Source organism: Dermacentor silvarum, chromosome 7 (assembly GCF_013339745.2).
Source record: "Dermacentor silvarum isolate Dsil-2018 chromosome 7, BIME_Dsil_1.4, whole genome shotgun sequence".
Classification (NCBI taxonomy): Eukaryota; Metazoa; Arthropoda; class Arachnida; order Ixodida; family Ixodidae; genus Dermacentor; species Dermacentor silvarum.
In genome coordinates, this window is record NC_051160.1 from 177,011,975 (window position 1) to 177,084,063 (window position 72,089).

At 48.4% G+C, this 72,089-nt stretch overlaps 1 protein-coding gene across 1 annotated transcript; it reads right to left on the reverse strand.

Annotated features, from left to right (window-relative positions):
* Positions 1 to 23,003: 23,003 nt before the first annotated feature.
* LOC119458718 (uncharacterized) lies at positions 23,004 to 60,126 on the reverse strand. Its single transcript, XM_037720574.2, has 3 exons — positions 59,903 to 60,126; positions 32,657 to 32,767; positions 23,004 to 25,238 (listed from the first exon to the last, which is right to left on the reverse strand). The coding sequence occupies exons 1-3, from the start codon at positions 60,107 to 60,109 to the stop codon at positions 25,131 to 25,133; spliced, it is 426 nt and encodes a 141-aa protein (XP_037576502.1). The 5' UTR covers positions 60,110 to 60,126; the 3' UTR covers positions 23,004 to 25,130.
* Positions 60,127 to 72,089: the final 11,963 nt, after the last annotated feature.

A 72,089-nucleotide genomic window follows, 5' to 3' on the forward strand; every position in this document is an offset into this window, starting at 1 on the left:
GATAATTTTACTTCATTGAAACGAGGTTATAAAAACATGGATATCTTCGGGGAATTCAACGGCAATGTCATTTTGTTGTATACAATAATTTTTATATCCCGTTTTGTTATAACGAAGCTTCACTGTAACATATTAGTTAATCTTTTGGCGGCTTACCTTCTAATTGCAGGTGCCAGATCTGAGGTCAAGCATCATTGGAACACGCAGAATTTTCTGCGGGTGCATCAGCCTGTGGAACTGCCTAAGCCAGCCCCCTGAAGTGACCAATTTGTGATAACAGACAGCCACAGTGCAAAACTCTAAGAGGTGCATTAGAAACATTTTACTTATGTAGTGGCGTGTTTCTAATTTATTAAAAATTCTTTGAAGACTTTGGCCACTTTAGCGCTTCATTTGTGTGAATAATCATGCTTTATGTTAAGCGTAGGTGGCTTTGACACCTTTTTATCGCTTTTATGGGTTTGCCAATATTTCAGTGATGCTATGGTAGGTTGTAAGAAATGGGCCATAGAGATAGCCGGGCTGCAATCCACGATCCGCCAAATGGGCGTACCTGCTTGCTTCGCTGCAAATGACGTCGAAAGTCGTCATTTATGCCGCCCCTGATACGTAACACTCTCTCTTCTCCTCCCTCCCAACCCTCACGCTCTTCCCCTCCCCTCTCACTCCTCCCATGATGGATGTTTTGGAGGTTTTGCTGAATTCAATTCAAATTTTCTGCGTTCGCCCTGCTCTCGCGCCATCTGTTGGGACCTTTTATTACTGTTTGGTTAAATCCGGCTACACATGCGGCTTCAGTCGGCTTGTTTTTAACGCGTAGCATCTCTTCGACACCATTTCTAACGTAATGATTTTTCATTTACTAACGTAAAGACCAGTCCCATGTGTATTATTAATTAAATGAACGCTGTGGATCACGGTTATGTACATATATTTTGCCTCAAATAGGCCTGAGGTTTCCTTTGCACTGTATAATGTTGACATGTGTGACCCCGTGCCACCAGTGATAGTAGCTTGGCTGGTTTTCGCCCGGCGGTTAAATCGAGTGACAAAGTTTTGCGCGTTTAGGTAGCCCAAGAAAGACTAGCGTCTTTAAAATAACTGCAACAAGACACACAGGCATGACGGAGGGGAACCTATGTCAGCTGATTCAGGCCTTTCTGATCAGTCGCATTTCTGATCAGTCCCTTACTCAATCCGTCTAGCATACAAAAGAGCGTTGGGGCTACCCAAATATTCCAATTCGGACAAACTGTTGAGCTTAGGAATACAGAACACTATAGAAGAAGTAATCGAGGCACACAAAGTGGCACAGATTTTCCGCCTGTCCGGCACACGGGCCGGCAGGTTCATTCTAGATCAGCTGGGCGATCCCACAATCGCCTGTGTGGGACGAACACCTTGCCGCAAATCAGGACACTCATCATTAAACCTAGTCCTAAAAGCATGCTCCCAGGAAGGCACGTCGTATGGCCAGGGCAAAGCAGTTGTGGGATAAGGACAACCACTCAGTTGCCTATGTGGATGCGGCGGCGCAGGGCAAGCGAAAATACGTTGTGAGCGTAGTGACCGAGAGCGGCCACATTTTAAACACGGCCACGGTCGAGGCCCTTGAGGCGGAGGAGACCGCGATCGCTCTAGACATCACGAATGACCTCGTTCATACAATTGTGAATGATCCAAGAAGCGCGATCTTAAATTACAGTAAAGGCACTGTTAACAAAACTATATGCGGCAAATCTTAAACAATTATTACTTCCTATCAAACGGATAGACTTATTAATCTAATATGGGTCCCCAACCACTCTGGATATCATGGGAACGAGGAGGCGCACCGCATCGCCCGAGAGTTATCGTGCCGGCAGGCGCGCCGCTCTGACTCGGATTCTCCAGGTGTGGTGGGGACCACATACAATGAAATCACAAACTTGTATAAAGAAATGAGGAGCACTTACCCGGCGTCTCATCGGAACCTTATCAGAGCGCAGGCCACCGTCCTTCATTAGCTTCAGAGAGACTCTTTTCTCAGTCCACACAGAGTGGCAATTATCACCTCTGGAGAATTTAACCCAAATGGTTTCCAGCAGAACGAATGGACACGGACAGAAAGGGACGACGACACACGCTGGACTAGCAACTGAATGTTTATTCTTGGTTTCCCACACCTTTTATAGCACACGACAGCCAATGCTTTTTCCTTTTGTCGTGCCGGTTATCCGCCCTTCAGGGAGAAGTGTCGTCTTTGCGCAAGTAGTTTTTTTTCTTTTTGTGTTAGTAGTATCGACGGTGTACTGATGCATGATTGCCCGCTTCTGTCAATGGCCATGGCTTCTAAAATTTCGCGCGTCAGCTTGTCTTTACTTTTTTCTAAAACCTATATGTCGTAAAGTTGTACGGTGCAATGATGCTGGCGATGATGAAAAGCGAGATGCCCAGCGGAGATTCCTTCTAAAGATGCTGCATGCTCTCTTGTCCTGTCATTGACACACCTGCCTGTTTGTCCTATATATCTTTGGCCACATGATAAAGGTATATCATATATCACCCCTGTTTTGCAGGTAGTGTACTTCTTCTGGTGGTTGATTGTGCGCTGCTTATTTTTCTGGCCATTGTCAACAAGATCTATCCGGAGATATCTACTAATACAACATGCGATAAATGTAACGACACCATTGATCTAAGTCATATGCTCTGGCGTTGCTCCGCGTTACGCAGCGACAAGGACAACACTGAAGAGCGGTGGGACGCAGCTCTACGCAGTCTCACATTAGATGAACAGCTATGGGCAGTCCAACGGGCCCGCGAAGCGGCCGATAGGCTAGGCCTTTCGGTCCCAACGTGGGAGCGGCCCGCTTCGGGCTAGGAATCTAGCGCGACCCAATGGACCAAAATAAAGTTTTTCCGTCCATCCATCCATCCATTGTTGACTCGCGCACACATTGAATATGCCTTGTTTGGTGGTGAACATACAACCGTGACGCCTTCCTTTCCGGCTATCTTCTTTAGCTTATGGGTTAAGCCATGTATATAAGGCACAACTGCGACCTTCTTCCTTTTCTGTTGGCTCTTTTCTTTTTCTTGAGGCTTGCTGTTCGGGAGTTTTGTCTTCTTTGGCAACCCTTCGGCGACAGCTGTAAGCAGGCCTTTCGGATAGCCAGCGTTGTTGAGCCTGGTTACCTGGTGCATGAAGCTTTCTTCCATGAGGTGATGACACGATTTCTTTACGGTGGCTTGTAGCACTGTGGTCACGATGGCTCGTTTTACATTCTTAGAATGGTCGGAATCGTATGGCAGGAACCCGTTGCAAGAGCGGGTCTCGTACTTCCAGCATGTGTACCGCCTTTCGAAGATGATGGCCAAATCAAGAAACCTAATTCTTTTTCTTTCTGGCATTTCAAAGGTGAAGTTTAAATCCGGACATGCTTCATGGAAAGTATTCAGGACACCTTCCCTGCACTTGGTTAACTGTGTTTCATCTGCTGTTTTGCATAACACGAGAAAATCATCCACATAGCGAAATATTGTTAGAACGTGGTTGTCTTTTAAAGCATCCTCAATTCTTCTACCAACTGCTGCGAGGAACAGGTCACACAAGTACGGTGCGACTCGTGAGCCGATGCATACTCCACTTTTTAATGTAGTGCTGTTCTCCAACACAAATGACAGTGGGATTAAGATAGGAGGACAAAAGCTCGAGGAAGGTGTCCAAGGAAACGCCAGCATCATTGCACCGTACGACATACAGGTTTCAGAAAAAAGTAAAGACAAGCTGACGCGCGAAATTTTAGAAGCCATGGCCATTGACAGAAGCGGGCAATTATGCATCAGTACACCGTCGATACTACTAACACAAAAAGAAAAAAACTACTTGCGCAAAGACGACACTTCGCCCTGAAGGGCGGATAACCGGCATGACGAAAGGAAAAAGCATTGGCTGTCGTGTGCTATAAAAGGTGTGGGAAACCAAGAATAAACATTCAGTTGCTAGTTCAGCGTGTGTCGTCGTCCCTTTCTGTCCGTGTCCATTCGTTCTGCTGGAAACCATTTGTGCTATGTGCAACCAACGAGCTCAGGCCAACACTATTCTGAAGTTCCTTTCTAGTTCTCTGAGCCCTTCTTCTGTGTTCCTACAAGCATTTGACGCCAACGCTTTAAGCCTCACCATTGCCACTGCTCACTGTAGAGCGAGAATGTTGTCTCAGAGCATCAAGAAAAACATCATCCCCGATGAGGTCATGAAGTTATTCGGAGTAATACCCCCTTCGGAAGGACATGCCAAGCGAATAGCGAAGATTCTGAAGTCGGAATTATGGAGACAAATTCGTCTACTTAAGGACTATCTGCGCGTGAGATGCCCCGTTGCTGATGTGTTCCTTCAACAAATGCGGTTCGCAAGTTACGCGACGGAACTACTATGGACTACCACATTTCTTCCTGCCCTGAAGCTGCACCTTTCCAGGCGTGAAAATACTTCTTCCATAAGGACACCGCTTCAAACGCTCGGAAACGTCAACGTACCGTCCCCTACGAAGCAGATATTGGAACTTGGTTCGAAGTATGCAAGTCAACCAAGACTGAGCAACGCAGACAAGGTAGCACTTGTTCGAAAGATCGCGAGCAAAGCCAGCGAAGAAAGCGCTCCGAGGATTATCGCGGAAGGTGTTGACTGCCTTCAAAAGTTGAGGAACCCTGGACGACAGGGAATCAACTTCACATCTACCGTGCGCGAACTTAAAGACAAAGGCCTAAAACTGTGCCTCGCTGACAAAGAGGGAGGGTTCGTCGTAGTTGAAGGTGGCATCTACAGCAGGAAAGCCAGCCAGGCCTTAGAAAAAAACTTTGTCCCAGTGGAAGAACGACGGCTAACTAAGGCAAGAAAGAATGTACTGCATTCTCTAAGCCATGCGAACCTGGACCACCTATGCACGCAAGTCAGGAACTCGAAAGGTACTGCTCTTTCTGCTTTTTTTACCGCGAAGACCCATAAAGAAAACATTACCTTCAGGGTCATCGTGTCGGAAAGGAACACGTGGCAAGCACAAGTTTCCACGTATTTGGCAATGCAGTTGTCGCGGCTCGACGTCCAGGATCCATACAGGATCGAAAACTCGGAGGCCGTTATAAACTACCTTCATACTCATGATTCGGTGGTCTCGGCAGCTTTTTCTGTAGACATACAAGATATGTACTACTCCATTCCCCATTCAGGCATGTTGGCAGTGCTACGAGCAACAATCGAGGAGAAAGGCATTGTATCATTCCAGAATAGTGCTGGCGTTTCCTTGGACACCGTCCTCGAGCTTTTGTCCTCCTATCTTTATGCCACTGTCATTTGTGTTGGAGAACAGCGCTACATTCAAAGAAGTGGAGTGTGCATCGGCTCACGAGTCGCACCGTACTTGTGTGACCTGTTCCCCGCAGCAGTTGGTAGAAGAATTGAGGAAGCTTTAAAAGACAACCACGTTCTAACAATATTTCGCTATGCGGATGATTTCCTCGTGTTATGCAAAACAGCAGATGAAACACAGTTAACCAAATGCAGGGAAGGTGTCCTGAATACTTTCCATGAAGCATGTCCGGATTTAAACTTCACCTTTGAAATGCCAGAAAGAAAAAGAATTAGGTTTCTTGATTTGGCCATCACCATCGAAACGCAGCACACATGCTGGAAGTGTGAGACCCGCTCTTGCAACGGGTTCCTGCCATACGATTCCGACCATTCTAAGAATGTAAAACGAGCCATCGTGACCACAGTGCTACAAGCCGCCCTAAAGAAATCGTGTCATCACCTCATGGAAGAAAGCTTCATGCACCAGGTAACCAGGCTCAACAACGCTGGCTATCCGAAAGGCCTGCTTACAGCTGTCGCCGAAGGGTTGCCAAAGAAGACAAAACTCCCAAACAGCAAGCCTCAAGAAAAACACCGCATATCCACGGGGTGAATGATGATGAGTGGGCGAAGCTCCGGAGGGAATCATCGGTAAACCGTGAATCTTCCGTGTAATTCGCCCAGTCTCGCCGCACTAAATCAAACGATTGATTTCCACCAATGATACGCGCCATATGTGACGTCATTCCATTTTTAAAACAGCGCCCTTCATTATAATTGCACCATCTCCCGCTTAAGGGGACGCTAGCACAAACGCGTTAGAAACGTGCAGTACTCTCTAGTAAGGGGGAGAGGCCACAGCGTCTTACGCAGCCGTTTACACATGCCGGAACGTGCACCGCGTTTGCCGACGCCATCACATGACTGCTGAGAGAGTATAACTCCCGTATTCATAAACGCTCCTCGACTTGAACTTGACTTGCCACCGCCTTCAACGCCTTTCGAACGCGCTGCCCAAGGCGGTGGCAATTCAAGTTCAAGTCGAGGAGCGTTTATGAATACGGGGGTAAGGCGGAGAGGCCACAGCGTCTTACACCAGCTTCTTACACGGGCCGTAACGCGCTAGCACGTACGCGTTAGAAACGCGCAGTCTTTCGTTAATGTTGGGTATTTATTGTCATCGTGGTGCGTGTGTCCATGTGCGCTTCGTGGCGTAGACGTTGATGCTCGCCCTGCAATAGAGTACTTTCGCGAGTCTCTCATTTCATTCCTCGAAATGGAAAAAATCACAGCATATCCACGGGGTGAATGATGATGAGTGGGCGAAGCTCCGGAGGGAATCATCGGATCTCCCGCTTAAGGGGACGCTAGCACAAACGCGTTAGAGACGTGCAGTACTCTCTAGTAAGGGGGAGCGGCCACAGCGTCTTACGCAGCCATTTACACATGCCGGAACGTGCACCGCGTTTGCCGACGCCATCACATGACTGCTGAGAGAGTATACCCCCCGTATTCATAAACGCTCCTCGACTTGAACTTGACTTGCCACCGCCTTGGGCAGCGCGTTCGAAACGCGTTGAAGGTAAGGCGGAGAGGCCATAGCGTCTTACACCAGCTTCTTACACGGGCCGTAACGCGCTAGCACAAACGCGTTAGAAACGCGCTAGAAACGCGGCCTTTCGTTAATGTTGGGTATTTATTGCCATCGTGGTGCTTGTGTCTATGTGTGCTTCGTGGCGTAGTGCAGTTGCTTTCTTGCGTCCGTGGTGAACGGTCGTGCGTAGCATGAGCTCCGAAGGAGCGGCTTCAGGTCAACTGAAAAACCAGGCCAGGACTACCAAGTGATTTTGCCATCATTGCCAACAGGTGCGTCCGTTTTGCACACAGTTTTTTTGCACGGGGATGTCAAGGCAAGGCCTTACAAGGTGGAACATTTTCGCGACGCTCTTATACGACTGTCGCTCATGCCGGAAGTGATTGCCCTGGGTGCATATCAGATGAACCATCTGTGGGAGGTGACTTTCAAGGACGAAGAAGGGAAAAAGAAGATTCTTGCTGCAGACGCGTTTGATGTCAAGGACCACCGTTGTGTGGTCGTCGACCCGTGCGACCGTGGCGTCCGACTCAAGCTCTACTGGCTTCTTCACGGAGTACCCGACGAAGACGTTCGTACTGATTTGTCACCTTTTGGAAAAGTGACTGAAATCACCAGGGACAAGTGGCGGGTTCAAGGATGCGTTGACAAAGGGTCAACCACCCGTTCCGTGATACTGAAGCTGAAGGCTGGCGTCACCACTGAAGACTTGCCCCACCAGCTGCGAGTAGCGGAAGATGTCGCGCTCGTGCACGTCCCAGGCAGAGCTCCTCTCTGCCTCCGATGCCGGGGCATCGGGCACATACGACGCGAGTGCCGCGTACCACGCTGCGGGCTTTGTCGTCGTTACGGCCACGACGAGACTCAGTGCGTGCGAACCTACGCAACAGTGACAGGCCCGGCATTGAAAGAGGACGCGACTGATCACCTGATGGACGTGGTAGACGCAGTGGAAGCCGCTGGTGAAGGGAGTGATGTCCAGCCCTCAGTGTTGACGCCTCTGAAGAAGGCAACACCTGCTGACGAGGCCAAGCCATCGGACGGCGGGAAGACCCATGGGATGACACGGCAGAGCCAAATTCCTCGGTTGAGATCGAGGATAAAGACGCCAAGGAAACTTGCACCTTAGCAGAGGCGACGACCGGGGAAACGCAGGACACTTACGACACCGTGATGCCTGCGCCTTGCAGTGCGCCTGCTAAGAGGCTTCATGAGGAGACGGATGAGCAGGAAGAAAAGGATCAAGAGAAAGGGTGTAGTGACGAGCCTCCTCCGAAGGCTCCACCCGGACGCCGACCGGCGTTCAAGCCCAAGCCCGGCGTTCAAGCCAAACGCCGTACTACAACCCCGACGCCTCCGCGTTAGCGGAGGCGTTTCTAGGGGAGCAAGAGTGTTGTGGTCTGGGGACTAGGGTTTGTGGGTGGGATGTGCTTTGGCCGTCGTCATTGCTGTTTAAAGCCCCGAAAACCATGGTCCGCCTGGCTAGACCACCGTGTCAACGAAACAGGAGATGTGAGACGGACGATGTGTGGTAACTGCATGGTGTAGATTATTTTTTTTTAATTCGAAAGCTTGCCCTTAGGCATAATACAAAGCATATCAAAAATACACGAACAGACTTGATTCATGTAAAAAATCCAGAAGTGAACGATGATACGGTCCATGAATCCAACGTTCAAGGTCGGGTGGGCGGCCAGGCCGAAGGCCTGTTGCCCGTAGGTGGCGGAGACGGCTTAGGTGAAGTCCTGAGCACGTCCATAATAGGTGTGTCACTGTCACATTTTGAATCGTAGTGTCACAAAATGGGCACGATGTACCATAGGAACCGTGGTACTGTTGTGCCCAGAGAGCGGTCACAGACGGGGTGAGTGCGACCCCGACACGCAGCCTCCGTAACGTAACCTCCTCTCGGCGGGTTAACCCACCAGGGAGGTCTGACCCACACGGAGGTATAAGAGCTCGTGTGGTACGTCGGAGGTTTTCTTTTTCCCGGAGCAGTTGTCCGCAAGCGTCTTCAGGAAAATGCGGAAGGGGGTACGTTATGTTCTCAGGGTGGGTTGCCAAATCTGCTTCAAGTAGACCCGGCAGGGCTGCTCGAGGCACCCACTGAACGCGTATCACTAAATTCGTAGTGGCAGCAATACGGTGAATGCTATCCGAGAGAAGAGAGGACCGAGATACCCTACGTATGTCGTGGATGGCTTGAGTCGAGTCCGTGCGAATGATGAGCTGAGAGTATCGAGCAGCTTGAACAAAGGGGAGCAACGCGGCCAAGGCATCCCGTATGGCGGCAAGCTCGGCAAGATAAGCCGGCGGTGCAGGATCGGCAACATACGAGCACGTCTGGCCTGCCTCTGGTATCAATGGGCACACGAGAGCTGTGTGAATCGTGGTACCATTAACACTGGCGTCAGTGTATGCTACGAGAGCCGGATCGCCTTGATTATCATCGGTGCGACGAAGTCGGGAAACTTGAGCGTTCGCCTGGCGAGGAACCGGGCTATGCAGACGACCAAGAGGCTTATTGTCACTTAATTGTACCCTGTTCCAAGGAGCTACATCGGGTGTCGTAGAAGCTGGGTTGTCTATTTCATGTCCCATGTACCGGGCAAGTGCAGCAGCCGAGCATAGCTTCGATGGCTTAAGGGCACGCGCACATCGACGCTGGTGCACCAGTTCGTCAAGAGTGTTGAGTTGGGACTCGGCCTGTAAGGTTGGCAGCGGAGTTAGACGTGGCAGTCCCGTTATGGCACGCATTGCTTCATGATTAACGGCCTCAAGGCGAGCCCATTCTGTTTTCGTGAAGTGTTGAAACTGGGCTCCGTAGACGAGTCGTGGTTGCAGTACGGAACGGACAAGAAGGCGGGCCATGTCAGTGCGCGCTCCGCCAGATTTCTTCGCAATCCGACGTATCAACTGTATCGTTTCTGCGGTTTGTTGCTTTGCCTTCTTGACCCATGGTCCCGCAGATCCGGAGGCATCCATTTCAAGGCCGAGTACACGGAGAGTTGAAGCCTCGTGTAGCGGCTGCTGATCCAGATTTAACAGAAGAGGCCGGAGTGCCAGTAGACGGCGCCCATCTTCTCTTTAAAATGGCAGCTAGCATTTCAAATGGTCTTTGTGTCGCGACGTTGAACGTGCGTGGACTAGGCGCGCGTAGAAGGCAATGTCAAGTTAATCGTATCCTTGTTGAAAATAATATTGTTACGCGTGAGGAAAACGAGGACCGGTGAACGTGCTTGCGGTCCCGGGTTGAAAAAGAGAAAGAGGACGACGCTGAGTGCATCAACCAGCCAGCCGCTCTTGCGCTCACCTTCGCGACCTAAAATAAACGGTCCCCTTCATCTGTAAGGTTTACAAACGGTCTCCTTTGCGCGTAACAAAGTGGTGGAGGTGCTGGGTAAGCGCTCACAACAACGGAACCGTCACTGCTGCAGCTTCGTCGAAGCCGTCGACTTGCCGGCCTCCCGCCATCTTCCGTGACCATCTTCGCCATGCCAAAGAGGGAGCCGCTCCGAGGGCAGCGCCGAGCAGTCCGGTGCCGTACTACCGAGTTCCACCCACCTTCGGAGGAAAAGCGGGAGAAGATGCCGACGAGTGGCTCGTCCACTATAAACGAGTGAGCAAGTCCAACGGGTGGGATTCAACCGCTCAGCTCACCAATGTGGTGTTCTCCCTGACCGACACCGCACTCGTGTGGTACGAGAATCACGAGGAGGCGCTTACGACGTGGGAACGTTTTGTTGAAGAGCTCAAGGCCTGTTTTGGGGACTCAGTCGCCAAAAAGAAGCGTGCTGAGCAGACATTGTCGCAACGGGCGCAGCTACCAGGTGAGACATGCACCACCTATATAGAAGAAGTTTTAAAGCTGTGCAAGGTGGTCAGTGCTCGCATGTCAGAAGAAGATAAAGTCGGACATTTGCTGAAAGGAGTGGCTGAGGACGTATACAATTTTCTAATCGGTAAAGAAAGCCTAGGTTCTGTGTCCGACGTCATTCGGCATTGCAGAACTTTTGAAACGCTCAAGATGCGTCGGATTACGCCAAAGTTTGGTCGGTTGGCAAACGTTACGACGGTTGCCAGTGTGGATACGAGCCCTTGCCTCGACCTTCCTTCGACCATCCGACAGATTGTCCGCGAGGAGCTTTCCCGCCGCGATGAGATGTCGCGTTCAACAGCTGACCACCATGTCATGTACACGTCGCGTGAGGGTATGACTGCACCACGTTCGGCCCCTTGGCAACCGATGGTTAGCACAGCGGCCGTAGAGTACAGCGCAGCCCCACAGTCTCGGATGACAACACGCTCTCCGACTCCACGCTATGACCGACGCGCACAGCGCACGCCTTCTCGACCCCCGATGTATCGTCATGACAGCCGCCATGAACCAACTGAATACACAAGAGAAAATGACAGTATTCGCTTCATCGACCAACAATCAAGGTTTCGACCTCCCCCGGTGTGTTACTCTTGCGGTGTCCCGGGACATATATCGCGGTTTTGTAACCAGCGTATGAACACGTGGTATGGTCAGCCTTCAGAGTTTTCACGGCCCTCCGAACGGCCCCATGGTGTCCCGTGGCCAGCCCACGCATCGTCTGGCTACGAGTATTGGCCACGCAGCTCCCGAAATCGCTCCCCAGCGTCTGACAGGAGTTTGACGCCCCCACCGCGTCCTCGTGCTTCCCGTTCTCCCTCACCGCTACGTCGCAACGCATCTCCTTCGTCACCGGAAAACTAGCTAGCGCGGCCGATGGAGGTGAGGTCGCTGGAGATGTGCTACTGACAGAAATACCTCCTGTGTTGATGCTTAAAAACAAAGTGCGCGTTTTTGTAGATAATGTGCCTGTGATGGCTCTGGTGGACACAGGCGCAACAATTTCGGTCATGAGTGTCGCTTTTAAAGACGTGTTAGGGCGAAAGGTGTTGTTTAAATGGGACGAATATTTAAAGTTCTGTGGAGTGAGTGGCGAGCCTTTGCGACCTATTGGTGTGTGTAGTGCTGACGTGTCTTTGGGAGGCCATGTTATTCTCACAGAGTTTGTAATTATTCCTCGGTCGACTCATGATGTGATCCTCGGCATGGATTTCTTGCGGGAGTGTGGTGCCACTGTCGACTGCCGCACAGGGAAGGTATTCGTAAGTGGTCAGATTCCGTCAGGACTCCTTGAGAACCCTGTAGATCGCGAAACTACATTGTGTGTTTGTGGTGATACGGTCGTACCTGCATCTACTACCGTTTGTGTTCCCGTTGCCTGTTGCGGCGCCAATTCCGACAGCTTCGATGCTACCGTAGAACCGCTGCACATTAACTGTGTGAAGAAGAATGTGTTGGTGCCACATTGTGTAGTGTCGATAAAAGGCGGACGCGCTGGCTTATGGACCGTAAACTATTCTCAGGAGCCCGTTATACTACCAAACGGCTTGAAATTAGCCTTCGTCAGGGAACACGCGTCCTTATCAGTGGCTGAACTTACAGAAGTGCCGGAAGAACCTGATGGCCACAGTTCGGAAACTGCCCTTTTGGCGATGGTAAATAAATCGCTCAGCACAAGTGAACGCCGAACGTTAGTGGGTGTGCTTTCGAAGTACGTTTCGGTATTCGACTTTGCGCAGAAGGACAAAATGCCTGCAATTCCCGCGTCTCGAGCACGCCATACTATCAACACAGGTTCGGCAAATCCGATTAGACAAAAGCCATATCGCGTTTCACCATCAGAGCGTCAGATTATCAACGAACAAGTGCAGGAAATGATGAAAAAGGGAGTCATACAAGAGTCAGCGAGTCCGTGGGCAGCTCCAGTGATTCTTGTTAAAAAGAAAGATGGATCTTGGAGATTTTGCGTCGACTATCGCCGGCTGAATGCTGTAACAAAAAAGGACGTGTACCCACTCCCACGTATTGATGACGCAATAGACTGCCTTCATTCCGCCTCTTACTTTTCCTCAGTAGACTTACGATCCGGCTACTGGCAAATTCCGATGCATCCTGAGGACAAGGAAAAGACTGCTTTCGTAACCTCTGACGGGCTCTTCGAATTTAATGTGATGCCATTCGGACTGTGCAACGCTCCGGCAACATTCGAGAGATTTATGGACAATATTCTGCGAGGCTTAAAGTGGAACATCTGCATGTGTTACCTCGACGACGTCGTCATCTTTGGCCGCACCTTCAACGAACACAACTCGCGTCTGAATATTGTCCTGAACTGCATCAGGAACGCTGGCCTAGTTTTAAACTCCAAGAAATGCCACTTCGGAGACCGCCAAACCCTTGTGCTTGGACATCTCGTCGATAAGGATGGCATCCGCCCTGATCCCCAGAAGACAGCAGCCGTTGAAGCGTTCAGTGCACCACGCTCTGTCAAGGAGCTCCGTAATTTTCTGGGGCTTTGTTCCTATTTCCGCCGCTTTATTCCTAAATTCGCCGACGTCGCGTATCCGCTGACATGCCTGCTACGAAAGGATATCCCCTTTGAGTGGACTCCGGAGTGCGACTCTTCTTTTCGTCAGTTGAAGTTTCTGCTGACGTCACGGCCTGTTCTTCAACACTTCAATCCTTCAGCTCCGACGGAGCTCCATACGGATGCCAGTGGCATAGGTATTGGTGCCGTCCTAGTTCAACGCCATGGTGACCGGGAACACGTGATCGCATATGCAAGTCGATCCTTAAGTAGGCCTGAGCAGAATTACACTGTCACGGAGCAAGAATGCCTCGCGGTAATATTTGCGGTTCAGCGGTTTCGCTCTTACCTGTATGGACGCCCCTTCACAGTTGTCACCGACCACCACTCATTGTGTTGGCTTGTAAATCTTCGTGACCCTTGTGGCCGCCTTGCGCGCTGGGCGCTCCGACTGCAAGAATACAGCTTCAGCGTCTCTTATAAGAGTGGTCGACGACACGCTGACGCGGACTGCCTCTCGCGTATGCCACTTAGCACTACGGACTGTGACGCCGACGACTTCGATCACCTTGTGGCTTCTCTGTCACCGCGTTTTCCAGACTTCGACTGTTTCAAAGCCGAGTAGCGAAAGGACGCTAAATTAACACCGCTCTTCACCGCTACGACTACCCCTACTCAAGCACACGATTTCTGCGTGCGTGATGGACTCCTGTACAAGAAGAACTTTTCCGGCACAGGCGCACGTTTTCTTCTAGTGGTGCCGGAGAGCCTTCGCATAGCGATCCTGAGTGCTATGCACGACGACCCTACGTCTGGCCATTTAGGTTCGGCGAGGACGCTCTACCGGATTCAGGAACGATTTTATTGGCCTGGAATGCGACACTCTGTTGAAACGTATGTGGCCAGCTGCATGCAGTGTCAGCGCCACAAACGTCCATCTACAGGTCCAGCCGGTCTCCTGCAGCCGATCCCGCCTCCAAGCACGCCTTTCCAACAAGTGGGCATTGACTTCGTGGGCCCTTTTCCGAAATCAGCCAAAGGAAATCGTTGGATAGTTGTTTGCGTCGACTACCTCACACGCTACTGCGAGACGGCGGCCGTGCCCTCCGCAACTGCCAATGACGTTTCAACATTCCTGCTGAAATATGTCATCCTGCGACATGGTCCGCCTCGCGTGATCATCAGCGACCGTGGACGACAATTCACAGCGGATGTCGTGGAGGAGCTGCTTCGCATGTGTGAATCCCACTTGCGTCACTCGACACCGTACCATCCACAAACGAATGGGCTTACGGAGCGCACCAACCGAACAATTGTAAACATGATATCTATGTATGTTTCATCCGACCAGAAGAACTGGGATGACGTACTGCCTTTTATTACGTACGCGTTCAACACCGCCAAACATGAGACTACCGGGTATAGCCCTTTCTTCCTGCTGTACGCACGGCCACCCCGGTACACAATCGACACTGTTTTCCCTTTCCACAGTCACGAAAATCCCACTATCGCCGAGACTCTCTGCCTTGCCGAAGAAGCTCGTCGTATCGCTCGTTTGCGCACTTTGGCATCGCAGGACAGATCAAAAGCGCGCTACGACATTCGCCACCGTCCGGTAATCTATCGCCCGGGTGATTTAGTCTGGCTGTGGACTCCAGTACGGAAACGCGGGTTATGCCAAAAGCTTTTGGCCACCTACGATGGCCCGTTTGTGATTCTTAACAGACTGACGGAAGTCACCTATAACATAGCTCGCCTCATGGCGAGTGGTAGAAGAGCTGCCAAGACCCAAGTGGTCCATGTGGCCCGCTTGAAACTCTTCACTTCAAGACAAATGGATTGACTCGCCCGCCGGGCTTCGTCTGCGACGGGAGGAATGTTACGCGTGAGGAAAACGAGGACCGGTGAACGTGCTTGCGGTCCCGGGTTGAAAAAGAGAAAGAGGACGACGCTGAGTGCATCAACCAGCCAGCCGCTCTTGCGCTCACCTTCGCGACCTAAAATAAACGGTCCCCTTCATCTGTAAGGTTTACAAACGGTCTCCTTTGCGCGTAACAATATTGATTTATTGGCCGTTCAAAAAACAAAAATTGGGAGTGATGAACAGACGGAGCGAATGGTTAACATTTTCCGCCCCAGATATAGCGTATGCGTGTGTCATGCGGTGGGTAGGTCTGGGGGCTGTCTTATTTTCTTGCGTACCAGCATTGCCGTGGTAGAAGCGGTCACGTCATCCGAGGATGGTAGATTGGTTCTCTGTGATTTTACTTTTTCAGAGATGCCGTGGAGGGCCATATGCGTGTACGCTCCTAACGTAGCACGGGAGCGTGAAGTCTTTTTTGGCCAAGTTCAGCAGCACATAAATTGTGAAAGGCATGTCATTTTACTGGGTGATTTTAACTGTGTTTGCTTTCCAGAAGATACATCTAAGTTGCCCAGCGTTCGCGATAAAAGTGCCTTACTTTTTTAAGTTCGATTGTCAGGGAGCAAGACCTTGAAGATATTGGTTATGTGTTGTCAAGTGAAAATCATGCCCTGTATACGCACTACCAAGGTGAATGTCATAGCAGGTTAGACAGAATTTATGCTCCATTAACCTTTGTACCTTTATTCTCAAATTATCAAGTGATACAAGTTAGCTTTAGCGATCATTGCATGGTTATGTCAGTGATAGGAAAGAAACAAAGGGCATCAAAATTCAACTGGGATTTATGGAAGCTAAATGATAAGCTTTTGCAAGATGAAGTTTTTAGAAAAACAGTTCAAGATAAGCTCGAAAATTTGCTCAGCACCACTACGTCAGCGTGTTTCACTGCAGAATGGGAACTCTTTAAGACAGGAGTTAAATTTACCGCAATTGAGAGAGCATGTGTAGTCCAGCATAAAGAAAAAGAACGTGAAAAGGAATTGCACCTCAGTTTAAAATACATGCTCTGCGCAGAAAGCTCTTCGCCTGGATTATTTACGAAAGAAATCAAACAAGTTAAATCTGAGCTTGAATTTATGGATGAAGAGAAGTACAAGGGAGCGGTATTAAGGGCACGGGCAGAGCATTTATGAATGGGAGAGACGCCAACCAAGCAAGCAATGTGCGATGAGAAAAAACACGCGGCTTCCAAAGAAATAAGGGAAATAAGATATCAAGGGGAAGTCACTAATGATGTTGGAATGATAGAGCACGCATTTCATTCTTATTATGAAAGTCTGTTGGGAAAAAGACCTGTGATATCGAACGTTTTAAGACTCAATTCTTGTCCTTAATTCCAACAGTATCAGATGAAGTCTGTGAAGTGCTCGAGAGACCAATAGGCCTTTCGGAAGTTGAAGATGCGATTGACGATCTCCGACCCGGCAAGTCGCCAGGGCCTGATGGTCTCGGAGGGGCTTTCTATAAGAGCTTTAAAAGGGAAATAGCTGTAGCATTACACCGTGTGATAAGTGAGATGTACGAGAGGAAGGAAGCGCCTCCTTCTTTTCGGACATCACACGTTATTTTAATTCCTAAAGCGAAAGACCCAGCGAAGCTTTTGGCGGTTGAATCCTATAGACCAATAAGCTTGACAAATACGGACTACAAAGTTTACACTAAAGTACTAGTGAGACGATTGCAAACTGTGATAAAAGAACTTGTGGGCCCCCATCAAACCTGCGGTATCAAAGGGAGATCAATATTTTCGAATATACATACAGCAAGGGCCATACTGGAATGTTGTGACGAAAAGGTGGGCCGAGTGGCCATGATACAAATTGATCTTGAAAAGGCTTTTGATAGAGTCGTCCATCATATCATTTTCTTGCTTTTAGAACATGTTAAAGCCGGTTCAGTGATAACAGATGGAGTGAAAATGGTGTACAAAGATTGCACTGCAAAATTAATAATTAATAGAAAATTAAGCGCCAGTATAAAAGTGCAGTCTTCAGTAAAACAGGGATGCTGCTTGTCGCCTCTTCTGTTTGCCTTGTATTTAGAGCCGCTTTGTTTGAAAATAATTAGAAGCCAATCTATTCGTGGATTTATCTATTCAGGAATTGAGACTAGAGTTCTGGCTTATGCGGATGATGTGGCAATTTTTTGCAGAGATACTGAGAGGGTGGAGAAAACTATGAAAGAGGTTGTTTCTTTTTGTGCCGCAACTGGAAGTGCTGTCAGCTGGACTAAGTGCCTAGGCTTATGGCACGGCAGCTGGCCACAGACACCCGGCTATTTTTGCAACATAAATTGGAGCGTTATCCCTGCAAAATACCTTGGGGTGCCATTGCAACATTATCGTGACAGTGCAGAGTATTGGTGCGAAGAAATAAAAAGAGTTAGAGACCAGACAGAAAAATGGGGTGGGCATAATTTCTCGATGTTTTCAAGAGCTAGTGTGTGCAATTTGTTTTTAGTTACAAAAGTGTATTATGTACTACAAGTTTTATGCATGGCAAGAGTTTCGGTGCAGAAATTTCATAGAGTGTTTGCAGTATTTATATGGGGATCTACTTTGGAAAGAACTAGCCGATGTAACTTGTTTCATTCGTTGAAGAATGGGGGACTCGGGCTAACACATTTGTTTTTGAAACAGATCGTAAGTAGGTTCTTTTTCTTACGGGATCAAAGTGATATATTTCTGCGTACTGTTATTCAAGTGAGATTAAGTTCTTCCTTGCCTGAGTGGGTTGTTTCATCAAGAAATGAACGAACACCAACGCCAATCGGATTTCTGAAGGAAGTTGTTATGTCATTTTCATTCCTGAAAGCTCATTTTTCGAATGAATTTTTGTCTTCTGTGACGCGAAAGAAACTCTATCGGGATCTTGTAGATGTTTTCTTACCGCTTCCTGTATATCGCACGATATACAACTTAGGACCTGAACGGAATGTTTTGAAACGTGTGAAAAATATGCCTGTTAGACCTTCAGCTAAAACATTCTTTTTTCAATTGCATTCTGGCACTCTCCCTGTGAAGCCATGGCTACAAAGTAAAGGCATATTTGTTCCGTGGTCTGTTAACTGCATCATATGTAACAAATCGGAAACTATCGAGCACATCTTCCTGGATTGCCATGACTCCGTTTTCTTGTGGGACGTTCTCAAACGAACTCTGAAAAAAGAACTGCCGATAAGCCCTTTCGGTGTTCGTTTCTTGCCATGCGCAGACGCAGAGGGAGTGCCGGCTGACATGATAATGCTTTTGTGTATGAACAGTGTGTGGAAAACGCGCATGGATGTCAGGAATGCCCGCGTAGATGCAAGGTCGGCAAGGCAACACCTAGTTGAAAGTCTTACGTACACCTGGGATGCCCTAAGGCACATGATTGAACCACCAGAGTGGATTCAGGAGCTTGACGTTTTGGTGTCTGTGGTGGCCTCTTTGAAGGCCTTTCAAAGTAGCACAGTCTAGCCAAATTATGCGTTAATATTGTGTAGCGCCAGGTGACCTGCTTTGTTTTTGTACGGGTGTATGTATTATTGCAAAGAAGGGAATAAAGAAAAAAAAAAAGCTTCGTGGCGTAGTGGGCTAACGCCGCGCGCTCGGAAGCGAGGGGTCCCTGGTTCGATTCCGCGCTACGGACACAACTTCGGAATTTTTTTTTCTCATTTTTCTCAGAATGGTTACACACTACTACTACGACGAGGGACGAACGGGTGCCGCTTTAAGGAGCTTCGCCCCTAAAAGAAAAGAGCCAACAGAAAAAGAAGAAGGTCGCAGTTGTGCCTTATATACATGGCTTAACCCATAACCTAAACAAGATAGCCGGAAAGGAAGGCGTCACGGTTGTATGTTCAGCACCAAACAAGGCATATTTAATGTGTGCGCGAGTCAACAATGGCCAGAAAAATAAGCAGTGCACAATCAACCACCAGAAGAAGTACACTACCTGCAAAACAGGGGTGATATATGATATACCTTTATCATGTGGCCAAAGATATATAGGACAAACAGGCAGGTGTGTCAATGACAGGACAAGAGAGCATGCAGCATCTTTAGAAGGAATCTCCGCTGGGCATCTCGCTTTTCATCATCGCCAGCATCATTGCACCGTACAACTTTACGACATACAGGTTTTAGAAAAAAGTAAAGACAAGCTGACGCGCGAAATTTTAGAAGCCATGGCCATTGACAGAAGCGGGCAATCATGCATCAGTACACCGTCGATACTACTAACACAAAAAGAAAAAAACTACTTGCGCAAAGACGACACTTCGCCCTGAAGGGCGGATAACCGGCATGACAAAAGGAAAAAGCATTGGCTGTCGTGTGCTATAAAAGGTGTGGGAAACCAAGAATAAACATTCAGTTGCTAGTCCAGCGCGTGTCGTCGTCCCTTTCTGTCCGTGTCCATTCGTTCTGCGGGAAACCATTTGTGCTATGTGCAACCAACGAGCTCAGGCCAACACTATTCTGAATTTAACCCCACATGTAAAATTCTAACATGAACGAATTGGCAACACGAGACCACATCCTCTGTGGATGTAGGGGTTTTCCTCCCCCCAAAACGCTCTTGCCAGCCCCCTCCAAACTTACCTGGGAGGCCTTACTTAGGACTGCCGCCAGCTCGGGGAACAACTGAAAATCGTCACTTGGGCCGAGGGAGTCACCCCCAACAGCCTGAGAACCCGCCATGATTTTCAATAAATATGTAACCACCACCACCCATCCATCAAGGACAGATGTGCACACGTTCGTCACGCGCCCACGCACGTGTGCGGAAGTGCAGCATACACCCTCATTCTTGAAGGTCCTCCAATGGCGCAAGTGCGTTATCGAACTAACTGAATTTCTCCAAGTAAACTTTGTCACAAAATTTGTAAAGTACGACTTACACGCAACTTACAAACATGGCAGCATCGAATATACGAGAAAACATAATTCTGTTACGCAGAAATTCCAACACAAACCCATTTCTGGGTAAAAACCGAGAAAATACCTGGTTCTGTAAATCTGGCCTTCAAACGCAGCCAAGGCCAAACGCTCACGCATCAAGTGGAATGGTGTGCCGGTCACCGTCGTCATAGTCTTCTGTCAGTATAAGCAAGCAATGCTCAACCCAACAATTCTGATGGTGCGCGGGTAACCGTCGTCATCGTGTTAATTAGGATAGAGCAATTTCAGGCACTGAACCCATGACCTTCCGTGGGATTCGAACCCTCGAGCTTACGTGGGAGTCAAACCGGCAGCTGCTGCGAACGCCGTGTGGTCGCCCATATCTTGAAAGTGCGCGGTCGCGCGGGCCTCATCTTCAAAGCGATCTGCGATGTGCGATGTGTTTTCGACGCTTAGTTCGCGTTGAAGCGAGACATAGCATGAAGGTCAATTCATGAAGCGTCTGTGTGTTCATGCAGCGTCCGAGCAGTGTCTGCGTGTTGTCTTGTGGTGCGGTAGATGCGGTAGTTGATGACGGCGCCGAGCAGCGTCTGTGTATACTTTCCCAAAGCAAGCAAAACCGTGTTATCGCTCGACAAACTTTGTTTAACCGCGTTCAACCACGGCAAACGTTCTCAGCTGCCGGATTTCGTGTGATCACGCCATGAGAAATTCCGACCAACTAGAGCACTGTAAAAAGCAATACAAAAGTGCTGCCGTTTTCTCCCATGCGCCGCCCGTGTGTCAGTCACCCACTCAGAAAATACTGCGGGAGGTGATTTTATTACCAGTAGTGATTTGTACAGGGCAATTCTAACTCGCCAATGTTTTTATTAAGGCGAAAACCTCAGGCGTCTATGTTGGCAGTGACCTTGTCGGTCACCTTGGCGAAACTGCGCCGTGACGAAAAAGGGCCGTTGCCGCAAAAATGTCGCAGTTTCACCCGAAACGCGAAGCACCAATTGCGATAGCAAATTAGTAGAGAACTATACGAAGAAAGGATATTAGTTTTATCAGCTGTATAAACTTGGACATGCAGCAGCACCAGCAACGCACTGAACTGTTGCCGACGCCGTCAGCGTTTTGCCCGCGTTCGCACCGAACGCGCGCGGCGTTGGTGCCTGTTGCCGGTGCCTCTGGGGGCGGCTCGGCGGTTTTCGACGAGATCAGAACGGGACACTCTTCGAGCAGCGTCCGAAGTCCTTACCACCTTCTCGCCTCACAACGTTTTTATATAAATACGCATTTGGTGCCGCAGCTAAACGTCGCCGCCCCTCCCTCCTTCCCGTCCCCCACGGCCTTTCGCGCGACGGAAGATGTCGCGTTTTCTCTCTCTCTCTCTCTCTCTCTCTCTATATATATATATATATATATATATATATATATATAGTGATTGTAAAGGAGACGCTTAATTCTGCAGCGCTTCAGGGAGCACGGCGCAGAACGCGCGTTTGCTCTCCGCCGTGCGTTCGCTCCCCATGAAAGCGCGCGTCCCTCGCGCGCTTTCACTCGCACATACAGCATACGGCGCGCGGCGACGATTTCATCGCCGTTTGACGTAATACGGAACCTCACGGCAACGACAACGGTAGAAATCCGCTTGGAGTGTCCATACAATAGTTATCGCAAGAAAATTCTCGGATTGACGTCACATTTCTCCGAGAGGTTCCTGTGAGCAAATCAAATTAGTGTCTTTGAAAATAAAATGTGGTACACTTCGGTCTGGGTGGTCATCGAACCCGACCTCCAGGCTGCGGACGAGCACGCTTCTCTGAAGCCACAGCTGCTCCATACTTCTAGCTTACTAAAGGTGTGCCTAGTGCGTGCGTGATTACACATGTCACGCGGCAGTCAATGGTAGAGCACTGCACGGACTCGGGCTTACCCGAAAGCCCGAGCCCGGCCCGGCCCGTGGGCCGGGCCGGGCCGGGTAGCAGAGTTTTTTCACGGGCTCGGGCCGGGCTCGGGCACGGCGTGTGCTTTTTGACTCGGGCCCGGGCCGGGCTCGGGTTTTTTGACGCGGGCCCGGGCCGGGCTCGGGCTTTCTGGTGGTGTGCATGTAACGTGCAGCGAGTTATTTTCGGGCCTCTCAACTCTGAAAAACGTTATTGTTCGGTCTCGGGCCGGGTTCGGGCTCGTTTCGAGTCGGGCTCGGGCCGGGCTCGGGCTTAAGGTAAAGGGGTGGCGGGCCGGGCCGGGCGGGTAACGTAGATTATTTCCGGGCCCGGGCCGGGCCCGGGTCTCGCCATAAAAGTTTTGATCGGGCTCGGGCGGGCCGCCCAACGTAAAAACGGGCCCGGGCCGGGCCCGGGCTGAAAAAATAGGCCCGTGCAGTGCTCTAGTCAATGGCCTAGTGCGTGCATTAACACGCTGCACTTTAAGTACTACGTTAAGTGTTGATATATGGCGTCCAGGAGGTCGCCTTAGTGCCACGCGTGTACTTCCCATTAGGGCGCGTTAAGTCTCGCAAGAAGTCTAGCCCGGATTGTATAACTTCATGCATTATCAATATATCTTACAAAGAAATCTAACCCCGATTGTATAACTTCGTGTATTACCAAATGGGCAGCAAGCTTTCGCCTTCTTGTGTTACAAGAGTCGAACACCTGCCAAACATTTTAATGATTCGATCGCGACGAAATGAGTAATGACGTTATTTTATTCTTTGTCTTGTTTCAATATCTGGTCCTGTAATTAACGAATCACTTATATATGAGGGTGTGTGAGTGTGCACGCTATACTAGTTGCCGCCCTATGAGCCCCCCCCCCCCCCCCTTCACTGAAGGAAGACTTTAAGCAAGCGTTCTGTGCTGTTTGCTTTAATTGATGATAATTAGAGGTGAGGTTCACGGCGAACGTTTAATTTCCTACCAATAACACTTCCGTTGGGGCTAGTTTGTACATAGTTGTATCGACCGGGTCCCCGTCTAAGAAACTAACAACACGCGTGTCAAGACAACAGTGAATGATTATGTTTATTGCATTCGGTATTTTATACCAGAGCGAGGGAAAGGTGGTTAATGGAAATAGAGGGCATGTGTAGTCCAAGCACGATACAATGCAATACGATACGGTACAACAGTATTTTAAGGTGAAACAAATTCTGCGCAAACACCCAGGACAAACTTCAAAGAAGAGACGAGACAAGCACTGGTGCTGGCTTGTTAGACAGCACTGGCAGCGCCAGTGCTTGTCTCATCCCTTCTTTGTAGTATGTCCTGAGTGTTTGCGCTGAATTTTTTTCACCTTAAAATGATTTACTACCGTTTAGTGTAATACGAGAGTGGTGAGTTGACCAATGTTACCTTGCGTGCACCCTTGCTCTTTGTCTGCGTAGTACACAGAACACACAGCTAGACTTGTTTGCTTGAGGCGTTGTCGTGCGCCATTGTTCATAGCCTCCGAGAAGGTTAGCAATGCCATTACCTCACATGGCAGCAGTGTTAAACTTGTAATTTATGGGGCTGCACGTGCCAAGACCACAATCGTATTATGAGCCACTCCATAATGGCGGACTCTGGATTAATTCTGGCCCCCTGATGTTCTATAACGCGCACAAAAGAAGACGAGCGTTTTAGAGCGCAGGCGCCCGTTCCTGTGTCGAGCGTCGGCGCAACCAAGCGCAGCGGATGAAACAGCAAACGCGGAGCGCAGCGGGGATGAAAAAAAGTGCCGAGAGAGAAGAGAACGCGAGACGGAAAGCGGAGGAGGAGGGTATGGCGAAAGCGTGAGATTCTTCTCACAAACAAGGTGGTTACACAGCGTGCAGAGCGGGGAGTAAATTTCGGGGTAGATGCCATGGTAGAGCTTAGGGAAGGTGTTTGTTTCAAGTAAGCGCCATGTGGTAGACTGTTCTTTGCTGCGTGAGCGGTGAGTTATTTCAAGCGCGCCTTGCGATATACGATCTCGCCGTAAGTACAAAGGTAAGCGCAGCAGTTTCTGCAATGCTTGTGACACGGATAAGCCGTCAATTGTGGCGACGCCCAGGAAGCTCCACAAGGCATTGTGACTACGCGATGGAAAGGAAGGGGCAAAGAAAGTTTCGCTTTGGTCCGCCCTTTGAGTTATGAAACCGTGTTCGCTGCACGGGCATCAACCTATACTGTTAGAACCAAGGTTTTCACCACTGCCATCCCAAGATGGCGACAGAACAAGTTTTCGTGTAGGCTGGCGACGACCATGAGCCGCTTTAGTTAGGAAAGCTTATTCGAAACAGTTATTTTACATGCTAATTGATGAGCGGCGATGGAACCACGTGATGTGGCATGCACTCAGTGCATACCGAAGAACCCCACGTGGTCAAAACTAACCAAAGCCCTTACTACGGCGTCACTCGTAATCAAATCGTGGTTTGGACACGTAAAACACCGAAATTTAATTTTAGGGTTTCTCTGCAGGTTTCAACAACAACACAAAATGTTTGTTGTTTGTTTCAAATCAGGTGCGAGTTAGATTTGGCAGCACATTATTTTGCACTATGAAGCCATAAAAATTTGTTGTGGATTAGATTCAAAAGCGCGTTATATTTGGATAAATACTGCGAAATTAAGCAGCAACGCACGTGGTCATTTTTCCCCCTCTTCTTTTATCCGACCAGCTAGATATTTCGATGAACTCTGCCGGTACCGAAAAGTTGAATTACCCGAAGTCGACTAACTGCCCTGTTGTAATGCGGGTTTATTTGTCTTTCGAATTCCCTGAATTTTGATGTCGTGTATACTTTTGACCTTTTGCACGACTCATTCCTTGAAATGTGTCTGGCGGGGCATATGTTTTATGTTCCCAATCTTTTTATATTCCTTCTCGGAAAGACGAGATTTCGTCAGATTCCCGACATCGTATATCTATTCTATCGGTTGTAATTGCAATTTCTACGCATACCTAAGGTCCGGTTGTAAAGCTGACAAGAATAAATCCGCAAAGTCCATAAATGTGTTTGTTCATTGTGCAGCAACTCAGTTGCGTAGCTCCTCGACCTGCAAGCAGCTAGAGCGGAGCAGCGCCATCTGGTGACGGCCGTCTTCGTCCTGGTTTTCCCACACCTCGGCCTCGCAAACTTCGGGCTGTGGAAACAAACAAAAATAAGGCCACTTCAACACATATATAGGCGCATTTAAAGGCAAATATTTAGCTAAAGTGATGTTAAGCTAATGTATCTCTAAGCCGTCAATATTATCACGACCAGAGCCTTAGTAATCGAGAAAAAAGGTAAATGCAGGACACGCTTAGAGATTCCCCAGGAACATTCAAGTACTTGCCCGATGACGAAGGCACTCTTCATTTAAATTCTGTCACTAATACTCAACCTTTCGTTATAGAAACATCATTGTACTGCAATTAAGACGAAAGAAAATGCTGCTTGTCCTGTTCTATTTAATTTTTAGAAAAAATAACTCATTGACATTATTACCCTTGCTAATCGCGAGACGCTTTTTTCTACGTTGGCTTCAGGTGCTGATAGTACGTACTTTTGCGTGCTTTTCAGTTATTCCGATGCGCTGCGAGTTGGTAAATACTACGAGGTATCCCTCACTGGAAGACATGGCCTTCGGATGTCGTCCCAATTTTCTGGTTGTACAAGCTACTCGCGATATACGAAAACGCCACAGTTGTAGCGCTGTATGCTTTAACGGATGGAACAACTGAAAGAATATGCAACTACGGACATGTGCTGCGGTCAAATCGTTCCGCTATACGCGCGACCATTTAGTTGCCGTCGGTTGGGTTGGGCTTTCGCGCGCATTTTCCCCAATGAATTCTCATTTCAAGGTTCTGTTACTTCCGCTGCGAGACGCGACTACTTGTCAAGCTCGCAAAACGAACGTGCACACTATATATCGTAATGAATGCTCTACAATAGCATATTTAACTCTTTGACAGGGAATAAACAGCATTCAATTTGTTTTTCGAAGCACTATTTAAACAGCTTTATCTCATTTTTCTGATGTATCATTTTCATCCTGCACAAAAACCAATAAACCTTCCATGTGTTGCAGACTTTGTATCTTTACTGCACCTGTATTAACGCTCACAATAAAAGGTAATTGCATATTGCACTTACTTCAGCGCATCGCATTTCCTTTGTTTATGCTGGTCGTAACATATCGCAGTATTTTAAGAAACTACTTCGCCATAACCATCCTTGCCTTTCCTTGCTTCCCCCTCTCTCTCTATTTCCTGTAAAACACATGCAACACTGCGAAAAGCAGGCAAACAGCTTGTTTTTATAAGCAGTAGATAGCACAAAGCAGACCAAAATTGTGCAGTGAAGTCAGTCGGTTGCATCCCTTCCTTTGAATGATAGCATCTTTTCAAGTGTGGGTGGTCCTTGCATGTCTACAAGCTCATAAACTGTGCAGACGCATCACGAGGCATAGCCCGTGCCCAACAAGATGGAGGCCATGTTGCTAATGAGTTTATAATTACATGTATTACTGCATAAACTCGTATAACCATATCCCATCATTACTCAGCCGAGCTAGCTGTGACTCATATTCACCAAAATTTACTCAGCTGAGCTTGCTCTGACTCGTATTCATCAAAATTCGACTCAGCCAAGCTTGCTCGGAGTAATATTCAATAGAATTCTACTTGCCGAGCTTGCTCTGATTCATATTCACCGAAATTATACCAAGCTGACCTTGCTCTGACTCATATTCACCAAAATTACACTCAGCTGTACTTTCTCTGACTCATATTCATCAAATTTCTACTCAGCCGAGCTTGCTGTGACTCATATTCATCAAAATTCTACTTAGCCAAGCTTGTTCTCAGTAATATTCATCAAAAGTCTACTTAGCCGAGCTTGCTCTGATTCATATTCACCGAAATTATACCAAGCTGAGCTTGCTCTGACTCATATTTACCAAAATTACACTTAGCTGAGCTTTCTCTGACTCATATTTATCAAATTTCTACTCAGCCGAGGTTGCTGTGACTCATGTTCACCCCAATTCTACTTAGCCGAGCTTGCTCTGATTCATGTTGACCAAAATTATACCAAGCTGAGCTTGGATCATATTCACAAAGATTCTACTCATCTGAGTTTGCTCTGACTCATATTCATCAAAATTCTACTAAGCCGAGCTTCCTCTGAGGTACATTCACCAAAATTCTACTTAGCCGAGCTTGTTCTGATTCATGTTCACCAAAATTATACCAAGCTGAGCTTGCTCTGGATCATATTCACAAATATTCTACTCATCTGAGCTTGCTCCGACTCATATTTATCAAAATTCTACTCTCTAAGTCATATTCCCCAAATTATACCAAGCTGAGCTTGCTATGACTTATATTCACCAAAATTATACTCAGCTGAGGTTGCTCCGACTCGTATTAATTAAAATTATATTCAGCTGAGCTTGCCCTGACTACAACGTGACAATATTCACAAAACGTTTACTCAGCCTAGCTAGCTCTTACTCATATTAACCAAAATTCTACTCAGCCAGGCTCACGCGAACTCATCCTCAAGGTCCAAGTCTTATTGAGCCGACGGTTGAGTGAGTTCACCGAGCTCTGTACACATTACATTATGTGACCTGTGTGATGCATACGCAAACATTGCTTATGAGTACATGTTGCATTGGATGAAACAAGGACAACTGTACACATTGCAGTTAGTTTTATAGAATTTAATTGACCGTTGCGTGAAAGGTTCACCCCATGTCGATTCCAGCAAGTCCATTGGATCTGCATCATACTTTTGCCAATGTTGCTAGCTATCTTGGCCATTACAGGGTGGCCACATTTTGTACATTTCAACACAAAATTGAATAAATGACTGTGGTGCAATATATTAAAGAAATGTCTTGCTTCACTGCAAGTACAACATTCAGAACATGATACAAACACATGCACATAATAAGATGCACACAAATGCTAAATACATGAAGAGACGGAATCAGTTGGCCGCCACCTATTGCAAAAAATACACAAATAGCACAGGCCAACGCTGCACTGGGACCAGGCATAATCATTCCCCTTGCCAGATACATGGGGTATAGGAGGAGCACACGTGGAACCTAGCACTTACCTTGAGGTAGCAGCAATGGAGACTGTTGCATTCAGCATCTGGCCACTCAACCACTCAAGTGTGTTCAGTCTGTACTTGTACTTAGGCACACTTTTTATTGTCTATATCGTAAAAATTTAATTAGGTCTCCTAAAAATTTGACAGTGTTTCAATTCTAAGACTTTCAAAGGTAAATAGTTTTATTTCAATCTTGTTATTGAAGAAAGCTCATACAAAAGCTTGCAGATATTCTCAGTGCCCCTCACCTTCCCTCAGAACATATGTAGGGTGTTATTGACATTCAAGCAGCTTTTCAACAGCAAGAAAGGGAATCAGCTTCGCCTGTTTTCAGCATTGGGTGAATGCAGGCAATTCAGGCAGGCATAAAGTTTTGCTAATACAATCTGTTCGGGAATACCCGATTAGATTGTCCCTTGACGCTTTCCTTGCACTTTCTTATTTTGGTCAAATAATCTAGTTTGAATTGACTCCTATTAGCATGCTTTAACATTGGTTTAATACAGCTTAAGTACATGACTAGATATTGGGATGCTGGCTTTCATTTCCAGGAAAGGAACCATAGCACCTGCTCCAGTTGCATATGTTTTTGGTTATCTGGGGTTTTCAGCCCCACTTTAAGATAATGTGCTGAAGCAGGTAGAAGCACACGCATGTCATTGGCGGGTAGTTTCGTTAGCTTATTACTTTACGCTTGCCACAACGAATACAATATTTTAGCGTTCTAGTTTGTTATTAAAGAAACACACGTACTCTTACCAAGTATTTAATGTTTTCCGTGGGGCTACGCCGCTGCATTACGTACTGCAGCGTATTGACTTAAACTTATTGATACATATTCACAGTATACTATATAACTGCGCGAGACACAGGACGAGAAAGTAGACGACGCCCATGTTTGTTAGAATGCTATGATGCTACGTACACAAGTGACTGCAGCTCCTAAACATTGTGGCGTCGGCTGTTACGCCTTTCGAAATATTCAGAGAGAACTTCTGTACGTAACTACAGCACACGCGCCGCGATGGACGAACCAGGCTGGCGCTAAGATTAAAGTTCACAACACAAATTCTACTGCACGTCCACAGATCATTGGTGGCTTCCTTCAGGGGAGACGTGAGCGTTGGGTGTATGCAAGAATATTGCTAGGAGAAGGAACCGCTTATGCGCAATTACGAGCATTACACCCTTTCTTCAGAAGCAGACGGTAGGAGGAGTGGGGGTGCGTTCTGCTCTTGTGGCTGCTGCTGACGGAGCTGCCGCGCGGGCACCATATCTTGAAAGCGATGTGGCCGAAGGTAAAGTTCCTAGATATTTTTTTTTTTGCTTTCTTTAAGTAACGACAAGCTTGGAAGTCCCGCAGACGAATATCATTGGGTGGCGCTCATTCCAGTGCGCCAATAGAGAAACTGCGGCGTTTTTTTTTATTCTCCTGTAAATTTTCTTCTCGTGATCCAGGTCCTCTGTGACTAATGGGCCTAGATAAACATGTCTTGAAAATATTCTAGGGGCCGACTGCCAGTCAGCCCCTAGAATAAGTTCTCGTTTTCTTTCAATATTCTTATTTAGACCTACTCCTACATTTTGTCGTTTAAGGTCTTCAATAGTTGTTGCAAGTCATCTCCGTCACAAAGTCGTTTGCAAGCCGCAAGTGGCTGAGGTGCTCCCCTTTGATCTTCATTTATAATTTGTCCCGTTCAAAGGGCTTGAATAGTTCTGTGCCGCTCGCTCGTTACGCGAAGTGTTCGCGTAAAGCGAAGCCGCATTGCGAAAGTTGTTTATATTGTATTTCTCGACGAGGATACGAAGTCTTCCGAGCGTACAAGCTGGGACGCAAGATCTGGGCGGAGCTTAGGCCCCGCTCGCTCGTTCGGATGCCCGGCCCGTGTGCCCCAAATCGTCGTATGCCGCATGCCGGAGCATGCGGCGTCGCACATCGGATCGGACGCCGAACCGTACCGTGTGTCTCCTGCTTTAAGCGCTCCGCTGCGTCAGTGACGTAGACTACGAAGTTGTTCCGGACACAACATCGCAGACATGGAGTCGGACACAAAGACAACCGAGCTCAGACATAGTTCATGTTGTGCGCATGAAGCCGTACATTGCGCGTCTGTAACTTTTTTTTGTTTTTTTGTTTTCTCTCATTCCCTTCTTTCTACTTTTCATTTATCTTCGAGAGCTTGTTTCTTCGTTCATTGACTGCGTCGGCGTGACCTTTACTTTTTTTGTGTACTTTCGCTTTGCCTGCCTTCTTCTTCTTTGTCATCTACGCCATTTATTTTAGCATCGAGGCGATGCATTTGTTCGGCAGGAGGGATATTGCCACATGTAGGTCGAGGGTCGAGGGCAAGAGTAAGTCGAGCCCAAGAGAACAAAGAAGACCGCGTGCTCCTTCCCTGCTTGAGCCAGCCCCGACGGTCGCGTCTTCCAAGAGCCAGCTGCTCTACGGGTTATTAAACCTTCACGACAACTTCTCGAGGCTCGTGACTATATATAGGCGCTTAGAAAACAGCTTGCACCTCGCCACTGTTCTACTCACGTTCTCAGCTCGTTCGCCATCTGCCACGTCAAAGAAAAGTTTGACCATTTCTGCCGCGTCAAATAAAGTTTTCACCTGATTGGGTTATCATTTCCTTGAAAGCGGTGAAATGATAGGCGTCATGTTCTCGCAGCTGAAGCAATCGGTAAAAAGACCTGACAGCGAGACATCATATGTGAGGCACTGACCCATTCAGAAGCCCACCTTTGCTAGCATCAGAATTGTACAGAAAACGAGACAAAAAATGCAGGCCGCCGTAGTGTTGCCGCATACAAGTTTGTAGCGCCAACAAGAAAACAAGGATGAGAACGGCGAAGCAGGCTGCCGTTACTTAAGGGACTTTCACAAAAACGACGACCCTGTGATAAAACACCAGCCCTTCCCCTGTCGCGAAAATGGGGGTAAGCGAAGTTCGACGCGTGTGACATACTACTTTTCCTACCCTTTCCTACTACTCTTCCTTCCTTTTCGCACTGCTTGTTCTGCTCTTTCCTTCTACTTTCCCTTCCCTTTCGTGCAACCTTTCCTTCTGTTGTATTGTACGACAATACACTAGTATTATTGTATTGTTACGGATGATGCATTTTTATTGACAGATGCAGATCAGGATGGATGAGAGGTCGCCGCGATGTCGCCACCGAAATGTAGCCGTGGCTGCTGCTGAGTAGTTCGTTCTCTTCCTTTTCCAGCGCCTCCTCTTTGCCACGTTACAATATCCCTTTCGCAGACGTACCAGTATTATTGTACGACAATACACGAGAAGGAAAGGTTGCACGAATGGGGAGGAAAAGTAAAAGGAAAGGGAAGAACAAGTAGTACGAAAGGGAAAGAAAAGTAGTAGGTTACACACGTCAAACTCTGTGCTCATCACACACGTCAAGTTCTGTGCTGGTCGCTGTTATCGTTTGCGTTCGATGTCTCGAGTTTTCTCGGTGGCGTTGTTAGCAGCATTCGCCCGTCATTGCACTTGCCATTCTTCGAAATTAAATTGCTTAAAATTAAATCTGTCCGTCACGTAAGACAACGAATGGCTCATACCCCCTTAAGCAATGGCTCACACCCCCGTAAACGCGGCCTCCCCATTACGACGACAGAATAAAAGTGAAATTCTACGCTGGAATGCTGAGCAGCAAGGGAGCTAGCTGTGGAAGAAGACGGCGACGAACGCGGGAGCAGTGGCACGAGCGCAACCCGAGGGGCGCCAACCAGCCAGTTGCGGAAGAAGACGACGACGCTCGAGCTAATGCTGATAATGCGTGCGCGTACACCGACCCAGACACAAGTGAGCCTATAAAGCTTCGCTTAAAAATAACTAAAGCTGGTTTTAGATGGCCATTATCCGCGCTTACATGAATGCGACAGTATTCGATCGTAGCGCATCACATTTCGAGTAATGCGATGCGCATCACCCCTGGTGCGATGGTAGCGGCACACGCATACCGAAGGCTTCCGGACGCTTCCGGCGTCACGCCGCAGACTAACAGCAAATTGCATTTCCCATAATTCCTAATGCGATGCGATCGCGTTTACATGCGCTGCGCAAGTCGACTTACTCGTCTCAATCCAGCCCTGTCTGGCGTTTACATGAATGCGATGCTTTGCATTTCCTAGCGCATCACGAGTAATGCGATGCGCCAGACATGCAGGGATGGTGCGATTGTGTCGCAAATCGAAGGCGCATCCGGCGTCTCACCACGCCGCAGCTCTACAAATTACAAAGCGATGCGATCGCGTTTACATGCACTGCGAAAGTTTCACCCCTGTCTGACGCATTAATGCGACGCGCTTTCCTAGCGCATTATCCCTGTTTACCAGGATGCGATGCGCTAGAAAGTATTCGGTGCGATGCGCCAGTTGTCCCCTGAGCTCTCGGGTCGGCTCTAACCGCCTGCTTAACTGTTGATGCTCACCTGGGGATGAACGTTGATGGACGTGGTGACGTTCCGGTGGCTGCAGGCAGGTGTCACTATCAATGTAGGCTGCACCTTGAGCTTCAGGTGGTGCTTGACGCCATTTTCAACCTGCAAAACGCCGACTCTCATTTCGCACGCTCCTGCTTTCCTTGTACGTGGCCCTCTTTGAAAACAGGTGGCGGCACATACCACGTTATTTTTACCTTACCGGTTTATATTTATGTTTAAATACTTGTATAATCTAAGCTGCTGGAACTTACAAGTTCGCTTCAATGCATGTTTCCCTTCCATATAGCGCAAACCAGCCGTCCTGCCGACTCCCACAAGTCTCCACCGAATATATTTTCCCAACTATAGTTAAAACCAAAGGGTGCGGGCAGACTAGTTCCATATTCGGCACGGACGCTGTGACAATCCCTCAGAACATGCTTCTACACCACACACTATACACGCATCGCCTTTATCTAAAAACTTATTATAACTCAGAATACATCAGGTTTCCTGAAGAGCCGTGCCTTCGGTCCCGCCTTTCTTCCTGCTCGTCCAAAAAGGAGAACGTCGAAGCCTCATTCAGTCCAATACAATGGAGAGAGCCTGCGAGGTCGCACCGTTGCCATCTCGGACTTTTTAATTGCGAAGCATTTCTTGGAGAATATTTGCCACTTTGAGAGTGTCTATCTATCTAGCCGCCTGCGTCTCGGTGTTCTCGCGGTCGCTTCGTTAACTTGGTATGTACCAAAACTGGCATACTATGGCAAGAGTGTATGACGAACATAAATAATAGGCCATAACATAAATGCCATGACATGAATGTCATGATATTAATTATGTAGGTCATATAATAGCGGTCTACGTCTTGGTGCTCTCATGGTCGTTTCCTTAACTTGGCAGTGTATGACAAGGGCGTATGACGAACATAATGATGAGTCATGACATTCGCGTCATGTAGGTCATGAAACAGCCGCCTACGTCTTGGTGCTCTCATAGTCGTTTCGTTAACTTGGCATAGCATGACAAGAGTGTATGGCGAACATAAATAATAGGTCATGACATGATTTTCATGGCATTACATCCAGCTTTTCAATATATCACCAATTCAAAACACCCCGTTTTCATAGGACTCATGACTGTGGTAAGTGTGCAGCCGTAAAAAAATAATCAACACGAAAGAAAACTTATTGAGTCAGTAATAGACTGGTGTCAGAAGCGCCGCACAATTCAATGTATAACATTTGCCAGCAAAATTGCTATCATCCTACTTTAAGCGACTCTCTTTTGTTAGCGCCCATTCTACATTTCTTCCAGAAACGTTCAAAGTTGACGTGCCATGTGGCCCGCACTAACCTTCATTTCGATTCCTTCATTACTACAAGAAGCGCAAAATTGGAACCACCTTCCCGCTTCCATTGTTTCGGCTGTCAATTTGCCAACGAACTCAACAAAAAGCCCTTGTTAACAACTTGTAACCACACAACGCTGTTAAATGTGTTTTGTTTGTGTTTTGATACCACTCTCTCTTCTCTGTAATGTCTCAGCCCTGAGAAAAAAAAATAATGGAATGGTATGAAATCCTGTCTCATCAGTGCTCGCAGTGTTAAGCTCGGTCTTATAGACTTACTCTAATGTTGCGGTCATATGAATAAAACTCGGGACCGCGTTTATGGAGGAAATGCTCAAAAACGGGCAAGTATGCACCCGGTCGCACAAAGCTTAGGCACAGCGAAATATACTGGCTGCTACTGCTAGGTCTTAACTTGGTTTAACTTAACTAGCATAGGTATTCTCGAGCTATAATTTTCGGAGGTACCTTCCCTTTCGCGACATTCCGCGTCACTAGCGCGGAATGTCGCGCTTGTGACGCGGAAAATACCAGGTGATATGCCCTATATGATATGCCCTGATATGCCCTTTTTTCTTTGGACTCCAGCCTCCGAAATTCTGCTCATATTTGTTCACCCCTTTGGACACTACTGCTTCTGGACGTGCAAGTCAACAGTGAATGTGTCACCAATATAGAAGTAACAAGGGCCAGAATTCTCATAGGGTATGTTTCTGAACACTTCACCTAGAACCGTCATTTGTTCATTTATTGGGCAAACTTTTGTTTCAACATTTTTTGGTGGCATGGTTGTCATAGCTTCATCATTTCTCTTTTCAAGAAGACGACAAAAGAGAGATTATTGGTCTGCAAGCGGCACAAGCCAAGCCATAAGAAGCTTAACGGTCACCATAATGACAACAGGTCCCCTTGTACTCCTAGCCTCACCCTGAAATGTTTGCAAGTTTACCAGATGGAGGGGTGTGAGCCTTATACAGGAAAGTAGCAGTCTAGGGTTTTGTATTATGCCAAGCAGGACCTGACATACAAGCTTAGTTGTTTGAAAGACGGTTTTTTGACAAACGGAGAAGCGACATATTGAGTCGCGACTTGTTTCTTTTCTAGCCCTTACAACCATGAGGATCAGAACAGAAACAAGGTAGCAAGCTCCTACTTGCTAATGCACGAACTCTGTCCCCTGCTATTTGCAAATCACCTTGACGGGCAATACGACCAAGTATCACATCTCCCTGAGAACGATGTTTTTTTTTACATTACCGTGCAAATAAATTTAAAATGATCAAAGGCACTGAATGCAATGTTGAGTAAACTGCACTTCATGGTGACTAAATCTCTGGCAGTCCCTTTTCTATGCTTCGTGAACAGTTAACATGAAATCATTAACTAGGCTAGCCTTGCGCACTAAAATATAAGATGCCAGCAAAGGCAAGCTCACACAACCGGCCTACTCCACATTTCACAAACATGGCAAATCACTAAAAATAAGTTTTCTTTCTCTTCAAATAGCAGATGAAAAAGCTGAGCACATTGTGTTCCCAATGAGTTTTTGGAATATACTCGGAGAATATAGTAAGTTCGGCTTAACATTCAGCCACTCAACATGGACGAGCAAGGGTAGCATGGGAACTTGGCTTCGTCACGGCCCTGGAAAATATGTTTGCATGCTGAAACTTTGGCTCCAGGCTGGGGCTTCCCTTGCTCACCTCTGTTATTTCTTTGCAACCTCTTTGCCTTGTTTCAATATACAAGACGACATTTTTTTTTCAACATGAAGCCGTAAATTGCGGTTTCCAAGAATCTGACAGCATTAATTTGGCTTGTTTATATGTTTATTTAGTGTTCTTGTTTATTCAGATAACATTTGCAGAAGTCCTTGTAAGAACTGCTGTTCCCATAACGTTCCTTACTTTCCTGTGAGTACTCCACCTGTGTCAAAGCCTTTACAAAGCCTTGTATTCCTACTGAATTACTTGTCAAATTGTATTTTTAGGTTTTACTTGTTTCTCTTGTAATACTTACTGTTTGAATTTACGTGTAACCCACTCCCCTCTGTAATGCCTTCACAGGCCTTGAGGGTATAATAAATGAAATGAAATGAATCGCACCTGAACACTAAATGGGCAGCAGAACTATCAAGAGCTGACAATATGCGCTGGAAATTTTAGCATAACGTTTTGTTTGTTTGCTTTTTCCTGTACTAGGTGCCGCTCGCCAATGTGTTATGAATGGCACATTGCAGCTCGACCTTATCCTGTTGACACCACAGTTTTACCATGCCCGTCTTGTTTATTTTTTAATCTAGCTAAAACAGTCGAATGCAGACAATATACGTATAATGTGAAATACAGTAAGCAGCACTTTACGCAACTACAGTACGAAGGTAGCCCAGAATAAATATCGTTGTCTGAAGCTTCGTTCTCCCTGCTTTAAGCGGCACACCGAACACGATGAGACAATTCGCTCGATTTCAGCTTTCAATTCCATTGAATAGATCGCTATCTGTGTTTCTCTGTGTTGCAAACTCAGTGACTGACACCATTAAGTGACACCTGTCCTGTACGAAAAATGCTGGCATGTGCTGCTTCATTCACCATTGACAATAAACAATTTGGCGTGCATGTTTTTGCCAGTTGAGGCCTATCGGTGACCTGGCGACATAATAAACATTATTCTCGTAACAATATATGCAGTCATCGTGCACACGAATACCACCCCGACCGTATTAACAAAACGCCCAAAACCAGCGAGCGAGCAGCGCGACCAGCCGCTACTGCAGCGGTCATATTTCTCACTAGGTAATCATATTAGTTTTGATTTTGACAGCGTCATTTCTCCGTCGTAGACTTTAGTTCACGACGCCACCGCTACTCTTATTTCAGTTGCAATGTCGAAGGTAGAGTTTCCCTTTCTTGAGTATTATAGGTGTTCTTTGCTTGTATCCCAAAAGCTGGAGGTCTTGATGCTTGCGTTTTTCTTTTCAATATACCCAAAAGTGCGTGAAATACCTGTTCATGCAAGATAGCATGGTGGGCGAGTTGGTTAGGATACATCGTACGTTTGTAACAGCACACAAGCAACACGTACAGAAGAAAGAAAAACACAACACGGCACTGACTCGCAACTGAATTTTAGTCAGCAAGCTACATGAGTATATGTATGTATGTATGTATGTATGTATGTATGTATGTATGTATGTATGTATGTATGTATGTATGTATGTATGTATGTATGTATGTATGTATGTAGGTATGTATGTATGTATGTATGTATGTATATTGTATGTATGTATATTGCTACGATACGGGAGGACGCTTGAAAGTGAAGGAAGACGACGTGAGTTCGGACTGTGACATCATCGGTCCCTAGGCCTCTCGCATCCATCATTTCATTAATAAACGCATCTCACCGTAACAGTATTGGTCGAGGTGCTGGGTAACGAAGAGGAGTCCAGGACGAACGACCACGGAAGCGCAACATCTGAATCTACGCCGAAGCCACCGCCTGGCCGGACTACCACCGCTTTCAATAGACACGGTTTCTAACGGTGTCAGCGCGCTGACTTCGTCTGGCGCAACGTGGCAACATCACATGGCGCCACGGACCTTCGCCGGAAAGGTCGGAGAAGACGTCCAAGAGTGTCTGAACAACTACAGTCGGGTGAGTCGATACAACCGTTGGAATTCGGACACCCGGCTGACCAACGTGCCATTGTTTCTAGAAGGCACAGCGCTCGTGTGGTTTGAAAACCACGACGAAACTCTAGCCACATGGGAAGACTTCGTGGATGAAGTAAAGAGCTGCTTTGGGGACCCATCTTTGAAGAATAAGCGCTCTGAGCAGACTTTGATGCAGCGTGCTCAAGTGCCAGGCGAGACTTGCACAATTTACATTGAAGAAATCTTGAAACTGTGCAAGTCTGTAGACCCTCGCATGAAAGAAGAAGACAAGGTCGGACATCTTCTGAAAGGGATTGCCGAAGACATCTACAACTTCCTCATAGGAAAGGACACCTTGGAGTCTGTAGCTGACGTGATCAAACATTGTCGCACGTTTGAGACTCTGAAGGCTAGGCGCATTACACCTAAGTTTGGTAGACTCGCCAACGTCACCACCGTTGCGAGTGTTGACGTCGGTCCTATACCACCCTGCGATCTCGCGTCAACGATACGACAAATCGTACGCGAAGAACTTGATCGACGTGAAGCTGTCGCTGCGACAAGAGCACGTGTCAGCGATGCCTATTTGCCTTACGACGCAACGTGTGCATCCGTTCATGCCACGGGGTATGACGATGCGCCTCGATCACGAGCAGCGGAACGACCAACCTACGAATTACATCGTCACGATGGCCCGCAGAACGCCTTCAACCAACCGCATACCATGGCGTCATCGTGGGACGATCATGACGAATACACGGAGCCTAGTGGAAGGTTTCGTGATGTGCGTGAGGCACCTGTGTGCTTCCAGTGTGGTGTCCGTGGACACGCGGCTCGATTCTGCCCTGAGCGCCGTCGCGGACAACCACGGTTTTACGAGAATCCGCCGGCGTCTCCTCGACGGAACAATCGGCCCGTTAGTGCTCGCTGGACAAGGGACACGTACTTCGGAAACAGTTTCCAGCAGAACTCCCGTGGTGACACGTTCATGGGCAACAACTACCGACAGAGCACCCGCAGCGACTCGCCCACCTCCGTACGAAGCTTGACGCCCCCAACTGCACGCCGGCGTCGTTCTCCATCGCCTGGTCGCCGTGTCACTTCCCCACCGCCGGGAAACTATAGGTGGTGCGGCCGATGGAGGTGAGGTCGCCGAACATTTGTCACAACACACACGCACGCCTCCACCAGTTTCGATGATGCAGAACAAGGTTCACGTCCTCGTAGACGGACTTCCGACGATGGCTTTGATAGACACTGGAGCAGCTGTTTCGGTTATGAGTTTAAATTTTAAATCATGGCTAGGACCCAAAGTGATGATGTTTTGCTGGGACAACTGCGCCACATTCCGTGCAGTGAGTGGGGAGTCGGTGTACCCTGTCGGGATGTGTGTTGCGAGTGTAGCTTTAGGCCACAGAGTGTTCAAGGTGGAATTAGCTGTTCTGGCTAGCTCCACGCACGACGTAATCTTGGGGATCGATTTTCTACGAGAGTGCGGCGCCACTGTAGATTGCGGCACTGGTGAAATTGTGTTATCCGCTTTTACTGAGGGGTCTCCGCGCTGTCATGGTACCCTCGCCATCACTGACGATATTTGCTTGCCGCCCCAGTCGATGAAGAGAGTGCCCGTTGATACCCCTGCTGTAGACGCTGGAACGTTTGATGTCCTTGTGGAGCCGGTCCCCCTCAACTGCCCCAAGAAAAATGTGCTCGTGCCGCGTTCCGCAATTTCTATTACCGATGGGCGATCCTCATTATGGGTGCTGAATTCTTCTAGTGAGCCTGTCGTGCTACCCAGTAGAATGCGGCTTGCCCTCTTCGAACAAAATGCCAGCAGTTGTTGTATTACAGCTTTAAGCAACGAAACAGTAGACCACGTGGCTGTCACTCACCCTACAGAGGACAAGTTTCTGGGTATGGTCAACAAGTCGTTGCCATCAGAAAAGCGCTTAGCCTTGGTCCACGTCCTGGCCAAGCATGCCGCAGTCTTTGATTTTGCGCAGAGCGAGGAACAATTTAATGTGCCAGAGTCACGTACTCGTCACTTGATTGACACGGGATCCACTCATCCTATCCGGCAGAAACCGTACCGTGTCTCACCTGCAGAGCGCAAAATCATTGCTCAACAGGTGGAAGAAATGCTCAAGAAGAAGGTCATTCAGGAGTCATGCAGCCCTTGGGCTGCACCTGTGACCCTTGTAAGAAAGAAAGACGGTTCTTGGAGATTCTGTGTGGATTACCGACGTCTCAACTCTATCACCAAAAAGGATGTATACCCGCTTCCCAGGATTGATGACGTAATTGACTGCTTGCATTCTGCCTCGTACTTCTCCTCCGTGGATCTAAGGTCCGGTTATTGGCAAATTCCCATGCATTCGGATGACAAGAAGAAAACGGCCTTTGTAACCCCAGATGGTCTGTTTGAATTCAATGTAATGCCGTTTGGCTTGTGTAACGCCCCAGCCACGTTCGAGCGCTTCATGGATACTATTCTGCGTGGACTGAAGTGGGAAATTTATCTATGTTATCTTGATGAAGTTGTAATTTTTGGCCGTACATTTGACGAGCACAATCGCCGTCTTGACACCGTTCTTACGTCTCTTAAGAGAGCTTCGCTCACCTTGAATTCTAAGAAGTGTCACTTCAGCAACCGTGAGACTCTGGTTCTTGGGCATCTTGTCGACAAGCACGGCGTTCGGTCTGACCCTCAAAAGGTCGCCGCAGTCAGCAGCTTCAAACAACCCCAGTCACTACGAGAGTTGCGAAGTTTCTTGGGCTTGTGCTCGTACTTCCGTCACTTCGTGCCTAAATTTGCCGACCTGGCTTACCCCCTGACATCAGGGGCGTAGCCAGGGGGGGGGGGGCTGATGGGGCTTGAGCCCCCCCCCCCCCCGAAATATTTTCGTGATGGCATGCACCACCAACCAAAACTACCACCGACGCCGGGAATCATTCTGGATTCTGTCTACAATGTCTTTTTCACGCTCGAACAGACATTTCGGCACGAACATTCCGCACTCGGGCTGGATTTCGTGGCAACCCCCTTGCACCTGGCGTCACGTAACGCAAGGAGCCCCATCCGAGCACAAACCTTCAAGGGCTTTTTGATAGCGAGCGGGCGCGTTGCGGCATCTCGCAGCGGCCGCACAATCTACGGAGCGCCTGGATTTTTATTACGAAACTTTACGGGTGTAAAGTTCTCATAAAATTTTGACTCGAAAGGTGCACTGACATTTCCAAAGGCGTGCTTTAAAAGATTTTCAATTCTGACCAAGCCGTTCCAGAAATGAAAGCACGCGCTCACAATCTTCCACACACTCAAAAATACTAAATATCACCGTGACTGTGAGCTAGCAGCTGATAATTTTCCTCCAAACATTTTCAGGAAGCGTGCCCAATGTGATCGATCAGCTGGAACAGGGCAAGCAAAGTAAAATATGAGAAAACAGAAGAAAACAGAAGAAAGTATATAGCCTATTATTGAGGATATTCTTTTTGCGGGCGACAAGGTCTAGCTCTCCGTGGCCACAGGGACAGTGGCCCTATGGATTTAAGCATAGCCCGCGCTGAAAATACAGATATTTTCAGAGCACTTCTTCGCATGCGAGCTGATTGAGGAGATACATATCTGAGGAACCATTTGGAAAGTTGCCCCAGTAATGCCTCGTATTTAAGCCCAGATGCACAAAACCAAATTATAGAAATTTGTGGTGAAATTATCAAAGAAAGCCTAGTTGCAAAAGCAGGCTGCTTCTCCATGCTTCCTGATGAAACAACGGACATCGCTGGAATCGAACAGCCCACCGTTTGTGCAAGGTACTTAAACAAGGATGCCAACGGCATCCAGGGAGTGTTTTAGGTTTTAGCACCGGAATAGATGCCCTCTCTCATTGCGACTGCAGGTTCGATGTAAATGTGTACAAGCTGCTACAGATTCTAGTTACCCTTCCAGTGACCACTGCCAGCGCAGAGAGAATATTTTTTTAACAAGAGTTTACTAAAAAAACTACTTGCGCTCTACAATGTCTGTGGAATGCATGGTTAGGCTGGCGCTTATACACCCACAGAGACGCCGGTATCAACGTGTCCGAAGTCATTGACCTGCTTCGCTCAACTTCCCCGCCGAGAGAAGTTTGTCCTTTAGATAGCGAAGGAGCAAAAATCAACGCATGTAAAGAGCTCTGTTCCTTCAGGTCATAAGCTCGTAATTATGAAAACGTATGACTGTTCGTTAGCTTTTAAAACCGCAGAAATTTTAGCCGTTTATTCTAGCAGTTAGCATCGTGATCAAAATTATCATGCAAATACGAAAATTGCGAGGACATCAATAACCAAGTTTGACCGACCATGCTCATTGAAAGCCCGGCCCACGCGGCATTTCCCAACAAACACACTCGTATATTGGGTAGTTCAACTTGCCGCATCATATGTGGTTTTCGTTTGTCCTTTTCTTTCCTTTTTAGGTATACCTGCTTTTATTTCTTTTTTGAAACGAAGCAATACCCTCCTTTAATTTTGGGTGCAGAATAATTGTTGGCGCTGTGCAGGCAGTTAAATTACACATTGTCGTACTGATTTCTGCATTATTCCTGTATTATTCTACCCATATGGCGCTGTCGCGCACACAGCATGGTCCAACTACATCTCACGATTTCTGCGATCATAGTTTTGTTCTTGCCTAGATCATCCGTCTTTCTGTGGCCAAAGTTTACTATCTGTGACTGCGCAACGTGTTTATTTGTCTTGTTTGACGCATTATATACACTGACGTTTGCTTAAATACGTAGATTTATTGGAGACTTAGACGTATATTTAAATATCTTGTTGCGAGGTTTTGTGTATACAAGCAATGAACTTTGTTTCCAGCGACTCTTTTTTGCCCTTTAGCGAGTTGTATCTTCGCATTTGTATGTTCCATTCTATCTTCGCATTTCTAATGTATATTTTGCAGAACTCCAAATTTTTATTTGTACTGACTATTGCGAGTATAATCTCTCTGTAATTACAATACACGATCGGTATTAGCTGTTCCTGCGAAATCTATTGCAACGAGGGACAGCGTCATTGAGGTTTTTTCCTGGCCGTTGCATATGTACAAAAATGTAGACAAGGTTCGTGAATGGCATAGATTCATCAAAATATTTGTCCTCAACTTGTTAATTTCATGGCCTTTACGTTTTTTATATCAGCTGCATGCACTGCGTTGCTGGTTTTAAACTGATATAGTTCCAAAGTTCGCGCGATATTTTCTGTACTTATTAAATAGACAAAAATGCGGAAGCATTGCTATCAGTTATTTCTGCACAATTTTGGGGACATACGAATATATTTTTTATGAAAAAAATACATACTTTACTTGTATTCACAGTGCGTAGCGTTCAATAATTCCTTTGCAGCATCTAATATACAATGGCATTGGCAAAGCAGGTATTATTCATGTATTTGATCCCTCGACAAATTCTATAAGGAGGAGGCCCCGCTGCAACCTCAGCCCCCCCCCCCCCCCCCCTGAACAAAATTTCTGGCTACGCCACTGCCTGACATGTCTACTCAACAAGGACGGGCCTTTTCAGTGGTCAGCAGAATGCGAGTCATCGCTTAAGCAGCTCAAGTTTGTACTGACTTCAGGGCCCTTACTTCGCCACTATGACCCATCTGCTGCAACCGAACTTCACACCGACGCCAGTGGTATAGGCCTCGGGGCCGTCTTCGATCAACGGCATGACACCATAGAACATGTGGTTGCCTATGCCAGTCGTTGTTTAAGTAAACCTGAGCGCAACTATACGGTGACGGAGCAAGAATGTCTCACGGTCGTCTTCGCTGTCCACAAGTTTCGCCCGTATATCTACGGACGCCGATTCTCGATAGTCACCGACCATCACTCGTTATGTTGGCTCACCGGACTACGTGACCCATCCGGCCGTCTTGCTCGTTGGGCCATACGATTACAAGAATATGACTTTGAAGTGTGTTACAAGAGCGGTCGTCGTCACGCTGACGCTGATTGTTTATGAAGGCTTCCCCTTTCGACAACCGAGTGTGACGCAGACAATTTCGATGAATACCTAGCAGTTGTTGACCCTCTATTTCCTGACCTTACCACCTTTCGCACGGAGCAACGCAGCGACACCAGTCTGGCTCCTCTATTCATCTCCGAAGCGAATGGTCAACGCCGTTACGTTCTAAAGGATGGCATTCTTTACAAGCAAAATTATTCTGGCAAGGGTGCCCGTTTGCTTCTAGTCGTGCCGACAAGCTTGCGACGTGATGTGCTCCAAGTAATGCACGATGACCCTACATCTAGACATATGGGATTTTCCAGGATGTTTCAGCGCACACAAGAACTTTTCTTCTGGCCAAAGATGCGCCAAAATGTAGCAGCGTACGTTGCGAGCCGTGAAATGTGTCAACGCTACGAGCGCCCAACTAGCGGCCCTCCCGGACTTCTGCATCCCATCACGCCCCCTGCTTCACCGTTTGAGGTAGTTGGTGTTGACCTGCTCGGCCCTCTGCCGCGATCAACGACAAGCAACCGGTGGATTATAGTTTGTGTCGATCACCTGACACGCTATGCAGAAAGTGCGGCGATTCGTGCAGCAACGGCCGCTGAAGTTTCACACTTCATGCTCTCATTCGTCATTTTACGCCATGGATCCCCTCGTGTTATTATCAGTGATCGTGGCCGGCAATTTGTTGCCGATGTGGTTGAAGAGCTTCTCCGGCTTTCTACGTCTCATCTTCGTCACGCCACCCCGTACCACCCACAGACTAACGGTTTAACTGAACGGACCAACAGAACTCTCATCAACATGCTTGCGATGTATGTTGATTCCGCTCACAAAACTTGGGACACTGTGTTGCCTTTCATAACTTTCGCCTACAATACCGCAAAACACGAGACCACCGGATACAGCCCATTTTATCACCTATACGTCCGCCAACTGCGTACAGCTCTCGATTCTATCCTTCCGTTCTCCGAAACCGCCGAAACTTCTCTGGCCGAAACACTTTGCCGCGCAGAAGAGGCCCGGCGCATCGCCCGCCTTCGTACTTTTGCCTCCCAAGAACGCTCTAAAACCCGTTATGACGAGCGCCATCAGCACGTATCGTACGAGAAAGGCGATTTAGTGTGGCTATGGACGCCACTTCGGAAGAGCGGCCTATACCAAAAGTTCTTGGCCCGTTACAGCGGCCCCTTTGTCGTTATGGCACGTCTCAATGATGTCACGTACGTGATTTGTCGACTCTTGTCTACTGGCCGCCGCTCAAGCAAGCCCAACGTGGTCCATGTCGCCCGTCTTAAACGTTTCCACCGCCGGAACTCCAACTGACTCGCCCGGTGGGCATCGTCTGCAAAGGGGGCAATTGCTACGATACGGGAGGACGCTTGAAAGTGAAGGAAGGCGACGTGGGTTCGGACTGCGACATCATCGGTCCTCTCGCATCCATCATTTCATTAATAAACGCATCTCACCGTAACAATATATATATATATATATATATATATATATATATATATATATTGTGAGCGCATTTTGCGCATATCGTCGTCGTCATCTGTACAAACGACTCATCATCTTGTGTGAGCGCTATTTGTGCATATCGTCGTCGTCATCCCTACATACGACTCATCATCATCTTTTGTCTCGTGCGGTACTTCGTCTCTGACTCGGGCGACTGCTCGAAAATAAAGGCATCGCATCGGTTGACGTCTCACAAGTGGTGGAGCGTGCTTCGATTCCCACGTCCTCTTACTTTCCTCATTCCCCTGGAGCTCCGGTCCGGTCGTCGTTTGCTCTCGCCTACCACGGTGATGGCAGAAAACAACCCATCCACCAGTGCTGCTACCACCTCTGCTCAGCCAGCTGGGCCTACCTGGACGGTGAACACTAAACACCGCGATCCTCCCGTCTTTGCCGGCCTCCGCGGCGACGACGTGGAAGATTGGCTCGATCACTACAACAGAGCCAGCGACGTCAACCATTGGGACGACACGCACAAATTGCGGTATGTCTCCTTTTACCTAACCGAAGTTGCGAAGACGTGGTTTTTTAACCACGAAAGTGACTTTTCGGACTGGCCATCATTCACCCAGCAATTCGCCAGATATTCGGCATGTCGTCTGGACGCTCCGAAATCGCGAAACAGAGGCTGGCAACGCGCGTACAAGAACAGGACGAGTCCTATACATCCTACTTTGAGGACGTCCTCGCTCTCTGCCGCCGCGCACAGAGCATAGGTCGGCAGGGTGGGCGAACACTCACTCACACTCACTCACCATAATTTTTTCCAGGCCCCGCACTTACTCACGTTCACACTCACCTCCACTCACACTCACAGCACTCACTCGCACTCACACTCACTTCCACTCACACTCACTGGCGCTCACTCGCACTCACCTGTACTCACAATCACTGGCACTCACTCGCACTCGCACTCACCTGCACTCACACTCACTGGCACTCACTCGCACTCACCTGCACTCACACTCACTGGCACTCACCTGCACTCACACTCACTGGCACTCACTCGCACTCGCACTCACCTGCACTCACAATCACTGGCACTCACTCGCACTCGCACTCACCTGCACTCACACTCACTGGCACTCACTCGCACTCACCTGCACTCACACTCACTGGCACTCACCCGCACTCACACTCACTGGCACTCACTCGCACTCGCACTCACCTGCACTCACAATCACTGGCACTCACTCGCACTCGCACTCACCTGTACTCACAATCACTGGCACTCACTCGCACTCGCACTCACCTGCACTCACACTCACTGGCACTCACTCGCTTTCACCTGCACTCACACTCACTGGCACTCACCTGCACTCACACTCACCGGCACTCACTCGCACTCGCACTCACCTGTACTCACAATCACTGGCACTCACTCGCACTCGCACTCACCTGCACTCACACTCACTGGCACTCACTCGCACTCACCTGCACTCACACTCACTGGCACTCACCTGCACTCACACTCACTGGCACTCACTCGCACTCGCACTCACCTGCACTCACAATCACTGGCACTCACTCGCACTCGCACTCACCTGTACTCACAATCACTGGCACTCACTCGCACTCGCACTCACCTGCACTCACACTCACTGGCACTCACTCGCACTCATTGCACTCACACTCACTGGCACTCACCTGCACTCACACTCACTGGCACTCACTCGCACTCGCACTCACCTGTACTCACAATCACTGGCACTCACTCGCACTCGCACTCACCTGCACTCACACTCACTGGCACTCACTCGCACTCACCTGCACTCACACTCACTGGCACTCACCTGCACTCACACTCACTGGCACTCACTCGCACTCGCACTCACCTGCACTCACAATCACTGGCACTCACTCGCACTCGCACTCACCTGTACTCACAATCACTGGCACTCACTCGCACTCGCACTCACCTGCACTCACACTCACTGGCACTCACTCGCACTCACCTGCACTCACACTCACTGGCACTCACTCGCACTCGCACTCACCTGCACTCACAATCACTGGCACTCACTCGCACTCGCACTCACCTGTACTCACAATCACTGGCACTCACTCGCACTCGCACTCACCTGCACTCACACTCACTGGCACTCACTCGCACTCACCTGCACTCACACTCACTGGCACTCACCTGCACTCACACTCACTGGCACTCACTCGCACTCGCACTCACCTGTACTCACAATCACTGGCACTCACTCGCACTCGCACTCACCTGCACTCACACTCACTGGCACTCACTCGCACTCACCTGCACTCACACTCACTGGCACTCACCTGCACTCACACTCACTGGCACTCACTCGCACTCGCACTCACCTGCACTCACAATCACTGGCACTCACTCGCACTCGCACTCACCTGTACTCACAATCACTGGCACTCACTCGCACTCGCACTCACCTGCACTCACACTCACTGGCACTCACTCGCACTCACCTGCACTCACACTCACTGGCATTCACTCGCACTCGCACTCACCTGCACTCACACTCACTGGCACTCACTCGCACTCGCACTCACTGGCACTCACTCGCACTCGCACTCACCTGCACTCACAATCACTGGCACTCACTCGCACTCGCACTCACCTGCACTCGCACTCACTGGCACTCACTCGCACTGGCACTCACCTGCACTCACAATCACTGGCACTCACTCGCACTCGCACTCACCTGCACTCACAATCACTGGCACTCACTCGCACTCGCACTCACCTGCACTCGCACTCACTGGCACTCACTCGCACTCGCACTCACCTGCACTTACAATCACTGGCACTAACTCGCACTCGCACTCACCTGCACTCACACTCACTGGCACTCACTCGCACTCGCACTCACCTGCACTCACACTCACTGGCACTAACTCGCACTCGCACTCACCTGCACTCGCACTCACAGGCACTCACTCGCACTCGCACTCACCTGCACTCACAATCACTGGCACTCACTCGCACTCGCACTCACCTGCACTCGCACTCACAGGCACTCACTCGCACTCGCACTCACCTGCACTCACAATCACTGGCACTCACTCGCACTCGCACTCACCTGCACTCGCACTCACTGGCACTCACTCGCACTCGCACTCACCTGCACTTACAATTACTGGCACTAACTCGCACTCGCACTCACCTGCACTCGCACTCACTGGCACTCACTCGCACTCGCACTCACGTGCACTCACAATCACTGGCACTCACTCGCACTCGCACTCACCTGCACTCACACTAACTGGCACTCACTCGCATTCGCACTCACGCCTTTGAAATGAGTGCGAGTGAGTGTGAGTGAGTGCACTCATGAGTGAGTGCGCCGACCTATGGCACAGAGTGACATGGCGGAAGCTGACCGCGTGCGCCACATACTGAAGGGCATCAACACAGTCGTCTTTAATGCTCTCGTCATGCAGAGCCCAAACTGCGTTGGTGATATCACAGCATGCCAACGTCTAGACACGCTCCAGTCTATTCGCCTGCCACGCGCCTCTTGGGACCCTCGTCTCAACGGTGATGCTGAGTTGCGAACGACAGCGGAGATTCTTCTTTGACTGTCTCTGCAAATGACTGACTCCATTTTTTTCCTTTTCTCTCCTTATCTATTCTTCCCATTTCCCCCTCCCCAAGTGTAGGGTAGCCAACCGGGCACGTCCTTGGTTAACCTCCCTACCTTTCCCTCTTCGTTTATCTCTCTCTCTCTGAGTTGCGAGCCCTGATACGCACTCTCATCAGGGAGGAACTTCACGGGCACCTTTCTGGACCTGCGACGCTTGCGACCGTTCGCCCCGCTCCTACTGGACTGCGTTACATCATCAAGGACGAACTGGCGTCGATGACAAACGCCCAAATGGAAAAGTCTACTGGGCCATTTCGTCCGCCAAGTTATGCCGTAATTGCCTCCCGGCCTCCCTCGACCGTTCAGTCTCCACCTGCCGAAGCTTACCGCGACCCCCTAGCTTCGCTGGCAGCGAATACTCCTGCACAGCCGTACTACTCTCCGTGGCGGTCGTCGCGCCCGGTTTGTTTCTACTGCGGTATTCGCGGCCACATTTCTCGCTACTGCCGTCGGCGTCAGCAGGATGAAAGGCCGGGCTATGCTACCTTTGAGCGAGACAGCGCACCTATAGGTTTGACTCCTACGTTCCCGGGCGTCACCCAGGTGAAAGGCGAGGCTACGCCAACTTTGAGCGAGACCGGACACCAGGGCCAGATTCCTACGTTCCCGGACCGTACACAACCTCCTCTGGTCGCTCTCCTTCACCCTCCCAGGACATGGCTCGAGCATCCCGCTCGCCCCGGCGTCGCTCTCCTTCACCTTACCGCCGTTCCTCATCGCCCTTGCGCGCTGCTTCCCATGTTGTGGACACCCGTTCGGAAAACTAGAGGCTGCAGTTTTTGGAGGAGAAACTGCATCGTGTCGGACTGTCCCAATTCCTCCTGCTCGCCCCGCCAATTTGCTCTCGGTTTGTGTGGAAGATGTTTCTGTCGACGCCCTTGTAGATACTGGAGCCGCTGTTTTTGTTATACATCGTGAACTGTGCTTTCGTCTGCGAAAAGTGCAAACGCCGTATGTTGGTCCGGTCCTATGTGGTGCCAATGACGTTCCCATCTTTCCTACCGGACAGTGCACAGCTCGCGTTCTGATAGACGGTATTCGTGATCATGTGCAACTTGCGGTGCTTTTGACGTGCGCTCATCAGATTATATTAGGATGGGACTTCCTGTCCACTGCTTCTGCACTAATTTCGTGCGGTGACCCAAGGATTCACATCAGCGACACCGAGACTTATCCAGTGTTCGATTCCCCGTGTCCCAACCTTATTGCAGCAGCGGATTTTCTTATCCCACCAGACGAAGAACGTATTCTTACCGTTGGGTCAACAGACATTGTCGACGGAGACGCATTGGTTGTACCTTCTCAGCGTTTCATTTCTCGAGGACTCGCGATCGCTTCTTGCTTGGTCCGGTTCTCGAGTGGCTATGTCAGCCTCACGGCCTTTAATACGACTCCTGAGCCACTACTACTACCGAAAGGGTCTACTGTCGCCAAGCTTGCCGATGCTGCGCCGGTATGTGTCGTCAGTGTTTCGCCTGCCACATCTACCGCGCATTGCACGCCCGCAGAAGGCCACACTAGTGCTATTAAGGCCACCTTGAGGGTAGATCTCAATCCGGCCCAGATCAATGCACTCCTCACCATTTTAATGAAGCATGAAGCTTGTTTTGACGTTTCTTCGCGAGGCCTGGGTCAGACCACTGTAACAACTCATCGAATTGAAACAGACGGCTCTCGCATCATTTGCCGTCGCCCGTACCGTGGGTCACCTTCGGAGCGAAAAGTTATACAAGAACAAGTGAACAACATGCTGACACGCAACATTATAAGGCCTTCAGCAAGCCCTTGGTCTTCTCCTGTTGTGCTTGTTAAAAAAAGGATGGTTCTGTGCGCTTTTGCATCGATTATAGGGCGCTAAACAAAATTACCCGTAAGGATGTTTATCCAATGCCACGTATTGACGATGCTTTGGATACCTTACACGGTGCCGAGTATTTCTCGAGCCTCGACTTGCGCTCCGGATATTGGCAGATTCCCATGCATGAGCCAGATAAAGAAAAGACTGCGTTTGCTACACCTGATGGCGTTTTCGAATTTAACGTGATGCCTTTTGGACTGTGCAATGCACCAGCTACGTTTGAACGTAGGATAGATACAGTACTCTGTGGCTTAAAATAGAAGACCTGCCTTTGTTACTTGGACGACATTGTCATCTTTTCATCGAGTTTCTCCCAGCACCTACAACGTCTAGACCAAGTTCTCGCGTGTCTAGCAAAAGCTGGTCTCCAACTCAATACTAAAAAGTGTCGCTTTGCAAGCCGAAGCATTAAAGTATTGGGCCACGTCGTCAGTAAGCATGGCATCCAGCCTGATTATATATATATATATATATATATATATATATATATATATATATATATATATATATATATATATATATATATATATCTTGCGAGACAACTTTTAATATGTATTATGTTTTATTACCTCGACGGTTTATTATGCAGGCCGCGCGCTGAAGAGAATGACGCAGGCCATGATGATTATATACAGATGAAGATGAAGGGGCAATATAATGCTCACACAATTACCCCGCACATGGAAGCGGCCAACCTGGCCGCTGGCTATGGCGGCGAACGCCGTATGAAAGGCTTTAAACGTGAAACATGCAGAATATCTGTGGTACGTCAGCGGCCGTCCAAAGGCGTAACAATGGGAGTGCCAAGATAGTTAACTGGCGAAGTCTGTTCCTGAACAGTGTCGGGCCCCGCAAAACGGGACTGAAGTTTCTCGCATAAGCCAGAAACGCGAACTGGAGTCCGCATCAACACTGTCCCCAGGGTGGAAGGAAACGACATGGTTGGATGCATCATAGTGACTTTCGCGGTCTTGTTGACTGGCGTCGGTGTTGAGGCGGGCGTGTTGGCGACACTGGGCAATACGCGAAACAAACTGCTCACACATTGAGTGAACCAGGGCACGGGGACGCCAAAGAAAGAGACGTCGAGGACAGTGGTCGGTTGACGACCATACACAAGGACAAAAGGCGAGTGCCCCGTTGTGCGTTGGACGGCAGTGTTGTAAGCAAAGGTGAGTAATGGAAGAATAACATCCCAATTGGTGTGTTCAGGGTTGATGTACATTGAAATCATGTCGGACAGCGTACGATGAAAGCGCTCTGTGAGGCCATTAGTTTGAGGGTGGTAGCTGGGAGTCGTTTTATGGATGGTATTAGACGCACGGAGAACATCGTCGAGAAGTTTAGACAGAAAGGTCCTGCCGTGGTCACTCAAAAGGATACGTGGGGCTCCGTGTCGTAAAAGAATGGCTTTCAAGAAAAAGGATGCAACCTCGGCTGCGGAACCGGAAGGTAGTGCGGCTGTTTCAGCGTACCGTGTCAAGTGGTCTACAGCTGTGACAATCCATCGTTCGCCGCCATCCGATAAGGGTAGTGGTTCATACAGGCCGATACCAATGACTGCGAAAGGAGCTTCAGGACACGGGACAGGTTGTAGCAGTCCAGCCGGAGTCAGTCGTTTGCGGTGTTGGCAGATCGAACAGGAAGCCACGTATTTTGCTACGCTTGTTGCAAGTCCAGGCGAAGAGAATCGGCTGCGAATTCGCTCATAGGTGTTATGGAAACCAAAGTGACCGGCAGTGGGATCGTCGTGAAAGGACTCCAGTATCTGGGCCCGAAGTGATCGGGGAACTACAGGAACCCAACGGTGTCCTTCGGTATGAAACACGTACCGGTATAGCACCGAATTTTCGATCTTGAAGTTCTTCAACTGCCGACGGAGTCGAGCGTTAGGTGTGCGAGAGGATCCCCGAATACGTTCCATAACGGAATGGCAGTAGGAGTCACTACGTTGGCAAATTGCAAACGTATGAGAATGGCTGGGTGGGAGCCGGTCGAGAGCTGCGAGTGAAGGAAATGCAGGAGACACGTCCGGCGGGTTGCTCATGGAAGGTGGTAAGCAGGCAGTGTTTGAAGACGGTGGTAGGGGACAACGAGAGAGAGCATCGGGATCCTGGTGTTTGTTTCCAGACTTGTAGGTGACGTCGAAGCCGTATTCTTGTAAACGAAGTATGCAACGGCCGAGACGTCCTGTTAAATTTTTTTGCGTTGCCAACCAGCACTAGGCGTGGTGATCAGTAACGACCGTAAAGTGGTGGCCGTGCAGATAAGGCTGGAATTTTTGGATGGACCAAACAACGGCAAGACGCTCTTGCTCGGTAATCGTATAATTTTTCTCTGCAGCTGTTAGCATGCGACTTGCGTATGCGAACACACGTTCTTCGGAAGTTTGCTGACGTTGCAGAAGAACAGCGCTCATACCGTGGCCGCTGGCGCAGTATGTAGAATAGTGGGTGCGGTGTTGTCGAAATGACAAAGCACAGGTTCGGACGTGAGGGCACGCTTGAGGGCGTCAAAAGCAGTTTGGCATTAGTCCCGCCATACGTAGGCAGCTCCAGAAGGAAGTAGTTGATGGAGCGGCGCCGCAATGATGGCAAAGTTACGTATCAAGCGTCGGAAATACGAAGCTAGGCCAAGAAAGCTACGCAAGTCTTTGGCGCATTGAGGCCTGGGGAAGCGCAGGACAGTGGTAATCTTATCGGGGTCAGATCGAATGTCCTCCTTGCTGACAAGGTGTCCGAGTACTTTAATGGTTTTGCTGGCGAAGTGGCACTTTTTTGTATTCAGCTGAAGGCCAGCAGCAGAGAGGCATGTCAAGACTTCGTCGAGGCGCTGCAAGTGCTGATGGAAGGTCGACAAAAATATGAAGATGTCGCCAAGGTAGCATAAGCAAGTATTCCACTTTAGGCCCTGTAGTACAGTGTCAATCATCCGCTCAAATGTGGCGGGAGCATTGCACGGGTCGAAAGGCATTACGTTATATTCGTAAAGCCCATCGGGTGTGGCAAAGGCAGTCCTTTCCTTGTCTGCTTCGTGCATGGGGATCTGCCAGTATCCGGAGCGTAGATCAAGGCTGGTGAAATACTCCGCGCCTTGTAATGAATCTAACGCACCGTCTATTCGGGGAAGCGGATATACATCTTTGCGGGTTATTTTGTTCAAGGCAACGTAGTCTACGTAAAATCGCACTGAGCCGTCTTTCTTACGCACCAAAACGACAGGTGACGACCAAGGGCTTGAGGAAGGGCGGATGATGCTTTGTTTCAGCATGTCGGCAACGCGGGTATCGATGATCTAGCGTTCAGCGGAACAAACGCGATATGGCCGCCGGCGCACAATGGAAGTTCCATCTGTGTGCCTGTGATGAGCCATTGCAGAAGTCTGTCCCAGAAGAGGAGAGTGCACGTCGAAGGAGTCTTTATGCTTGGATAAAGACTCCAGTACTTGGATAAACAACGCCAGTAACTCCTCCGTCTGCTGTGGCGTTAGATCTGTGCTGATTGCTCTCGCGAAAACAGAAGCAGGGACCGTATCTATAGCTGTGGGTGCTTGTGAAACAGCAGTAGTCGAGGTAAGCACAGAGACAGGTTGAGTGTCCAAGACTCAAACAGCGCCTTTAGGAAGAAGTACTGGCTCAGTTGTTGTGTTGAGTACAACCAAAGTGGCCGTGCTGTTGGTGAAGCGAACAAGGCTAGGTGCCAGAGCAATCCCTTTGGATAGGCAACGAGCTGATGGTAAAACAAAAACGTCACCATCGGCGATGTTAGAGTTAACTACAAGAAGTTGTTCGCGGCCAGGAGGCACCATACAATCGTCAGCAGTTCGTAAGCGAAGGCGCGGTTCGGGCACGTCGTCGGAATTGTCGGTCTCGGTCAAGTTAACGAGGCGTTGACGGCACGAAATGAAAGCAGACGCCAAAGAGAGGAAGTGCCACCCTAGTATAAGCATGTGAGCACTGGAAGTCAACACTGCGAACTGGATATGGTGGCGAATCCCGTCAATCGAAACTCGAACGGTGCATTGCGCGGATGGCCGGATCACAACATTATTTGCACCACGTAGAATAGCTCTATTGTAAGGTGCAGTAACCTTGCGTAGACGAGAGCACAAGTCAGCGTGAATAATAGAAATAGCTGCGCCCGTATCAATCAATGCTGGAACTGGTACACCTCCTACAAACACTAATAAAGTATTGACCGGGTACACTGGAGGAATTGCAGTCTGTGCGGACCATGCAGCCTTCCCTCCAAAAACTGCACCATCTAGTTTTCCGATCGGTAGTCCGGAGTGCGGGAGGCCGGTATCAGAGGTAATGTCGAGCTTCAGAGAGGGCAAGGCGAGCGGCGGCGCCCTGGGCGGTAGTTGCGAGGCGCTTCGGGATTTGGAAGCGGAGAAAGTGAGCGTGGGGAAAGCCGGTGCTGGTAGGGACTCGGAGGAAGCAACGGGTCTCTCTCGTAAACACCGTAGCCACGGCGTTGGTCCTGTTGTTGTCTTCGACAAAAACATGATATGTGCCCGCGAATAACGCAATAATAACAAATCAGGTGGGGCGTAGGCCGGGTTGGGTAAAATGCTGTGGCAGGTGCACGAGGTGCCAGAGTCACCAGATGGTTGGAAGTAGTAGGAGCAGGAGGCGTTGTCTGAACGAACGCTGGTTGCATAGCCGCAACCTGGGCATACAAGGTCAACGGCGAAGGAGGGGCACAGCCCACAGTGCAGGTCATGGACGACAGCTCCTCTTTGATGATGTCGCGCAGGCCAGGAACCGAACGTTGCGGCTGAAGAACGGGAGGACTGCGCAGGCCGTACACTTGGAGCTCTTCGCGTATGAGAGTCCGAATCAGGACACGCAGGTCCGTATCCGAGGAACGAGACGCGTCGCAGGCGACAGGTTGTAAGCGGATGGCCTCCAGGGCGTCCAGATGCTGGCAAGTCACGATAGCATCGTTAACGGTATTGGGATTCTTGATGGCCAGTGCGTTGAACGCGACGTGGGCAATGCCCTTGTGGATATGACGAGCACGATCAGATTCAGTCAACCCTGTGTCAACATGGAGACAAAGGGCGAGCACGTCCTCGATATAAGAGGTGCATGTTTCCCCGGGAAGTTGCATGCAGCCATCTAGGAAGGCCAGCGAACAGGGTGAGATAGCGCTGCCGCACGCTGACGGTCCATGAAGGAACAGCCGGTGGGGCAGAGACGGTGACGCTGGGGGCTCCTGGTGGATTTTCTTGGGGCATGGTGGCGGAAAGACGGAGCAAGCGGCGACCTGAACGAAGCTCCAGGGAAACTCTAAGTCGTAGAGGACCAAGGGATCGAGAGCAGCCTCCACCACTTGCGAGACAGCTGTTCAACCTCGACGGTATGCAGGCCGCGCGCTGAAGAGAATGACGCTGGCCATGATGATGAAGAAGATGAAGGGGTAACAGAATGCTCACAATATATATATATATATATATATATATATATATATATGTATAGGAACCGAAGTCCACAAACGCGGTCATGCGCAGGACAAACGGCACATTTCGATGACCTAATGAAAAAAGTGTACACTATTAGGACTGACCATGATCATCATGATCACATTATTCTTATGTCTACTGTACGACTAAGGCCTCTCCCAGCGATTTCCGTTAACCCTGTCTTGCGCTAGCTGATTCCAACTTGCGCCTGCAAATTTTCTCATTTCATCACCTCACCTAATTTTCCGCCGTCCTCGACTGCGCTTCCCTTCTCTTGGCACCCATTCTGTAACTTTAATGGTCCACAGGTTATCTACCCTACGCCTTACATGGCCTGACCATCTGCACTTTTTCCCTTTGTGTCATCTAGAATATCTGCTATCCCCGTTTGGTCTCTGATCCACAGCGCTGTTTTCCTCTCTCTTAACGGTACGCCTAACATTTTTCCTTCCATCGCTCTTTGTGCGGTCCTTAACTTGTTCTCGAGCTTCTTTGTTAACCTCCAAGTTTCTGCCCCATATGTTAGCACCGGTAGAATGCAATGATTGTACACTTTTCTTTTCAACGACAGTGGTAAGCTCCCAGTCAGGATTTGGCAATGCCTGCCGTATGCACTCCAACCCAATTTTATTCTTCTGTAAATTTCCTTTTATGCTTCTGTAAATGCTCGGGGTCCTCTGTGACTAGTTAACATGGATAAACGTACTCCGCTAGAGATTCTAGAGACTGACTGGCGATCATGAATTCTTGTTTCCTTACCAGAACATTATCTTTGTTTATTGCCTATTAATCTTCAACTGCACTCTCGGTTAAGGTCCTCAATCCTTTGCTGCAATTCATCTACAGTGTTAGTAAAGAGGGCAATGTCACCTGCAAACCGAAGGTTGTTGAGACATTCGATGTTAATCCTCATCCCTAAGCCATCCCAGTATAATAGCTTGAATACTTCCAAGCATGCAGTGAATAGCATTGGAGATATTGTGCCTCCCTGCCTGTCCCCTTTCTTGATGGGTAATTTCCAACGTTTCTTGTGGAGAACCAAGGTAGCTGCGGAACCTTTGTAGATAATTCCCAAGGTATTCACGTATGCCTCCTGTACTCCTTGATTACTCAATGCCTCCATTATTGCTGGTATCTCTACTGAATCACATGCATTTTCAGAATCTATACGAAAGCCATATAGAGAGGTTATATCAGGACTGATATTAATAGCGAAATCCTTTCTCATAAAGAATCACCGATGGTACATGTGCCCTCCCCCCCCCCCCCTAATCTTTAAGGTGTATGTTTCTGTTTTCTATTTTATCTCAACACGGCGTTGACTCAGTTAAGAGTCAGTTCCATGTGGTCGTGTTTTTCATATCTTTGTCCGTGTTGCTTTTCGGCTGTTACAAAACGTACAGTGAACCTGTCCGTCATATTTAACTAAAGCGGGAAAAGTGGACACGTACATATTATACCAAACTACAGGCTTCTTTTAGTAGTGTGAACTTCTAGTATTCATTTTTAGCGTCTCAGTTTCTTTTCGAAACAACTATTTCTTTTGTAAAAACCAGCATGGATTTAGGCGTGGCCTGTTAACCATCACATAGTTACTTCATTCGGCTAATGAAATATTGGCAACCCTAGACCACTGTGGCCAGTCAGCATAGTTTTTCTAACTTCGAGAAAGCCTGCGACCAGGTATCGTGCACAAAGATGATGATAAAGCTAAACAGCATCTTACCCAATGAACAAGTTCTACGTTGACTTGAATCGTATATTTGTCGCATCGGAAGCAGCTCGTGCGCATATGCGCTTCGAATTCAGCACTTGCTGTGGTGTTTAATCAGGGATTCGACGATGCTTCGCACTTGGGCCACTTCATTTTCTTATTTATCTGAACGACTTGGCTTCTGACTATTCCGTACGATGTCGCTTATTTGCGGGTTTTTGTTAGGAATAAGGAATAACCAGCTGGTGTCAATCATGGTAAATAAATTAAATATCGTGAAACACACGCACATATGGTAATTGTGCCTAGTTTCCACTTACGTGATAAGCAATACGGACATTATACTAGCCGATAAATTTGTATATTTTGGAGCAACTATTCATTCCAATATTATTTATAATGCAGCACGTTTCTTCAGCGGAAATCAAAAAGTCATGACTGCTAAAGTAGCGCTTGAAACATTTGAAAAGTGCTACCAAATTAACGGCGCAGTAATTTCTCGAGTGCACTGATGGTGCTCGCCACACAATATGCTGAAAAAACGCCACTGTGAAAGCCCGTTGGCGTCTCGAGCCGTGATTCTGCAGCTGGGGTTCTGGCAGAGACGTCAGCAGCCATTTCGCGATAACATTGATGACCGCGACAGTGAATATGACACACCGATGTCATCCATGTTGGCGAACCAGTACACTGAGAAGCTGGCTCCGTGCGGTCACGTGCACGCTATCTTAACGCGAAGAAAAGCGCTTAGTTTTATTTATGAAATAGGGTTCTTCGTTTTCGGGTCCTACGTTTTTCGAAATTCGGAGGATAAAAGTCGCGTCTTATTAAAAGAGGGACAACTGAAGTCATATCGGGGTTCTTGCTGTGTGGCCGCCCAAAGTTTCGAATACTGCTAGTGATCGGCTTTCAGAAACAGTTAACACTGGCAATGATCTTTCTTTGGACACAAACGTTTCCTTTAAATGCAGTTCTAGCGCATTGCCGCCGTTAAGATGTTTGCGACGGGCGCAAGATGCGCCATTGCCGTATTCATGTAACCATGGCTAACAAAAGGGCGACAAGCCGGCACTCAAGGCCGGTAGACGCTGAACATAATATATATCGCGGTTTCTGGTTGAATGCTACTGAAAGTCAAGCAAATATGTCACATTAATATTTTAATAGTAATGTTATTATATATCTTGACCACTTTATCACACGACGTAGGCAGGGTTCATTGGACTTGTAGCACCTGCATACCCTTTACGAAAGGGCTAAGCGCCAGGGAGAAATTGGCTTTAATCCGATCTTCATATTATATGTTCGGAGTGCGAAAATCGTGAATTATCTGGTTTTACCGGAGAACGAAGGAGTCGAAGGACTCTATTTTTTTATCCATACGAGTATGAAAATAGGTACATCCGAGTCACGGCTGTCAGACTACTGTGTCAGCTCCAGACACTACATAGCTGCTAAACGTCATGGATCAACTAGCCGGATCGCATGCCTCACTAAAAGCAAGTTACACCAATTGCAGATGTTGTTGCAGGTCGCTGACGCTAAAATTAAATTTGGCACTTACATGTAATATAATAATTCGCAACAGGCAAGCGATAAACACAATAAAACAATTATAATGCCGCCGACAAGTAACACCAGGTATCATTTATCGTTATTTCCAAGAATAATAAGCGAATGGGACGCCCTTCCGCAAAACGTGGTCCATTCAACCACTCCCTAATTGTTTTCTTATTTTCTGGAGTGCGGGCGAACTTGCAACGTCATGCGTCGGTTTTCTCTTTTCTTTTGTGGCTTTGAGTTCTGAGCAAGCCCCTACGTCTTTGCTTTTGGCAGGAAAGGTACACCGCGTCAATGCTATTCGATGAGCACTGTTCACGACAAGGCTCCACGGTTACTTTGTTTGCTCCCTCGAAGGGAAAGTTCTCATTCTTGTCATATTATGCAGCCACTCCTGCCTCGACTTCCAAGCCGGAAGTATCGTTAAATAAATAAAATGAACACGATGCTGTTTACAGAGCCAGCCCGGTGGCGCACTTTCTGTCAAGCGCCCACCTTCTCGTCGTGGGTGTCGATGGAAGCAAGCTCGAGCCCGTGGCAGTCGTCCATCTCGCGGCTCTCCACCTTGACGCGCTGGAGCTCGGTGAGCGCGAACTTGAGGAGCGCGTCGGGTTCCTCGGGATCGACGGCGCGCAGCCGCGGCGCGGCGGCGCCCGTCGCCGCCACCAAGGCCACCGCCACGAGCAGCCGCACGCCGTTCATGGATGCCGCGGGATGCGCCGCCGTCTGGATCAGGGAGGCTGGCCATCATCGACCCGGGCGACGCCAGCGCCATCCTGGGGCCTAAAGAGGCGCGCAGCTTAGATCGATGTGGAGCATAACAAACATTAAGAAATAACGATATTATGACTCCTTTTACGCTGTCCGAGGCAAACTCCCCAGAATTGGCGCTCTTTCTGTCCCATTTCCTGCTCCTTTCGCTAACATTCTGCGCCACAGACACTGACAGTCATTCACCAACTAACCTGACGCCGTACTTCCCTGCCGACAACACACAAACGTTTTAACATTCGGACTCAAAAGCGATGTCAGCTACAAAAAGAATGTATCCTGCGCCTTTCCGGTAACTTTCACGAACGTTGTGCCAAAAATCACACTCTGCTAGGCTCACTGTAGCAAACCTTCGCTGTATGCTGTAGAAACCCTGCAGTATAAATAAGGCCTATAATATTACCCATATCTCTGTGATACCTCATTTGGCGCAACAAGTCAATACGTCGTCAACTGGCAAATAGACCCGCCCTGGGCATTTAAAGATATTACCTAGGCTTATCGTACAGAGACTGCGTTGAAACAACACTATTTCATCTGGAAAGCAATGCCCCTAATTCTGGAGCACTTGACAGCTCATTACAAGAATCACCTACGAATGTACACACCTGGGTCCATAAAAACGGACGCAGATCATTACGGTCTGCATCCTGCTGTGGTCTGCATGCTCTTGCCCGCTGGACCGTCCCGTCTCATCAACGGTTGTCGAGGGTGCGGCATTAGCTGCTGCCTTACGAATGCTCAAGGCTCTGTCTGTCTTTCTTCTTACGGACTTAGTCGGCATTGCAACAACGGCGTTTACCATTAGGCAAGTTCCCACGCAAGTCAGCTGTCATTGGCTTTGACAAGAAAGACTTGAATGTGAAGTTTCAGTGGATCCCTTCTCACATTTAAATTGCTGTAAATGACAAAACTGACGCTCCTACGTGCGCAGTACTCTCATATCCGCCGAAAGTCAAAAAGTACCAAAAATCAATCAAGTCACGAAATCCATGCTGGCTCCGCCACGTTCACCCTGCGTAACCAAGCGGTTTCATTGAGAGGAAGCCTTGTTATCGCATCGAATAAGGACAGGTTCTGCATATACCCCTGTATAGTTATTCAAGACAGGATCTACCGACTCTGTACTTGGCACAAAGAGACATTGGAAACCTTCTGTGGTCGTGTTCAATGCTCAAAAAGACGCTCTTCTTGAGAAAGTAAAGGCTTCCCACATAGCAGCACCGTGCGTCTCCGGAAGGATCCTCTATAGCCCGCCTTCTTAAATAATACGCCAGTGGCAGCCAAAGCGGAGCAGCCTCAATCGGCACCCGCCTGCAACACAGTACCACCACCATACAACGGATAATTCAACTTAAATCGAGAAGCCGTGCGAGAAACTAAGCAGACAGAAGGACGAATCGCTCACTTTCAACCAATTGCGCACACAGCAAATATATTTGCATATTTGCAGTGAATTGTAAATCAGTTTCGGGAGAGCACGCACGATTTTCATCGGTGCCTTGGCCGACCGCCAGCGATGAAAACGAACGAAAGAGCTATCGTAAGTAACCACAAAAGCAGAAAGTTGCTTTACTATAAGATGAGCTCTCACGTTCAACCCTCAAATTTAATCAAAAGAACTGTGGTGAATCTAAAAGTTCCGTAATGAAGTTTTGCCACGCAGACTCGCGAGTCCGCGAATTCAAGCCTGTTGGCGTACATAGCGATAAGTGCACAATTAAATACGACCACGTAGTGCCTATAATAAACAAAGTACACGTCGCGTAGGAATTGTGTCTAAACGTTGTGTCTAAATGGCAACATACTCAGTGAACTGTGTCAAAACTACTACGTTATGGCCCGCAGCAAAAACGCAAGCATCGACACATATGAGAGACTCGCAACTTACTTCGCACAGTCGTGCGAATGATGTCGGTCGGAAGTTCTCCTTACCATTTCGTTGACCCACGTCTTTCTTCTGAACCCGTCACATTTATCGGACGGTAACGCGAAGACCTTTTTCCCTTCCCTGAAGCTATTTAGACACCCGAAATAGATTCAGCAGCTCATTGTTCATGGCAGCTCAGTGATGGAAAACGCCGCAAAGCGACGTCGCGCTTGCCATAAAACTTAGTTCAGGGTGTTCGCAAACAACAAACAACCCACACGGAAGGGCAACGCCGCAAACATGCGCTCCTCGCCAGTCGGTCGACGCTATAGCATAGAATAAAGGACCAACTTCAGAGACGGGAAACTCTACTTTCCACAGTGGTACGAAAATAAGAAGCGGTAGCGCACGGAACTTACTGGGAGGCCCGACAGATGACCCTGCTCGAAGGGGAAGCACTGCCCTGTCAATTGAAAGGGCAGTTCTCGCAGTAAACAGGGAAATTTGGACGCTAGCTAAGGCAATGAATTTTACGGTCATTGACATCAACCGAGACGTGCACCAAGCAGGCGGCGAAGACGCTTATCTACGTGACGGGATACATTTTAGCGAAAGTGTGCCAACACCATTTGGACTTCGATTCGCGGCACCGGCTGTAGCTTTTTTAGGCGGGCCTCAAGCAATCAGGAAGGAAGACTAAGTATTGGATGTAGCGACACATCAGCAAGGAGCAGAATTAGACACCAAAAAATAAAGAAAAGGAGCACAATCAATAAGTATAGAGACGGTAAACATTGTTACATAAATATGCAGGGTGATCGCAAGCAGGAAAAGTGGCTGGAAATTCAAGCGCATCCTAATGACGAAGTTATTAGCGTGTACGCCTTGACAGAAACACATCTACGAGATTTGGAGCAGCCGCCTGTTATTGACAATTTTGTATGGGAAGGGTGCAACAGAATGACCGGGTCAAGGAAAGGCGGAGGCGTAGGCGTACTAATTAGGCGAGGTCTGAAGTGGCAAAGGGTAAACGAGACATGTAAAGAGCATTTATGGATTAGCGGCACATGGCAAGGTAAAAAGACGTGGCTGGGAGTAGCTTACCTACACATAGGTTGTGATAGCAGAGAAAAAAAAATAAGGAATTGGTTGATTGCATTAGAAGCGATATTAATGAGTTCAAGAAATCAGGCCAGGTGGTATTGACCCTTTTCGCGGCGATCCCGTGGGCGCTGCCATGTTTGATCACGTGGTGACGCGTCCATTCCTTGCCTCAACTGCCTCCGTTACCTCCTTGTTTACAATGGAAGTGTATGACGCCGGCGCGGCTTAGAAAACCTCTGTTTTCAGAGATATCGTAGACGGTGACTAGGTGGACGACACGAAGCTGTGATCACAGCTTCAGAGAAAATGCAAAAGCGCTTTCGGAGCTGATTAAGCTATGTCCAAACTGCGCAAGCAGCGTATATGGTGCTTGTTCTAAAAGCGGGGCTAAATATGTATTCCAAGCTATCCAAACATTCCGTTCATGAATTCAGTCAGGATTGGTGCGTTTCGCTCTTTGTTCTTTATTCGGCAAATATTTTGAAGCAGTGGCTTGTCAGTTTCTGACTCAGTGAAGTTCCTCGGTGCGGCCACTATCTGATTATTTTCTGCCTAATCGCTCGCGGTTGAGCTCAATTAAGATAGATTTGTTCTTGCTGCGCACAAGGCTTGAAACGTAGCTGTTTTGTACATTTTAATACCTTGTAGCAAATATATATTACAGCTAGTAACTCGCTTACTCTTGTGGACCGTCACGAAACATTCAGCTTCAACCATTCGTGCACCATTGGTGTAGTCCGTCATTTATTGTGCGTATACAGTGCGCATACATTCAAGTGTGCGCCCATTCACTTATTCTTGATACGTCGGCGATAGATTAGGCGTCAATTTTTCTGCCATTTGGGAGAGATGTGTATAGATAACGTGCGCGAACCTTACTACGACAGGACGCGACGCTACTTCCTTTGTAATTGTTTAACGAGTGGTACTCACTCTTGCCGACGTTCTGCGGATGAAGCCCTTTCTTTGAAGGTTAGCGATACAAGGCTGGCGGATGAGCAAATTTTTGTATCCTCGAGGAAAGCCGTACGTACATCTTGAAGTGCCGGTAACACGTTCGGACAGTTGCAGCAGCGGTCCGCGAACTTGGCCACACAGATTCATTCCATTCCTTAACATGCCAGTTACTATTTTTTCAGCCAACAACTGCACACGTCTTCAACCCACATGATTCAATCTAGCATGATTGGAGCACAGTGTGTTAGCGAAAACTCAGTTGCATTTCCGACAGCTGATCGTACAGAAGCAAGGTAGAAGCGGCAGTGGTTTCGTATTCGTGCACGATCGCTGAGGAGACGTATGGCGCGCAGCCGTGAGCGCCATCTCGTTTCTCTAAAACAAACTGCTCTGCGAAAAGGATCAATAAGTAGGAGAAATGAATGCGTACATGGAGGAGTTGGACGGATATAGTGATTACAGTGGTTCTCTAGTGCTGGATTTGTGTGATGAACAGAACCTTATAGAAGTTAACATGGAGAATAAACGTCATGGACAGGTAACGTGGCAATGCGAAAACAGGCAGTCATGTATCGACTACGCCTTAATCTCAGAAATGGTCTACGAATAACTAGACCAAATGATAATAGACGAACATGGAAAAAATAGCCTGGGTAGCGGCAATAGACGCTTAGCAATAAAGTTTGGGAGAGATATCAACTCATAACACGAACCAATAGCATCAGAATTTCTAAAAATAAATCAAAAGAAAATAACAGAGATCGCAAAAAAATGGAGGCTTTTCCTACAGCAGTCTGGGAATATAAGGAATTGGTAGACGTTATGCAGCAGGAAATACGACAGACACGACAACAAAATTCTTGTATTGGAAAGACTAAACCAGGTAAGTGGTAGAACAAGGAAATAAAGGATGAGGAGGAATAACTTGAGTGAAAAGGGGTTGGGGTGAATGAGCTCGCCGCCTGCCTGACGTGACCCAGAAGCGCTAGCTGCTCCTGGTCAAAGCTGGTGAGTTGTGCCTCCAAAATGTTCGAATTTACCTAAAGAGGTATTTAAATTTGGTGGTCTATTTTGGCAGCCCCACGATACAGCGATGGTGAGCCGTCACACCACGGACAGGCGTGCCCGTACAGCGTTGGAAAAATGTTGTTTAATTTGTGTAGGTTTGGAAAGAACACCGTTTGAATCCTGCGGAGGTCTATGGCGTCCTCCCCTTCTAATGATTTGTGAGGGGTGCTGTATTTTTGTCGCGTGCTGCGCTGGTGAGCAAGAACTTCGCGAGGGGCCATTCGGGATAGGTCGTTGTCCTCATCGCTTGACTCCTCCTGGAATGTTTGAGGGGATTGGCAGTGCGGTCGAGCTCTGCTCGGTTCGTGAGCCCTCGAGCAAAAGCGTCCGCACTCTCGTTTCCCTCCAGGCCTGTGTGTCCCGGAAACCAGATCAACCTGTATCCGTTTGTCAATATCCCGGTTAGGAAATTTTGAACTTTTATGGGGAGGCGGCCGTTCAAAAAGAAACGGCACGCATCCTGCGAGTCGGAGATGATAATCGTGTGTGGTTCGTCTCTCCGTTCTTGCTCTTTGATCGCCAGGGCAATGGCAAAGCATTCCGCCTTGGCGATCGAGGACGTGTACAGGGAGGCACTCGTCATCATTCTATTTTCGCTGCCAATTACTGTTGCAACGGCCCGTTTCCAGTTGTACCTGGAAGCGTCCACATACAAAACATTTGTTTTGTTTTTTAGGTGTTTATGGAGCCATCTTACTCGCTTCTCTCTCGGCTTTTTTTTTCTTTTTGAATCCATGTTCTTGGGATGGGATCTGGGATTTCCACCAGTACCTCGTCCATGTTCTGGGGGTACGGTGGGAAGCCCACTCTAGCAAGTATCTCTCTCCCCGCCCTCGCCTGGCTTAGACTAGACGACTTCTCTGCGCGGCCAGTACCGCCGTCTTTAGGTCGGAGTAGGTATTATGTATTCCGAGGTCTAATAGTTTTTGGGTTGGTGTGTCTACCGGTAGCCCTAGGGTCACTTTGTAGGCGTTCCTAATTATAGACTCGATGCTTGCTTCTTCACTTTTGTTTAGTGTGTGGAAAGATAGACTGTACGTTATCTTACTCATTACAAGGGTCGGTACTAATCTAATTGTATCCGCCTCCTTCATTCTATTTTTGTGATATGTTATTCCTTGTATCATTCTGGCAACTTGTTTTGTCGCTGATTTTAGCATGTTTACTGTGTGGTTCGCTCTTCCGTTAATCTGAAACCAGTAACTCAGAATTCTAGCAACGGTTACCTCTTTTATTTTGATTCCTTCAATGTCTCCATTACTTTTGTATCTTTTTTCGTGTACCCTGATAATTTCGGATTGATCTGCGGCACAACTGAGCCCGCTGGCCCTGGCGAAATTTTCAACTGTTGTTGCAGCCTCTTGGAGTGTCTGCTCCTTGCTGGCCAGGCATCCGCGCGTTGCCCATAGAGGGATATCATCCGCATATAAGGTGTATCACAACTGCGGTACATCATCCAGGGCTCGCGCAAGTCCTCTCATGGCGATATTAAAGAGCAGAGGAGAGATGATGGCTCCTTGAGGGGTACCTTTGTTTGGCATCTGAAAAGGCTCCGACGTGACTTGTGCTACGCGTATTGTAGCACTCCTCCTTGTTAGGAAAGCCTTTATGTAATTGAAGGTGTTTTCACCAAATTCGATGTTGTTCAATTCGGATCGGAGGGCCTTATGCGAGATATCGTAGAACGCTCCTTTTAGATCAAGGGCTAGTATTAAATGTTCTCCTCCTTTGGGCACGGAGCTCAGGACTTCCTCTTTTAATAGGAGGAATGCGTCCTGAGTGGAGACGCCGCTGCAGAAACTCAGCATAGTGGCTGGGAATAGGCCCTTGTCCTCTATGGAGTTTTCAAGGCGAGTGTGAATGACCCGTTCAAAAAGCTTCCCCACGCACGAAGTCAGAGATATGGGTCTCACTGCCTGCAGGGATGGCTTCTTCGCGGGTTTCGCAATCATTATAATTTTGGCTTCTTTCCATTCATCGGGGATGAATGGATGAATGATGTACCCCTTTGAGACAATAGTGTTTGTTGAAGTGGTTTTTCAATGCCGCTATGACCATATCGCTGAGGTTCCTAATCATTGCGTTTGTAATTTGGTCTGCACCAGGGGTAGTATTTCTTTTGGCCGCCTGAGCTGCCGCAAAAACCTCTCCCTTGGTGATTGGGGCGTCGAGTCTCTGGTTTTTTACCCCCGTGTAGTTAATTGAACTCCTGGTAGTATGGGTGTCTTCTCCGATGTCTCCGTCTTTGTCTTTAATGGCTTGTATTAATTCGTCATCTGTATCCGAAAACTCGTCCGTGATTCTCTATGATGTTCTGCTTGTCACCGATTTTGATTTTTCTAGGTCTATCCAAGGATTACCCAAGTTTCTGCAGTGCTCAGAGTGTCCTGTAGCGAGCTGCAGAACTGCATCCATCCCTCGGTTGCAATATTGCTAGCGTATTGATACGCCTCCTCCGTTAGAGCAGCGATTCTGCGGAGGAGGTCCCTATTGCGTCTCTGGTTTTTCCACCTCTTCAGCAGACTGCGCCTGCTCTCCAACAGGTGGAGGAGGTGCCTGTCTACTGCAGGCGTCTCTGCTGTTCTTGCGATGCGTTTAGATGTCTGTTTGGGTGACGATCTTAAGTATTCTGACCAGTCCCCCTTCGATTCCGGTACGGAGTCAGGTGGGGGACCATGTCGTCGGAACCTTTCCCAGTCAGTGATCACCATGCACGTCCCCTATGACCCTGCGTAATTTGGGGGTCGAGAGGGAAATTCTGATTATGTGGTGATCACTGCCTAGTTTTTTTTTTCGATGTTTGTCCGGTTGGTGTGCTTAATATTACGTATGAAGGTGAGGTCTGGGAACGTGTCTCTACTTACGCTGTTACCCATCCTCGCAGGCGACTCAACCCTAGTTTGGATACGGCGTGTTCGAGACGCGTTCCCTTGGGAGAATCCCTCGGATAGCCCCAAGTGGTGTTGGGTGCGTCTCTCAGCACCACGAGTCTGTCTCTGGCCCCTGCAATTCTGACTCCGTAAGGAGTTCTGCAAAGTCCTAATTTCTATCTTTAGGAGGACTTTATAAATTTTCTGTCACAGTGCTTGCCCTACCTCTCTTTAGAGGAAGGAGGCTAATTATTCGATTATTTATCTCTAGACTTTCTATATGTTCTACCTTTGCTGCAATGCTCTTTCTAACCAGTGCGGCTACGCGGGGGTAATTAAGATCTCGGAGAGAGTAATATTCCTGTAGTTTGACCATCATTGGGCCAACTTCCTACAGGCATATTACGTCTGTAACTGAACAAGTGACAGACGTAATATGGTAATATATAATGGTTTTCCATAACTTGTTGAGTTATGGAAAACCAACTAGCCCAACAATTAACTATTCTATATTACGTCTGGCTGAATCGGAGCCGAGATTATGTAATTTTGGAGTGCTGCTGCGCGCTCATGAAAAGTGCGACAGTTCCACTGCCAAATCTCTCATTGTTCTGCACTTTTCATATTATTTTTTGCCATGCTGCATGGGCGTATCCGCGTCGTCGCGGCCCGCTTTTGATGGTTTGTCACTAACCAGGGTGGACAGGAGGCGTTTATTTATTGCCCTCTGAAATCCTCCCACGGCTTCCTTAACGGGCCCCTAAACTACCTCAGATATTTTTGAACATTTCAAGTAAACACGCGCATCGAGTTCAGAATGCAGTCACGATCAGCGATGCGATACGCTGCAGCGCTACGCGCCGCGGGCGCGCCACAAAATTAAAAAAAAAAACAATGCCGCCCTTCTCTCCTGGCCTTTCCGGTATCCCCAGCGGTCGTCACGATGTCACCCAACACCCACTATAGACTGTTGTGTCACCAGGGTGCATCTGGTGATGTCTACGGCGGTGACGATGTTCATTGGTCGAACAAGGACCTACGACTTCCGGTTTGTCTGCTAGCAGGTACGCGCGCTCCCTGCTCTTCCTTGTCATGTTGCTCGCCTGTGTGCGCTTGCGAATCGGTAATTACAGCCCGCAACGCAAGTGCCAAATCGCTCGCGTTCCAACACAGTCATGCTTAGCGGTCATATTAGCTGCGCGAACACAGTGCGACAGTGTTGGCCTTTCCAGACGTGCGCGCAACACAGGGTCCATAGCGGCACGCTTCGCACAGGCCGGCACGGAAGCAACAGCGGGTATGTGAGAAGCGCCGAGTCGTGGCTAGGCCGTCCACGTTACCGGTACGGTAACTCGCCGCACGCCGTTTGCCATTCGCGGGCCGCCGTCCGACAGCGGGTTTTGCTCGCGAACGGCGAGATTTCCTTGCCGTACGTAGAGAGGATGAGACCGCGACTGATTTGTGCGGCAGCCTCACCGCTGCTGATCGCTTGACGGCGCCGATATCGTCGCTAGGCCTTTTCCGGTTCCCTTCAGAGCTATAGCGAACGGCGCTTCGAAATGAATTACTGACGCTCACGAGCCGCAATATTTTCTTATCGTTGTTGTCGCTCTTGGCAATAATTGAACACAAAGAAGAAAAAATAATCCCCGCCATCTCCGCGAGGTGAATGCTGATGAGTGGGGCGAAGCTCCAACGCTTATCGGTAAAACCGTGAAACATTCGCCCACACATCATATAAAGACGTGACACGTTGTTATAGGGTGAATGTATATACACTTATATACACAATGTTTATTATTTACATATCGATGCAATTATATACATAATATACATGTGTTGGATACATAATGATATTTTACTTTACGGACCACAAAGAAGGGTTGTTCCGAATGAGCTCTGGAACCCGTTTCCCTTTGAAGATTACAGCTTTGTGGTCGGTGAAGTACGTGGCGAGGGGATCTTAAATTATAGGATGCAATGCAAAGTTGGAGAAGGCAATGTCAATACAGGTCCCTCTGATGGTGGTGGGACGTACGAGGTGCACCAGAGATCATAACGGGACACCATGTGTGGGACTAGCCAGTCGTCAGCCATGATGTCCACGTTGAAATCTGCGACGGGCACGAAAGGACCGTGTTTGAATTCGGTTCTGTATCGATGCATTGCCTTCTCGATGTACGTGATGACGTCTCCCTTGGACAGGTTCGGCGCCTGGTGGCGAGCCAGATGGCGAGCCCGAGCTGCTGCTGCGTTGCGAGCCCGCCGCGCCGCTGCTTTTGCCTCTGGGGTGTTCATGATAAGTAGCTGCGTGAAGATGTTCGCTAACTAGCGCGCGCGCCGAGTGTGCAGCGGAGCCGGGGAGTGCAGGTGTGTACCGCGCTAGAGTCACTGGAAAAAATTTCAGAGCACCGAAAAGGTACGCTGCATGCCGACAACATTGGGTGGCGGTGGCCATATTCCTTCCAGACCGCCGACGCGCTGTAGCGGTGCTAGCGCGCATTGAGTAGCGTTAACTGACGGATTTCCCCCCCCCCCCCCCTCTATAGATCTCGCGTTCCGTTTCGCGAAACTGGATTATTTTTGTGTTTTTCTTCAAGTGGATGTCACAAGTGACACCGAGATATCGACGGTAATGAACGTACTGCGCGGTAAGCGACGGAATGTATAAAATGTGTGGCGATGGTTCCGATGCTCGCGAACCGATGCTCTACGTGTCGCTTTATGGACTTCGTCTTGCGTCAAGTGCTATGTGCAGAGCTGCTGCAAACATACTTGTATGCGCCCAGTGAATTCGCTTGAAACGTCTTTTACGTGAAAACTGGGCCTTGAGGTTGTGTTTGTGCTCAAAACGCAGCTTGACAACCGATGGAATGTGCAGCGGGTGTTCAGGTTGCCTTCATAGTGCTCGTTCGCGTCCAATCGAAGTACAAAAGCAAGCAAATGTAAACAGCTTACTGCTGCGCTGGTTTATCTGTATAGTCGGAGCGAAGTGTGAGCAGTAATACTTATGTAGATTTATAAAGTTGCCTGTCACGTACCAGTGATAAAACGCCAGTAGCCGCTGCAAGCAAACTTCGCAGTCTTGCGGCTACAGGCGAATGCGTGTTTGTAATGTTCTCATCGACTTGTCAAATAAGCTCTCTGAAGGTAACGTTGTAAACGACTGGTTAACAGCTTTTAATTCACGCGAAACTCAAGCAGGTATCCGCATACGGCTATAAAAAATGTGCACGAATGTCTTTTTGTACCTTTGATAACGTGAACCTTTTAGTGCACTTATTTCGAATCTGTTACTGCGTTCTGGAGTATCGTGTTGACATTGCCAGTACTAAACAGTGGTGCGGTTTTCCTATATTTATTTTCCATCGTGCTCCTTTTATGTATACCCTCTATGTGAATCGGATCATGAACACAAAAAGATATCTTCGAAAGAAAAGTTGCGAAGACACGGTAAAAACTAGGTTTCTGAAACGGAATTGTAACATTGAGCACTTCCATTTTTAAATGATGCTCTTATCACTGCACTCACGGCATAAAAAGATGTATGACGCTGTTTATAGAGGTGCTGTACCTGTTGACAAGCATTCATAATCATGCTGTAGCAGGTTTGCAATAAATTACTATTTTACAGCCTCCCTGTATAAGGGACACCATACCATTTGTCCCTGAATTGCTTCATGCTCTCAGCAAAATCTGCCTTTTCAGAACAGCATGCAGTCACAAAGTAAGATGTGGAGGCAAGCAACATATTTATTTCACAACAGTAATATACGCCATCGAAGAAACAGACTTTATTGCAACACCAAGTTTTCACACAATAGCAGGCATTCGACAGTGAAACATCTAGCCCGACGGCTGTGTTTAACATTACAACTGCAGGGTTAATTGTGGACGAACAAAGGAAGCCTCATCCTAGAGTCAATGTTTCTACAAGGGGACTTGGCCTTCGTCAGGATCCCGACAAAGACACATGCTCTTGTCGAAATGTTTGCTCTGGGTTGAGGCTTCCATTATTCATTCATTGTTATGAAAGTCTCCA

What these genes read in the sequence shown, in the direction of transcription:
- LOC119458718 (XM_037720574.2), bottom strand. Translation starts at nt 60,109, where the DNA reads ATGAACGGCGTGCGGCTGCTCGTGGCGGTGGCCTTGGTGGCGGCGACG. An exon ending in TCGACACCCACGACGAGAAG is followed by an intron (nt 32,768 to 59,902) that starts GTGGGCGCTTGA and finishes GGCGTTTTGCAG; the next exon opens with GTTGAAAATGGCGTCAAGCA. An exon ending in CCATCAACGTTCATCCCCAG is followed by an intron (nt 25,239 to 32,656) that starts GTGAGCATCAAC and finishes TTGTTTCCACAG; the next exon opens with CCCGAAGTTTGCGAGGCCGA.